A 71,701-nucleotide genomic window follows, 5' to 3' on the forward strand; every position below is an offset into this window, starting at 1 on the left:
GTGCACTGTACAGCTTGTGAGTCTGTGACTAGATTAGACCCATTCATGATCATCTTAATATCCAAATGCTGCCAATTGCTTTGTATACTTATGTGTATGATAAGTAGCTGGATCTTGGCTTTTAACTTCCCATCTGTCCCTCTCAGGTGTGCTGAGCGTGACTGTGACCTGATCACCATCTTCCCACTGTCGATAATAGACGTCAGCCAGGACCACAGCACCATCACAAAGATGCTCAACGAGGAGAAAGGTACTGTTTTATTACCCGGAGGCTGCCGATCTGCAAAATCCTACTTCGTTAAATAACTGGAGAAGTTAAAACCCTGACTCCTTTCTCACTCTTGCACAGCCATGAAGGGATTCTTGTGATTTTATTTACATCTTTGCAGTTGAATTTTGAAAAACATGCTTTTTTGATTTATTATCAAAAGTGAAATGTTGTTAGCTTAGAATAGGAATAGAATCGGGAAAGAAGCTAATCTGGCAATTCACCAATAATCCTGCTTTGTAAAGTAGGGCTGTGCCAAATAATCAATATTTACATATATATCAATCCTTTTTAAAAGCAACAAAATATATAAAATAATATACTAAAGGGTTGCAGCAGCTTCCTGGCCTGTGCTAGATGGAGCCAGTCCTTCTTACACAACACGTGTTTAAGTCTTTTCACACCAGAAGTGAAGTGAGTGAATGTGTGAAATGTTGTGGATTTTAGCAGCACCTTCGTCTTTAAAAGCAGATCTCAGTCTGTGTTTTGGCTCTACAGTTAAAGACTGGAGTAACCAGACGCCCTTTTTGTTGTTTTCAGGGCCAAATTCTGCGTCTTAGTTCAGTAACAATGACACATTGAACACAAATGACTGTAATCGTCTGTGTACGAGCTGAGGTTTAAGGCACTTTTTTATTGTTATAGTGAATTTGAATTTGAACTGACATACACTTTATTTTCATGATCACAGTGTCTGAGAGTTATGCACTGAAATCTTCAATAAATTGGATCATCACAGTAGTTTGGCAGCTCTGTTACCAATGTAATGTGATGTGCCTACGTGTTATTAGATTAAGCAAAGCAAATTATTATGAGGGAAATGTGAACATATGCCTGCAAGTGTATCCATGTCAGACGTTATCATCAACTACCCTAAAATCCATTTTGGGCTTCCTCATATCATAAAGAATGAGGCCATGGTACCCACAGCAGTCTTTTCCAAGGGTGCAAAGGTCAGGCTTGAAAGCTCTCATTGGAGGAACACAAAACTAGAACGATGAAAGAAAGGCGACGTGGAGAAGTTGCAGATTGATGGTCTCCAGTAGGCAGACAGAGGAGAGGAATCGTGTCCTGGGGGAGAAAGAGACAAATGTTCAAAGAGTTGTTTGTTGCACTGATTGAATGGATTTTTGAGTCGACTGAACTTTTGGTGCATGAGATCTGTTTGCTTCTTCTGCCGCCTGCAAATGGTTAGTCGCTCTGAAGCCTCTTTCGTATGTGTATTGATTCAAATTATGTGCAAACACAAGGATATGCATGCACGCTGGCAAACGCAGACACATACAGATATACGCAGCAGCTCCTCTGCCTGAATCTGACATGTGTTTTTATTAAAGTAAGCAGCTGCTCGATACTGCTAAAGAGTAATGGGGATTGACTCTGGCATAATTATACAAACCCCTGCATGAATTTGGTCCTAATGGAAGCTGAACACTTAACCCAGACTAAATGCAGAAGGGCAGATCAATGCTGAGGGGCTTTTTTTCCCTTACTTGAGCAGCAGCCAGCTCTCGCCAAAACAGGACATTTACATATGCAATGCATCTCCTTTAAGATAATCACAGCGAGGCAGGAGCCCTGGCGCCTCGGGACCAGTCAGATGGCGATACCTTGGAGCGTTTTAGAAATAAGGATGCATGTCTGGAAAATCTCTCTTATGTGGGAAATACACTTGGTGCATATTCACAAGCCTGGAAACACAAGCTTGTGTCTGTGAGCACAGAATTCTGAAACCCCTTTGTACTGTGACCAGACAGTGTAGGTGGCTTGAGGAAAGTTTCTAATTATTGATCTAAATGATCTTCGATTAACATATTGGTCCAAATGATGCTCCACACGTACAGGTCTGCCATGGCTTGTGTGTTGATTGTGCTTTGGCTCGATGGTGCACACGGTTATTGAAATACAGTGTTGGTCTAATTGCTGCTGATCATTTCTGTACTTTCCTACTGCAGCACTGCCACTAGACGTTGAAACCATAATCTATACCTGGAGAACGCTGAATATAGAGTATCCCTGGTAAGGTGACGTGTCATTGTAGGTCAGTTTAGCTCTTTACATATTAACAATCCATTTACTAATCTAGAGATACAGCACAGACTCTTCTTCACCACGGAAGCTACAAATTTTGTGTTACAGCCAGTGACTTAAGGACACGGGAGCGGGCACACTCTGTCTCTCTTTTGTCTGGCCCATTGACATGTAAATGTCCTCCTGCTATAAGGCATCAGCAGAGAGCAGCGAGAGAAAAAAACCCACTGAATTGAAATGTCAATAGTAATTTTTGGCATGCAAGGGACTACTGAGAGTCAAGGGCTGCCTCCCAGGAGAAATGTAAAAAGGAAGAGAGTGAGGGAAGTACTGAGAATGTGGAAGGAGGATGGTGTGTGTGTGTGTGTGTGTGTGTGTGTGTGTGTGTAGGTGTGTGTGTCTGTGTGTGTGTGTGTGTGTGTGAGAGAGAGAGATGGAGAATTGGAGAAGGATAGAAGATGTAATTGAGGGGGCAGATAAAGTGGAAGACAGTGTGATGGAGGAGAAGAAGAAGGAGAAGAGGGAATAATAGTAGTCAGAAGGTGAGCTGTCAGAGGAGAAGCAGGGCAGGGACATCGAAGGGGGAGGAAGGGGTGGGAGATGGAGGAAGGACAGCCGGGCCCCGGTCCTCCTCGGGGAATCTCTCCCCATCCTCCTCCTCCTCCTCCACTGATGGACAGGCTGAAATACCACAGGAGCCACCTCCCGTAATGACTTGATGAATGAGTTTCTCCAACCAGCCCCTTCACCCCCACCCCCATACCACCATAGCACCTCCTCCCCCCTTCACACCTCGTCTTCTCTCCAGTCCCCATCGCAACATCACGCACCAGAAAAGCCCCAGTATCAGCGTTAGCATTAAAAAGCATTTGCATACAGCACAGTATGAAGCGTTGCACCTGTAATTCTGTGCAGTGATGCCTGATTTTATTTACAAAACTAGTAAGCGATGCCATGACCAAACCATTGGCCTGATATTTTATTGTTTTTGTATATATTTGATTGGATTTATCGATAACAAAAGTCACTCAAACTGTGTTTGCTTTTGTCGGATTTGATTCCTCTTGCGGTTCTGCAGCAATAACACTGTGCACTGTACAGAGCCAAGTCATTAATAGTGGATTTTCTAATCAATGGCTCTGCCTCTGTCTTGTTTGTGAAATCAATGTTAAGCACCGATGCTGGTTTTATTTTATCTGACATGTCCTCTGTGTCCCTCTGTATCCCCCACTGTGCTTTTCTCACCAAACTAACCAGAGAAAAAGTTAGATTTTTCCCTATTTCAGCTCTTCTTCTTCTTCTTCACATGCTGAAAATAAAATAAACCATCTAGAAAAAAGATGGCTCATGAAATTATTCTAGCAATACTGAAACGTAATTGACTGTGCAAAAAAAAAATTATATATATATGTATATATATATATATATATGATGGTATGTGAATAAATTTGAGACTATTTATGCCTGAGCATCACTCTCAGTGGCAGTCAGGGAGGAAACGTGAGTGAGTAACATATTTCAAAATCCGGTTGTACTTGAAGAATATTCATGCAGTTGGGAAAAATATGGCACATATGGGAAATATTGAAATATATTTCAAACAACTGTGAAATTTCGAAGAGGAGATGCTTGGCTGTTAAATCAGAGCACACACACTGTCCTGTCACCTCGGCCTCTGAATTAAGAAAAAAAAGGCGAAACAATCTGTGAATCCACAAGTCGATCACAGTGAATATTTACCTTGTGATATTTGGAACCAGGTTAACGCCATACACACACATTTATTATCAGCCCCTTCCTGAAATGTCTCAGCTGAAATAGTTATTTTAATGAGCTGAGGGGCCACTCTTTAAAATACCAGTGTAACATGGAGTAAACCTCAGCACAGAGGAGGCGCAGGACAAGAGAAGATTGTAGTTTTGATATCACATATGAACGTGATTGTGCAGACGTGCAGAATTACATGTGACTTCAGGTTATTTTTTTTGGAAAACGTACGTGATAGTGAACGTCCTCCAGAGTAAACGCTGCTCAGGAGGAATTTTTATTGCTGCCAGGTCCTGCTTGTGCTCACCGTCTCTCTTAAATCACAGAGACCAGAGAGCAGTTTTGTTTGCGTTTAAACTAAGTGATAAATGTACTCATCCTGCAAGATAGGCACGTTAGAACAAAATGGCTGGTGCTCTATGTGCCTTTCTACCAGTGCCAGCACGTGCACACACACTCAACACACACTCAACCTTGACCAGTCGCTGCTCTGGACATACATCAACAGGCCAATCTCATTATTGTGTAAGCATTAGGAAAATTAGAACTGTTACCTGGGAGAAAGAAGGGAATGGGTACATGATTATGTGCGCTGAGAGCTTTTAATTTTTCTTTCTGAGCTGATTGGACGTAAAGGAATAGAATGAACCTATTTTTCATACCTGGCAACAAGACAAAAAGAGGACAGACGGTTTGTAGATTTATTGGTAGCTGTCTAGAAATAATCATGTTTCATTCAGTGAGTCAGACAGCAGCAGGTAGCTCCCTGTGAGATGCTTCTCTGGATAGCCTGGAGCACACACACACACACACACACACACACACACACACACACACGCACGCACGCACGCACGCACGCACGCACACACACACACACACACACACACACACACACACACACACACGACCTGTGGGGTTAGCAGTGTAATCCCAAGGGCCGCACCCTGACGGAGGGCAGAGTAATCTCCAGGACAGGCTACGTTAGGACAGACAATACACACATTAGAGCAGAGTGGACAGAGTCTGTGCAGAGCAGCTGGTGCCCGGGCAGCATGGGAAAAGACTGGAGATGAGTTTGAGACGGAATGAAGGGAGCAGAAAAAAAGAGCATGAGAGCAAACACTGAAGGAAAATCAAAATATGCAGGTGGGATGGAGGGAGAGCTTCACCAAGAGGGAATTACAGAAATAGATATGAATGAAGCGGTGAGGCTGAGAGGGAAGGTAAAGAAAAGGAGTGTGTGTGAGGCAGAGTGAGAAGGGCTGTGTGAGTGTACGCATGGCGTTATCTCCCGGTAAAGCAGATGTGCTTTATCTGCCAGGAAACAGGAGGGTGCGTCTACAAAAGCCTCTTTTCACAGGTGAAGCCCCGGTCTTTACTTACAAGACTCTTACTGCCAGTTTGGCCTTTTTGAGATTGAACCTGAAACGGTGATTCCATGCACACACACATATACAGGTCAGCTGTAAGCGATGCCAGTGAAAGCAAGACTCCTTCTCCTGACACACTTCATGTCCTCTCTGGCTATTTTTGCACACCGTCCCTCCAGGCCGTTGCCGTCCATGGCCGAAAGCAGAGAGATGCTCTCAGTGATGCAAGACTTGAAATCTTTCATTTTAAAGGGGGTCAAACGGCTTCTCTGGCTATTGATTGGCTTGTCCTCCTCTATTACTCCTGTGTTATGTATTGCCCCCTTTATCAGAGCTGCGACAGCCACAAACACATTAAACCTGAGCAGCTTCGATCCGCCATAAAGTGCCACAGCACGCTGGCTGGTGTGCCGCTCCGGGTGGAGATGATTCACTGATCAAGGACACGGCTGCGACGCGCTCGCTGCTCTCTTTTCGGGAGTTACGACCCAAAGTCACAGAGTCGTGGCCAGACTGAAAAAATGTAGAGCCCCCCTGACTCCTCGCCGCCTCACCTCATCACACAAGGTCACATACTTGTCTTCTCAAGAAAAACTGCCTGCATATGTGAAAGACAATCTAGGACTGGGTACTGGGTGAGGCAGATACCTGCTATCAAAGTAACACACAGCTTTACTCGTCCGTCCGTCCGTCCGTCCATCTATCTATCTATCTATCTATCTATCTGTCTATCTGTCTATCTGTCTATCTGTCTATCTATCTATCTATCTATCTATCTATCTATCTATCTATCTATCTATCTATCTATCTATCTATCTATCTATCTATCTAATCAGCATGTTATGTTCCTTTCTGGCTTTGTTAATGAACAGTAGTGAGCAGTGGTGCCGATATGTCTTGGGGGTGCAGCATGTCTGTCTGCAGCTCATCCACAGAGACAGTCTGCAGTGTACGACTCAAAACTGCAAGCAAAGAGAAAATGCACCAGAAAAACCTTTAAGCATGAAACAGTGTAGGAATTAAAGTTATGTCTATATGTGTGAACAGATGAGTTTGGGTCAGTGTCTATATAAAGTCACTAAATTCTGTTTTATTTTCATTAGGATGTGTCCCAGTGTTTAGTACTGTATCTGAAACATGGTCCAAGTGAACATGATGAAGCAACTTATTTTTAGCTGTCTTGCCAGTAAAGGGTGAGATTCTCATTAATAGCTTTGTGTCAGTATAGCAGGGGCATAAACATAGAATAAATTAACTGTTTTTAAAATCTTCCACTGTGCTTCATTGTCTCATTGGTACACTGCTCAGTTTTTCATTATGTGTGGAAAGTGCATGTTATAAAAGTAAATATAGTGACGTAAGTAAACACTTTTATTTCCATATAAAGGCTCCACCATTTACTGAACCTGGTGGGTTTGATAATTAACACGTTTTATTAGTTCTACTCTCGCAAACACATTTACTGTTTCCGTTGTAACTGACAGAAGAACGAGTAATGGTCTTAATCACAAAAAATATGTGTTTATCTATATTATAATAAGATTTAGGTTCAAATTAAAAGTGTTGGCCTGGTTTTTATAACGTTACCAAAACAGAGCTTCCATATTTGTGTAAATGGTTTTATACTTGTATAAACTATTACACTACTTGTCTATTCACCCATTCATACACCAGTCTGTGGACCAGGGAAGCCAAGGTTCAAACCCCCAACCCTCGGGTTCATGGTCGACCTGCTCTACCTCCTGAGCCACAGCCGCCCCAGGTGTAGGTGAGGTAATCCCACAAACAAAAAAATATCAACTTAACTTCTGTGAATGAACCGGTTTTGATGTGAGAGATCGAAATAATCCACAGATCTGCATTGGTGCGCTGCTTTTGTGGCTCTGAGCAGATGGCCGTCGTGACAGAGTTCACACGAGCAACTTGACAGTCTTCCAGTGAAGACAGTTGCCAACTCTTCAGTCAGATCCTTCAGCCGAAAACTCCTTTATCTCACAGAAGGCATTTAAAACCCTCGAGTTAAGCTCCGTACTCAGAGAGTCAGCTGTGCTGCAGATAATTTACATATCCACAAAGAGGTGTTTTTATTAAAGCAGTCGTGCCGGTGAGCCAGCAATATCACAACAATTTCATGTGTTGAAGTGGTTTGGAAAAAGGTTAACCCTGAAGTTCAGCTCTGGCTGCTTCATGTGCTAATGCAAATCATTTCTACGCTGAGTGAGTTCATGTCCTCCAGGCTTTATATGAGCTGTTTATCAACACGTACATGTGACAGTTATCAGACTTTTGCAAAAGGTGACATTTACTTTCACATAAGGTCTGACCCTGACACGTATCAGTCACCCATGGTTGTTGTGTCCAGTAGATACTTTAAGTGCTGTATCGTTGTCTGATTTCATTTTTATGCAACTTTTACTCAGCCTGCAATATCTGACCTGCATTTCCCAGAATGCCTTTCTAAAACTATTTTATAACCTACAGAACTCATATATACAATACTGTAGTATTACACTGTGGAACAGAAGTTGCGTATTTATTTGCAATAGAGCCGTTGTTTGGTGCTAGCCTCTAAGTCACCACTGACATATCCAAATTTTTTTCAGTGATTAAAATAGGGGCGGCACGGTGTTGAAGTGGTTAGCACTGTTGCCTCACATCAAGAAGGTTCCTGGTTTGAAACCCATCAGGGGCCTTTCTGTGTGGAGTCTGCATGTTCCCCCTGTGCTTGTGTGGGTTTTCTCCAGGTACTCTGGTTTCCTCCCACAGTCCAAAAACATGTATGTCAGGTTGATTGGTGACTCTAAATTGCCCATAGGAGTGAGTGTGAGTGTGTGAGGTTGTTTGTCTCTATGTGGCCCTGTGATGGACTGGGGACCTGTCCAGGGTGGACCCCTGCCTTTCACCCAGAGAGAGAGCTGGGATAGGCTCCAGCAGGTCCCTGGGACCCTGGTTAGGACTAAAGGGGTACAAGTGATGGATGGATGATTAAAATAGTTTTTGTCCCACTGTTTTTTAAAATGGAAATACAAATAGTTAAATATCTTGCTATACTGATCTACACATTAGAAGTAGTTTTTAAGTCCACATATCAACATTTAATTCAACAAACCTTATTTAAAAATATGAAAAGTATAAAGGTAATTGTTTGTCATTGCTGCTAGCACAGTTGAAGTTAGCAGGTTGTATATGACACGTCCTACTGATCGGTGAGGGAAAAACGAACCAGCATTATTTCCCTCCCAGTAAGAAATCTGCCAACGTCTACAAAATACATGTGGAAGGAAGTGAAAGGGCAATTCAGTCCATTTTAAAGCTAACCTCACTGGTTCTGCACGAATGGTTTAAGGTGTTTCTACTGGATATTCCTGAGATATTGTTATTGTTAAAAACAATGAGTTGTCACTGGAATCCACAGTAACTGCTGTGAATCCAAGCTGACTGCAGCTGCTGCCGTCTGCAAAGGAAGACAAATATTTCAGGGCTGCTTTTCAAATGATTTGACTTACTTCCATATTGTTTGGCATCTCTCATAGCATCTGCTGCAAGCCAGCCCTCTCTGTGACGCAAACTGGACTGACACATTTAAATGATAAAATCATTGATATGCATTATATTTGTTCAAATTCAACAAAAATCCCAAAAACCTTAATTAGTGCTGCACAATTAACATTAATCACAGATGGAGAGCATGTAGGAAAAGCTACAATAGTTGTTTTACAACTATACTAGATCCCAAGCATAATCGTGTTTGTAACTAATTGTAGTTTCTAATAGTAAAAAATATAAATTAAAGGTATTTTTTTCCATAGTGCTGCATGTGCCAGTAGAGCCTGCAGGTGAAAGCAGAAAACCATGAAGACAAAGTTCAAGCTGAGAGATCAATAATTCTGCAAACTGGACTACACTCCCACCACAGCTCCAGCCTTCACTGACACCAGTCCAGTGTCTGACAGTGTCCCAGTCTGACAGTGTTTACTGTCCAGTCGACACAGGGCCCGTTACATAATACATGACCACCGGCGACAGCGGGCCGAGCTCTGCTGAATCAGCGGTAGGAAAACGCTGCTGCTGCTGCTCTGAGCAAACGAGGGCCCATAGCGCAGAGGACAGGCAGCCTGTAATGTCCCGACTGCTGAGAAGAGCACTTGATCACCCAAGTAACCTTTTGCATGAGTGCACTCAATCTGCCACTCACCAGAGAGCCACTGCAGACATGGGGCAGACAGGGGGCATTAGGTGGGATTATCGCCCTCCGCTGCCCTTTGTTGTTTTGATGTCACTCTCTCGCCAAATCAGCCTCCCTCCCTCCTCCCTTAACTCCTCACTCTTCAGCTCTGGCACAATTACTGAGAAGCCATGCTCTGGCAAGCTGAAACCAGAAAAACCTCCCCTCAGCAGGCCACTCTTCACAGCTACACTCTCACACAAATCAAACCCACATGCACAAAGACACACAATGTACGAAATCATGAGGGTGCTTTCAATTTTTAACGAAGGACGAGATGAGATGAATCCAGGTTAAAGCGATTATTGTCCGTTGATTTCCCTTATTAAATTGAAAACGTAATCACAGAGGTGTGATGTTCATAAAAAGGTGCAAAGAAAATCTGTTGAAAGATATTCTGGAGCTTAAAGAGCACAGACCTAAACCACTGCCAACCAAATCCAATTTTACACACAAACGACTAACAGCGGACACCCTGTCAGTATTTGCAAACAAGCAGTGTTAGTATCATAATCCTGTCAGATATCACAGGTCCACGATCAGATAAACTGGACAATAATCCTGCCAAATTTTAGATTATCCTGCTGCTAGAGAGACAAACTAAATAGGTTCAAACATACATGGTTACTATAGTGTCCAGCGTAATGTAGTGAAGGAGGACATGAGGATAGTTGGTGTGGGTGAGGAGGATACAGAGGATAGGGTTGAATGGAGGCAGATGATTGGCTGTGGTGACCCCTGAAGGGGGAAGGGCTAACACTCACACTGACATTCCCACCTATGGGTCATTTAGAGTCAGCAATTAGCCTGACCCCAACCTGCATGTCTTTGGACTGTGGGAGGAAACTGGAGTACCTGGAGAAAACCCACGGAGACATGGGTGGGACATGCAGACTCTGAACAGAAAGGCCCTGGGGTCCAGTGAGACTCAAACCTTTCTACACCATTGACATTGAACTGCTGAGCTGCAGAAGATAAATTGAAAACTTTTATTTCCTTGTGTATTTTATTGATAAAGATCGTACATATACTCAACATTGCTGATGAACCTTGTGGTGAGATTGTTGGGATAAAGATCAGGTCAAGAGTGAACTTTGAACCTCAGAATACTGTCACACTTCACCTTTTTTTGTTTTTACACTATTTATTTACACTATAAGTGTGTTCTACATATGTTTTACTTTAGCTGTAATGTGTAACGTTGCTAACAGCCAATTTAAACGGATTAGATCATGTGCTTTTCTTTTGGTTAATGGACCATATTAACCTCTGCACATGGACCAGTACGTGTTTGTTGGTTCTTGACGTGTCCCATCTGAATGTGGTTATAGTGTAATGTTGGAAAAGCAGAGCTCTTGTGTAGCCTGAACTCTGATCGCCACAATTTTAATTAATTAATTCCTTCATTTATCAGCACTAGTCGTGTTAATCTTCCCTTACTGTCTCTTAAACAGGCGTGTCGGGGGGAAACACAACACTACTTTGGTTGCTTTTTCACCACAAGAGCTAGACTCAATACAGTTATGCTGTATTAGTGTGATTATGTGAGTAGGGAGCACTGTTTGATGTCAATAATGGTTATAAATGCTGTACTTCATAGGAAATATGTCAAATATTTAGTGCATGTGTTTGACTGGATATTTGGGACAATTAAAAGGGTTTTACTCCACTACATTTATTTTATAACTTTGGTTATTAGTTACTTTTTGGAATCAGATATATAAAACAAAATTCAACCATAATCATCATCTCTAATCATAAAATTTTATTGATCCTCAGTATATAATTCACAGGTTACCCAGCAGTATGTACAGTACTTCAAATTATCAGCATTAGTTAACATTAGCTCCACCTTTACCATCTGCAGCATTAAACTGATGATCAATAAATATGATCACATTTTAAATGCAGACTTGTAACAGAGTATTGTTATTACACTGTGGTATTCATACTTGTACTTAGGTGGAATCTGTAAAATGTTAAAGGTTTAGCGACATCTAGTGGTGAGATTGGAGAATTAAACATTCTGAGCAGCCCTCACATCCCACCCCTCTCGTATTCATATGGTGGCCTTGTTTTGACTTAAGAAAACAGACAAAAAAATAGACAAAAGAGAAGCAAACTCAACAGCTTCACAAATTAGATAACACCAGCGCATTATTACAAAACGATAACACTAAGTTTGGTAAACAGCAGTTATCAGCGATGGAAAGTTAAAATAAATAATCACCAGCTTGTGTTACATATACATATGCAAGAGAGGCCACAGTGACCATCACCTTTAAAAAAAAAAACAAAAAAAAAACACCATTTCCTGTCTAGAGTCAGAGTTTGGTTTGTCCATTCTGGGCTACTGTAGAAACATGGCGGCACAACATGGCTGCCTCTGTGAAAGGAGACCCGCTCCCTGTGTAGATTAAAAGGCTCATTCTAAAATTTGGGAAATTCTATAGTTGATATTTTCCAGTGATTAAACACTAATGACAACATATTTATGGTTTTAATTTTATTTATAAAATCTATTTCTGCTAACAGACCAGTCTAAATATTACACATTTCACTTTTGAGTAAAAGATCCCAGTACTTCCCCCACTGCTCTTGTACTGCAAAGTAGTCCAGGTCTGAAAGGATCCACCCCCAGTGCTGTTCCTTTCTCTAATTAGTTGAGAAACATGAAAAGCAGAAGATCATTATTGCTGCTGGAGCCTGCGTTCTCCTTTGCTGACTAGATCGAGAAAAAGAAGATGAAACACAACATGAACAGCTTGCACCCACAGACTGTATTCTCTAAACTGACTGTACATAATATAGACAGTGTGTTTATACTATATTAATAATAAGTCAATATTTTTATGTTTAGGTTCTCAAGAGCATGAAAGTTACTGGTTGAATATGGACAGTGACAGTGCAGCTCTGCATGTGCCATTTATCCTCTGAGCAGGTCCTCATGGTGGAGCCGAGGTCAGATTGGGCCTATTTGGCGGCTTCTTGACATACTCCTGGCTTTTTTTTTTTTTTTTTTGGAAGTTTTGAATTATTGCTTGGATCCAAGTTCCCTGATTACATAATCAAACTTAATAATGGGAGTCTTTCAGTCTAATCAATGCCAGTTTGTCATTAGATGTTAATAGGGGTAACACTGTGCTGGTTAATGTGATGCTGAGAAACATCCACCTCCCATGCAAATTGAAGTACATTCTATTTTGGTGGAGCAGGGTTTTGAAAATGTTCATTGTCTTTTACCATCTTACAGTCTCATAATAGCCAGTTCACATTGAGACACGTCCTCCTTTGTTATATGAAGCAGCCGGCAGAGTCCAGCAGCCACAACAGAGCTGCATCGTTCAGTCCCACCGGCCACCACACACTTTATTACCATAATTAACTTCCATCAGCTGGGGTCTTCTCACTTTCATATCTGCAAGTATCTCAGGAGAGTCTGAGCAAAGCTCAACGTGAACATGGCCGGTTGTTCAGCATATTACTGACTAATTCATTCTCATTATGGTAGAACAGAGGGTGTGTGTGCTTCAGGATACGTTCTTATGTAATGATGACTCTTCCTGAAAAACTGCAAAGGGGAGAAACAACATTGAAGGTGGTGTTTGAAAAGCTGCACTAATCAATATTTTGTATTAATGATGAATCACATCCTCGTGTGTAATGTGGAAAGTGTTGCTCATTGGGAATTACCACCGGCTGTGCAGTTTTCCTCAGCTGAGAGGAGAGTGAATGTTGTTTACATTGATTAGGTGGACACAAACATCATTTCTCTGTGTGTCTGTGCTGAATTCTGACACTGGAAACACAATAAAAAGAAATCTTAAAGACTCGGGATTGTACTTACTGCCCCAGCAGTGGTAACAAAATCAATAATTGCAGCTTTAAGATAGCTGCAGAAACTGTGTGTCAGCTTGAAATACCAAAGATTATTTTTTACTCTTTGCTCAAATATATCGTCTCCAAAAATGTTAACTTTGCTCTAAACCTAATGACAATGATTTGCTCATCAATGTTCTGACAGGGTTTCAGAAGCCAAACATGTTCAGTCTGCTTAAAACCCCAAATTGTTGTTATGAGGTATCAGCATTAATAAATTCCACAGAGGCTTTAATGGGAGCAAAGTCCAGTCATACAGGCCACCTTTGCTGCTCAATCAGCTTTAAAACACACATCCTCTAAATGTTTTCACTGGACGGCCCTGCTTCCTCCGCTCTGAACTCAGTGTCACCTTGTTGAAAAATAGGAACGCATATCAAAAGGTAAAGGTTTTATAGGATATGTGCTGATGACAATGTATACACTCCCCATTTTCTTTTCATACAAAAACTATAATTCCTTTTCATTTCGCTGCTACACTCACGTCTCACGCAGACAATAGTAATCCTGACCTTTAGCCCTCTTCACTGTTATGACTTCCTCCTGACAGCTCAATTACGTCTGCTTGGTGTTTGGCTTACACATATATAGAAACGCATATGACACTGAAATCTCAGAGCTGCATGCATTTCATGTGTTTTAGATGAGAATTTCATATAAATGTACTTTTTTAGCTTTAAATACTCAGAAATAATAAAAACAGTCATATTTTAATAATGGCAGTGCCAGGAAATGTTTTGTTTGTACAATTGTAAATATCCTGTTTATCCCCATAAATGTACAACATACACGCACACACACACTCAATTAAAATGAACACCTGTAAGATAATATATTCATTCATTCATTCAATTATTGAACTGACTGTGTGATTAAAATTTAAGTATCTCCATCAAGTTTAACAAAACTTTATAAAGTCAAAAAATCAAAACAACAAAATAGAATAATTATAAACTAATCAATTACAGAACAGTCACTATGTTGAAAAGACAAACATCTGATTGCAAAAAACTAAAGTCAAAGTAGTCGAGCTGTCAAAACTTTAGCCGGTCTGATTTTACAAGGAAAACTTACAGGGGTCTGCGTCCTACCTTTTGTATTTTATAATATTTTTAATAGCATTAGATGTGTGTTTAACCATGTTCTATTCATGGTGTGTTTTCATAGGAGCCTCCACTTTTCAGTGCTCCTAAATAAATTTTTACTTGCTAACAAATACATTAATAAACACTGATTAAAACATTACCATAGTGTGTTATTCACATTTATATGTTTATCGCTTATGAATTCTAAACACAGAGAATTAAAGTCATTTTATAGTTTTTTTTCCCTCCAAATATTTTATTTTAATTAATGTAAACGTTAAAGCAGAGCGTTTGCCCCCACATGAATTATGACAAACAAGGCAAGTTAATTAATGAATATGTTCATTTGTATATTTAGCTCCCTATTGAACTAGCATTAATTTGACCTGTCTGATCATATCTAAACGTTTGTATACTACCCTGCCAAAGTGTGTTCTTGAATCATGTGTCCTACAGGCTGACTGTTTATATGATTCTGCTTCACTTTAGAATGACCATATCTTTGAAAACAGATATAAGTAGATTTGGTGTTCACTGTAACAGTACATTTATTACATTTATTCTAAGCATGCCTGAACATATTATTAATTTTCTACACACCAGAATGTATAAATAAATACATTTTTCATGGTGGTGCCTGAGACAGTCCATAAAATCCTGTATATTAACAAAACAATAGACCTGCAGTCCAGCAGGCACAGGGCCCTCTAGGTATGAGTTGGAGAGTGGTGCCATCTACTGCTCCTCTCCTGAAAATGCAAAGACTAAAGGAGGCTGAAGTTTTTTTGTGTATTTTTGTGCCACATCAGTGATTCAACCTGATCTCATAATGCATAGGCCTCCCTTAAGGCAGGTCCTTAAGGCAGGTTGTTGTTTTCTACTGAGAACACCCTACATTATGTACAGAGAAGAGCCTGATGTTCTATGGTGCTCCATTTGACAGCTGCTTCTTTTCCAATGACCATGTTCGGTGTTATGGAAGTTGTCTGGACTCTGTTCAGTTTACAACTGACAAATCAATGTGCAATTTCAACATGCAATTTGAAAATGCATTTTGCAATTCAACGTGGCAATGCAATACACAATTCACTTTGATTTACTTTGGTTAAAATTTCAAATACAAACTAAATCAGTTGCATGTCATATAGTCACGGGATTTTCATCTCTTTATTCAATGTGCAATTCATTTTACAATTGGCAATGCAATACACAATTGATTTTGAATAATATTCTTTACCATTTTCAAATGAAAGCAGACTTTCATGCAGGACTTCCATACAGTGTCGGGCTGATATAATTTAATTGATAATTTTTAATTAGAGATGTATTGGATAACTACACATTTTCTGAATCTGACTTCCACTATGAAATATTTTTTTATCTGTAACTTTACGACTCTTATTTTGGAAACGCCCATAGCGGAAGTCCAGCGGCAGGAACTTTCACCTTCGCTCCTGCACAACAACATGGACTGGACTGAGGGCAGTGATGTGAGTCTGCAAATGCTCCTTAGCGGCTCTGGTTCCTCTTTTGTTGGACTAGTGTTTTATCGGACGAGGAGCCGAGTCATGGTCTTTGTCCCGACACTGTCATTTGAGCGGGTTGTTGGCGTTTTGTAGCTAGCGGGCTGGCTAATCTTAGCTCGATGCTAAGTCGCTAGCTAGTCGTGAGGCGGAATAACTGGTCCCGGTTCCTTCGCTTCGTGTAAACCCACGTAGGTCCAGGTCAGGGTCGGTGTCTTCAGGCGACACGAGCTGTTTGGACCCTGCCCCGCCTGGTTACGTTTCTCAGTCAGGTCACAGTTTTTCAAGTCTTGTCTTTAAAGGCTCATAATTTACCCATGAAACGGTTTTTCTTGCTGTGGTTGTGGTTTCTGCGATGGGGGGTCACAGACCATCGTCCTGTTCCTGTTCAGAAATGTTTCTGAGGCTAATCTAAAACTCCAGGGCATGTTTTTGCAAAGTTATGCAGCTTGCAGGGAAACGGTGAAGCAGCCAACATTTACACTGGAGCTAGACAACATGTGTCTTTCTGTCTGGATCCATTATCTGATAGATGCTTTTTAATATTAACCTACAGAAACTATCAACTATTATCAATACTAATGACAATATGTGCCTTATAGTCGGACACATTAATAATCAATTGTTGGATAATCGTTAATTTATGAAATGCAGCAGTCCTTTAGCTTGTTTACTGCAAAACTTCAGTTAGAAATGAAACAGCACAAAATAATGACTTTAATTCAGTGATTAGCCAGAGCAGACCACTTTATATGAAACATGCCAAACGATACTTCGACCACTTTGGACCACATCTGTGTCTTTGTCTCTTTGTTCTGCAGGACCACAACTGTCACCACGGACACGCGGGTCATTCCCACAGTCACGGGCCGAGGGCGGCTGCGTTTGGCAGGATGGCGCATCCTTTCATGCCTCCTTTCCATGGACAGTTTGACAAAAGTGCAGACCAGACGATGGAACTGACTCAGCAGCCAAAGAAACGCTCCCACATGGATGACAGCAGCAGCTGGGACATAGTGAAGGCAACGCAGTAAGTGGCAGAGCAGTAAATTAGTTAACCTCCTCATGTCATGTCATGTCATGTAGTTATCAAACGTGTCTTTAGGTAAATTGCTGTCATCAAAAGTTTTGAAACGGAGCCAACAACCACTGGTGAGAGTTTAGTGTGTGTGTGTGTTATTTTTTTATTTTAATTCTTGGTCAAACAAACTGTTTTTGTGATGTTTCATAGATAAAACAATCAGTTAATAAAGAAATTTAATACTGAAAATACAGAAAAGGCTTTGTTTTAAATATCTGAGTATATCACTGCATATTGTGCAACATGCAAGTGTTATAAATCTGCTGTGCCGCACACATTTCCTCTCTTTCTAGGGCTGCATGTGCTCATGTCAAACCTTTTTCCGATTATGTTTTTTGAGATAAAACAGTTTATTTGCAGGAATCATGCAAATATTTTATTTTGATATTACTTAAATATTGGGTCAATATATTTGCACAGGACTTGCACAAAAAACCTAAAACAATGCATAAACTTTTATTAATTACCAGTCAAAGGGTGATGGTTAACATTTTTATACAGTTTAGAAAGAAAACCAACAGTACAAAAAAGTGCTTTAATTGAATCAGAATCAGGTTTATTAGTGGAGACAAAGAATTTGACTGACACAGCAGCTCTCAATGTGCTTCACAGTCAAAAGAAAACAGAGGAGAATAAAACAGGCTATAATATAAATATATTGAGATTCAGACACGGAAGTAGAAGCAGGTAACTGAAATACTGGCTGCTTTAGTGGCAGTAGAACAAAAGTCACTCTTCCTGTGAGACGGGGCAAAGAAGAAAAGACTCTGCCACTCCTGTCAGCCACTGTAGAGGAAACCATGTTTACACATGCTGAAACTATGATGAAATAAACCTGCTTTCTCACTTTAACACACACGTGACAGTTTGCTTTTTGTCACATCGATTTGGTTTGATGTTTGTCTTCTTAGCAGTTTTTAGCACTGTACAACCCGAACAGTTGCTGTTGTAGTTATTTATTATAGTCCCTTACAAGAGCAGGAGAACACAATGTGCTTTACACAAATAATCAAAGGCATCAAAACAGGCACTTCAGATATAGCTGTATAAATACAATACATTTAAAACATACTAAAGATGAACAAAGCATGAAAATCCTGACCAGAAGAGATGAGATTACCACAAAGCTGAAGTGGCTCTATAATGTCGGCAGGGGCCTGACCATGCAAGGCTCAAAATAATGATGAGAATTTTCAAATGGCTTCTGAATTGGATGGAAAGACGGTGTAACATGAGATCTTTTGGAAGGTTTTGTTGGGAGCTTGGCTGCAGCATTGTGAACCACCCATAAACAATCCAGGGAGGTCTGGCTAAGGCAGGTGAAAGTTATTATTGGTGTGTTTATGGTGTTTTAATCTGTGTGATCCTCTCAGGTTCGGTATCCTTGAGCGCTGTAAAGAGCTGGTGGAGGCGGGATACGACGTCAGGCAGCCGGACAAAGAGAACGTCACTCTGCTCCACTGGGCAGCCATCAACAACCGCTCAGAGCTCATCCAGTAAGACCTTCAGACATCATTTCTGCCATTTATGGGAACATGTAAATGCTCCACTGCAGGTTACCCACAATATTTCTCCAGACACAGAGGCTGTCTGATTTGTGAGGTATCCATGTGCCAACCAGTGTGTCAGAAATTTGGCCATTTTCTCTTTGGAGGAAGGAATCCTTGGTGGTTCTACACGTCTTTACACTCCCACTACCTGGATTGGTTTAAAAGACCTTTATAAGGTCTCAGTAACTACTAGCAAGTTCCTAACTAGTGAGTGACTGATTTGGTTGCATCCAAATTGTCTTAGCTACTGAACACCTTAGTGATATGTAAATGAGTTGTTTAGAAACACCTATAGCAGTGTCCTGGGGAGGCCATGTAAACAGGAAGTCAATGTACCACCACATTTCCACTTCAGAGGCTCAGCAAATATGCTGTTATTATATGTCGGCACTTATTTATTTCACTGTTAGTCATGAAGTGTATGAGTGTGAAATGTCAGATTATATTTAGCTTCAGGTTTAGGGTTGTGAATTTTTGTGAAATATAATTGAAATCATTATTAAACAGTATTGTGGGTCAACATTATCTTTGTTGGCTGATTGCATTTGCTACTGATGTTTACACATGGAAGTTACCTGGTGTTTGGTGATAATATCTAAGGCAACTGAATTGAATTACAACAATCTCCAACACAAAGCACAGTGGACAGAATAAGTTTAAACCTTTTCTTCATTGCTGTTTTCTGGCAGGTATTTTATTTCTAAAGGGGCAATAGTTGACCAGCTTGGTGGGGACCTGAACTCTACTCCTCTTCACTGGGCCATAAGGTGACTGTATGAGCATGAGGGCTTTGACAGCATGGGTTGGGTGTTTTCAGGTTTTTGTTAATTCAAATGTGAATTTCATATTTTATTTAATGTGGGAGCAACTGCTTACAAATCCTTCATCAAAGAAACAAAACACTTTATTTTCAAAAGATTTAAATTGCACAATTATCTTAAATACTGAGGTATTTTGTTATTGATATATAAATATTAATCCATTTTTTTTTTTTTTTTTAATTGATTGACTGATTGATTTATTTTATCCTTCCACAGGCAGGGCCACCTCCAAATGGTGATCCAGCTGATGAGATACGGAGCAGATCCCACTATTGCTGACGGAGAAGGTTACCGTGCTCTGCACCTCTCCATCCTCTTCCAGCATATGGCCATAGCAGCTTATCTGATGGCTAAAGGACAGGTCAGTCCCTCAAGACTCTTAATGCACATTTGTTTTTCTGTGCCTTGATTTTCCTGGCTGGTTGTCTTTATTTGCCTATTGGCTTTCAGGAAGTGGATGGGCCTGACTGTAATGGACAGACACCATTAATGTTAGCAGCTCAGAAGATCATTGGGTAAACACCTTACTCAGAGAAACACTCCAATGTCTACTGGTTTTCTTAATGTGTAAATACTACACACATTTACATTATTAAATCTTATATATATAATATTGACACTAGGAATGGAGATGATGATTGATGATGACTCTGAAATTCACATCGTCTTGATGTTAGTATGTAGCATCTAAAAGATCCTGTTCTTCTGTCCTAGGCCTGAACCCACTAACTTCTTAATCAAGAATAATGCATCTGTGAGTGCTGTGGACAAGGTGAACAGGAACACGCCGCTGCACTGCGCCGTGCTGGCAGGAAACGTAGACGCTGCTCACATCCTCCTGGAGGCTGGGGCCAGTGTTGATGCTGAAAACATCAATGTGAGCTTCACTGAAGTGCTATAATGTGCACGTACAGTCTGAAACTGAACTCTCCCAGTGCTGAGTGACCAAAGATAATCTAGACCCTGAGCGAGCTGTGGAAAAAAATAGATGTCACTGGACTTATGTGAACTCTAGGACCATCTATCATCCATTTTTCTTACAGGATTCTCAGTTTGCTATGATACTGTTATGTGAAATGACTGCAATCATCATTTCAAAAGTGTTTCTTTTACTTTCATGTTTGAGTGATGCATGTGCAGAGTTTCACACTGGAAGGTTTTTTTTTTTTTTTTTCCAATGTATCTGCCGAAGTTTCTATAAAGACCATATGACAAAGCATCCAGCAGCGGGAACAGTGTCTTTAAAAGAAGCACATTTCTAAACACTTATTTTATATTTTTAATCAGCTAATTGATTAATAGCGTTTAACGTGTTTGTTTTTTTATGCTGCTTCGTCAGGGTCACACCCCCATCGATTTGGCCCACCAGGTGCACAGCCCGCTGCTCATCCACATGCTCAACCATGTCAAACAGGAGAGGATTCGCTCCAACTCGCGCTGTCTGCGTCTCATCAACAGATACAGGGTATGCCAAAACTAAAGAGCACACACACATGCATCTCCACTGTCAGATTCAAACTCCTGCTCTACAGTGACCTCTTGCTCTAACGTTGTTCTGTTTGCATTTTCCCAGGTCATTCTGCAGTTTTTCCTCTGCACTTTCATGTTTGGAAGTGTCGGTCTGATAGTTGACATGAACACAGAGTCCTGGTTGCTCAAAGGGATCCTGCTGGCCTGTATGATGGGTGTGGTCAACCTGGCCTCAAGGTGAGGATTTAGACTGTAAATAAACAACATACATTTGCACTGACAACCATGAACTCGTCTACAAAACCAGTCGCTTGTCATTTAAATAAGACATTTTTAAACAGGAATTGCCCAAGTCCAGCCTTTCAGTCTCTCTTACCAGCTACAACTCTGATGGCTTCAGTCTTCTGGATGCTTGTCACCTGGTGCCTGTGGTTCCTGCCAGATATCCTTTCTTCAAAAACAAAACAAAAACACTATTAACACTAAACTATTTGTGTCATTCCCTGAAAATCAGTGATTTTTCAACCTACAGGGGAAGTTTCTCTTGTCTCCAGGGGACTGGACACACAGACGTTTATAAGAGCTAAGGTGGATTTAAATAGCAAGTTAAACATGTAACACGTCAGTCCATTACACTCAGGCTGAAAGACAAATATATAACTCCATATTCATAGCAGGCCAAGACAATAACACAGTTGCAGACAGGTCACGTTTTAAGTACATGTTTTTATTCAGTATCTATTTGACTAGTTTATTATTTTATGATTTTGCCTCATTTTAATTGAAAAAGAAAGTTTATGCCCCAACATTTGGGATTTGGTTCAGAGGTATTCTGGGAAAAGTCTTTAATATATTGAAGCCATACGCCCAGACGAGGCCTGTGAATGTAAAACTGGTTCATAATCTTATGAGGTTATTTTCATTGTAAACTGAGTAAGAGACAGTAGCAAACATGTGGCAGCTACTGGATTTAAGCCTGTGAGGTGACGTCTGTGATATTAAGAGCTACTGATCAGATGAGTTTACTTCAGTTTGATGCTTAATCACTTTGATCAAGCTGGTGGTGAAAGAGTTTCTTAACCGTGAACCCCACATGGACATAGCGCCACTGTTCAGGTTCTGTTCATTCTGAATGCCACTGCTTTGCTCTATTACTACTTTCGCACCTGCGCGACTGACCCAGGCTTCATCAAGGCAACTGAAGAGGAGAAGAAAAAGGTGGGAGAAGTTAGAAACCGAATAATTGCATCTTACGTGTAACTGCTTTAGGCACAGGTGAGCTAAGGTTTTGTTTTTGTGCTGTCAGAATGTGTTGATGTTGGCTGAAGCTGGCTGCCTGGACCCCAGAATATTGTGCACTTCCTGCATGGTGAGGAAACCTTCCATTTGTACAGCACTGTGCTATAAACACAAGCTCTGACTGCATCGCTGGTTTGCATTGCTTTGTTCGCAGATCAAGAAGCCAATGAGAACAAACCACTGCTTCTCCTGTGATGCCTGTGTGGCCAAACAGGACCATCACTCTGTCTGGACCAACGGCTGCATCGGTACGACAGATTGTAGCTAGGAACAAGAAAGTACAAGGACTTTGCAAACTTTTGTTCTAGTTCCAGCACATTCTTGACCCAAGAATGAACATTCCTCAATCTGTGTCATTTTAATATTTCATCTGCATCAAAAATCATTAAGTTCTCCAGAGGAAAAAAAAGCAAAATGTTCATTTAATCCTTAAACCGGATTTAATCAAAAACTCTTTGACGCGTTGTAATTAAAGTTATCAATGGAAATGAGCACAATGCAAATGTAACAAAGCTAAATATGAAAACTTGTGTGTTTACATTTGCAATAGTGGATTAACAGACTTCTATAAGTCAGTAACAGCTGCTGACCTATTAATGTTAAGGTAGCATTTGTAACAGCATCATTTTTTGAGTGAGTTGAAGAAAAACTGTGTGTGATGTCTTCCAGGTGCAAGGAACCATCACTACTTCGTCCTGTTTCTGCTGTCCCTCGTGCTGATGGGGGCCTGGATGTTCTACGGTTGTCTCATGTGTGAGTAAACCAACACACAGTATAGTCACAGTAGCATCTCAAGCTAAAATGCTATTATTTATTAACTGGGGACTTTTTGACGACAGTTCTTTTTACTTAATTCATTTAAAATTGTGTGTAACTGTGATGTTGAGTTGTTGATTTGGTGGTTGTAATAAAATGCTATACTGACCTCGTTGTCGTTTTATATCCAGCAGGGCCAAACGGTGGCTCTCTGTTAAAACGACATGGTCACATGAAGTTTTAGAGTTTTTATTTTTTTATTTTGAAATCTACACTGTATGTTCTTTCAGACTGTTCAGCTCACTGTGTGCTGCATTATGAGAAGCAGGGCCTGTGGGGGATGCTCTCTGCCCTGGTCAGCTGCTCTCCCTGGGTGCTCTGCATTTTCCTGCTGGCCTTCTACCACACCTGCTGGTCCGGCCTGACCCTGCTGCTGCAGCTCTACCAGGTGACTGGCTGCCTGGAGTGTGTTAACAAGCGTTTCTATGAATAGTGTTGTTGCTGCCTCTAAAACTGACGCCGTCTCTCTAATTATTATGTTTCCTCTGTAATGAATATAATACAGTCAGCTTCTATATAAGTGTAACTAGAAAATGCTCATAAGCAATTTGGAGTTGCAGGTCAGTGCTTTGCATGGTAGGTCCATTGAAATCTGGGTGTGTGTAGATATGAGGCAAACTCTAAATTGGTTTGTCCATTAAGATTGAAAAACACTATTTATGATTTAAAATCAGAATTAAATCTAAAATTGGTGATAAAGTATTTTCACAAATGTGCCACTTCTTGTCTTGAACTTCCCCTCGAGGATCAATTAAGTTTATCTCATCACTTTGAAGAGTTTGGGCAGAATAGAAACTTTGAAGGATCTTAGTGTTGACACTTTGAGCCTGGTTTCAAGTTAAACTGTTGTCAGATCAACAAGAGCAGCTGACTGAAGCTGGGTCATGACATTTAAGGGTGACGTCCATACATTAATTCATTTTCTAACACAAATGACTTTTCTTTGACATATAAAATAAGTCATCTAGGTTTCTCTGTGCCCGTGTTTCATGAGCAGACTGTTTTCTCTTCCTTTGTGCCGGAGCAGATTGCCTTCCTGGGTTTGACCACAGCAGAGCGAACCAACCTGACTCTCCACCAGAGGAGACTCCGACAATCTGTCTCTCTCAGACAAAATCCATACAAGTGAGCTGGTGCTGTTCTTGTTTACCGCATTACTTTGGGATATCTGTAATATCTTAATCCTTTTTATGTGGTCAGTGCCATCAAAACTGTGACTTGTATACAAGCCTACAAAATATTTCCCATAAAGCTGCTGTTTGTCAGCACATCTCTGGCTGCAGCAAATTAAATAAGAGAAACATGAGCTGCCTCTCACACATTGGAAAGTTCATCTTACATTTGGCTAAAAGATGCGGGCTTGTTAGGAACGTACTGTATTTACTATACTGACTGTATTGCATTTATTCAGACCCTTGCTGACTTTGTGTATTGGCACAAAATCTGGTTTGTTCTTGGTTTTCTTTCTCCTGGGCCCATAACTGTGGTTGTGAATTAGATTATTTACACAGCGATTTGAAAACATAGCAATCCCCAGCTAACAAAGCCATCAGTATCCATGTGGTCATTGGTCAGCCCACTGCGTCTCAGCTTCCTGTCATGAATAACCTCTAACCGTCTCCCTGCAGTCTGGGCGTGGTGCGGAACCTGGTGTCCTTCTTCCAGCTGCGTTGTTGTGGCCTCTTTAAACCGGCCGTCATCGACTGGACGCAGCAGCTCCCACCGGGTCGCGACCAGCACGTGTTCGCACAGACGGACATGGTGTGATCTCCGAACAACCCCACCCTCAGGGTCAAGGGTCAGACTTTCACAGTGGTTCTGGACCAAAAGCACAGATTCTATTTATTTAATTTTTTTATGTGATGGCTCCTTTTGAAGAGAGACTCAGATACTAGAAATTGGGAAAACAAAGCAACATGTAGATACGGTTGGATTCGGTTGCTCTTTGTACAGACTGCTGCTGCCTTATACTTGACCAATATAAGTGAAATGAAAATGAGGTAAATGTTTTAAGTTGACTTAACTTTTAAAGGCCTAAATTGTAATTGAAGTTTTCAGCTGTTTCTATGAACACATCAAGCCTATTTTTATCTGTCCTGGGGGAAAAAGGATCTTTGTATTTGTAAACAGCTTTATGACTTTTGTAAGAGTTGCATGCGTTTAGTAATGAATGACCACTGTATTACTTCAATAAAGCAATGTTGTGCCTGCCTTTTCACCTGGCTGTCTACAGACTCATGGGCTTCTGAAGACTTTTACCACGGCAGAGACGTTTTCAGTGTTTGCAGCAGGTGCACCAGCTACAATAACCACATGATGCTACTCAAAATTATTTTCATAGTTATACACTCAAGTCATATTGATTTGAATGTACGTTGTTAATCTGAAGTTTGCACTAAGCAATAACTGACTGCATGTAAAGGACCATTCACAGTGACAAAAGGAATGAACTTGCCCTTTTCAGGTCATGTTTTATGTTTGGGCTCACATTGAATCTGAATTGAAGACACACAGACATGAGCTGAAGAATGATGACGAACCTTGAACCCACCAGAGAAAATACACTAAGACTAAAAAAATAGGCCAACTTCTTTGCAGCCTCCTGTTCTGATCTGTCCTCTAACATCTGCTGTTTTTCAGAGACTATGAACCATTCAAGCCCCGAGAAATGGGTAAAGACCCGATCAAGGTAGTTACTGCATCTCTAATCACTTATACACACACACACACACACACATGCATGTTTTGAGTTTGGAGGTTTTATTCTCTGATGTTCCAAAAAGAAACAACCTGCTGACATTCACCTAAAGACTGAACAGTGTACGGCCCATCATCACTGGTATGAAATAACATTGTTTATTTTCTTAGCACCAATTAGAAGATCTTCCCATATTTTTCACTGCTTTTATGATATTTATCTCTGGTTTCAGACCATGTTTAAAATGTTCACTCACTGCTATAATACACAAAGACCTTCAGTGTGTTCTTCTTGCCTTCATTTGATCAGGAAGCATTTTTGTTTACCGTCACTAAAATCAAATGTCTTAATGCATCACTACGTTTTGTTTATCTTGGGATTTTCAGTGAAGCAGTTTATGTCTTTGAGTATTTTATATGTGATTCTGCATATACATCAGTATAGCAATGTCACCACATTGATGTGTCTAATTTGTGATTTCAGCTTTGCCTTGAAGTCTTACTGAAAACTGTAGGGAAGTAGAGCGATGTTGAAAATGTAATCATCTGAATTTGTTAGTATCCTCAATAAGCAACGAACATGCAAGCTGCACCAAACCACCCGTCACTAAACTTAATTTGGATGTGTGTGGGAAGAAGGTTTCGTTATCGATCAGTTCTGCCCTTGATGCTTGTGACAAACAAACCGAACCAGACGTTCACCCAGTGAAACGCTGCTGCTCCTGTATCTGCTTTTCACCACAGAGGATCACGATTGACTTGTCAGCAGCAGAAACAATCCATCCAGGTTAAAAAGGTAACACATCAAACCCATGTCAATATTTAGCTGTAAATGTAGATTTTGCAGATGCATATATAAATGCTTTAGGTCGACCAGCACTGGAGAAACAAGCTTTAGGCCTCTGAGATCCTCAACAACATCACCAATCAGGCTTTGGCACCAGCCCACTGGATCCCTGGAGTGGACTAAAGAGGATGGATGGATGAATAACTTGGTGTTTGGTTATTTACTGCTGAGAAGGTGCATCAGATTGCACTATATGTAAAGAAAGAAAGAGGCTCAGGGATAAAATGTTCCATCATAGTTTTCTTTTCTTTTCGCTCCTCTGTTCCAGGCCTGTGAGCAGACGAGCACAAAGCTGAGCAGAGAGGTACGTACTTACAAAGTGCTCTTTATACAACACATCCATCATTTGTCATTACATGTGTTTTTCTGCCAGCACCATCGTCTGCTTCTTCATGTGTAGGGACAGTTGTGACCTCCTCCGGGGGCAAAGGGCGTTTATTTGAGCAGTTCAGTCATAAGTGGGTTTTAAACTGGTTTTTAAAAGATATAAATACATTACAACACAAGAGTGAAACAAAAGCAGCAGTTTGAGTTTCTGCCTGTTGATTTTTCTGCAGAAGGATTCTCTGTCTGAGGAGCAGCACCGGCTGACCAAAGCCCTCAGAGCCCTTCTTTCCCATCATGCATTGCTCGTTTGCCCGTCCAGCCTGCAGCCTGACAAGATGGCAGCCTGTTGTGTGTGAGTTTGTCAGTTTTTCAAAGTTTGTTATTGTGTAATGGGCCAGAAAACCTCGGGAGGGCGCTGTTTAGTCTGACTGAGATGAAGTGGAGGAGGAGGTGTGAGGTGCTGGAGAACTCTGATGGGAACATTTATAATCAGAGTGAGGAGCAAATGAGCAGTAAAAGAAAATCGGTTCTCCTGGAATTTGGACAGAAACCTTTTCAGAAAGAAAGAAGTTTGTTTCAGGCAGTGACGTATCACACTCTGGGTCCCTTCTTTGTGGTTCATGACTCTACATAAAACCATTATATGGAGACAATGAGACCAGGTGAAAGATTATTATTATTATTATTTCCAGTTTTTCCTTTTTCCTGTGATAAAAACAAATAAAAAAGCTTCTTCAAATGTGCAAAATTCTTTTCAGAGCACAGTTTAACTATTAAAGATTCAGTCTTTGTTTTGTTGTTAAGAGTTCAGTCCCAGTTAAGTTAAGCCAATTTTGCTTTGTATCAGACAGTTTAACAATGGATCAGGCGTGAAGTCCTCACTTTGTAACGCCAATGTAATTTTGCAGCAGGAGAGCAGTGACAGACTCATAGGGGCCAGACCACGTCCATACAGTAACAGTTAGTGTAACTAGGGAGGCTGGGACTGTGGACTTAGACCTGTGCTGCCTGACACCTGCTCTGAAATACAAACACATTATTTTTCTGACTTTTCCTAAAAAGAGAGAGAGAGAGAGAGAGAGATCAGGAGTCTGTGGTAAAGTTATCTTTACCATAACTTGAATTAAAGGTAGGATTTGTTAACCTGAGGGTAACATAAGTGTGTTTTATTGATCCTGCAGCAGATTAGAAGTAGCTTTAGTTTAAGGCTGAACATCGTCTTATCTGACGGGGTGAGAACAGCGGCGTTTTAAACGATTCATCCATTAGCAGAATAGTTGATGATGTGATATGACGATGGATGGTTGGACTCATATTTGCCAGTTGACGTTAAGGCAGTCTCTGTGATACAACTGCAGGTTTTCATGGGTAAAAGCCTAAATCTTGTGATGAACAGAGTCCTGCTGTGAAACCACCTTCACCCAGTGAATGATTGTCTCCTATAATTTTACAGTGCGAGATAACGGCTCTAATTTTTTCACTCTGCATGGCTGCTCACGTTGAATTGTTTGGTAATCACTTGTGGTTTTGATTATTCTAATTAAACACAGCACAGAATTATTTATGAATGCAAATAAGATTCTATTAATAATTAACTTTAACAAGATAAGCCACTGTTCATTTTCTCACAGCTGGAGGTAACGGGGGGGGATGAATTCATCAACTTATGCGGAGGGTGGGCAATGCATTTTGTAGTTGTAATCATCAAAACTAATTAGTAACAAACAAAAGACTGATCTAGAATCAGTGAGTCCTGCATGTGAGATACAAAAGATAAAGTAAAATGAAAGAACTGCACCTCAGGCTTTATTTAAATCTTCTGTTTCTTATTTTATTCCTAAAAAAAATTATATCATTTTTCATAAACAAATTCCAGTCATGACACATTTTAAACTATCAAAATGCTTTTTCTTCTCGGATTCACAATTAACCTCTAGGAAAAATGCAAAGTAGTTAACAGCCAAACTCTAAAGCATCATCACACACATCTCACAGTGTGAAAGCCAAGCAGGGTAATGCCTCTTAAAACCAGTTCACTGTCGCTCCTCCAACATGGCAGCGTTCCCCAGTCCGAATCCTTTCGGCCCAAAGTTTTTGGCATAGCAGACTGAAGGGAAAATGAGAAAACATTGCTGAGTTAAGGCTAAACTGAACTTTCTGATTGGATTAAATCTGACCTCTGTAGACTGTGTGTTTTAGTGCATCATGACAATCACTGCAGCTCTGCAACTGTGCGCGTGCGTGTGCGTGTGTGTGTGTGTGTGTGTGTACCTTTGCAGTACAGTTCTCCATCCTTGTCGGTCACTGTGGTCGACTCCAGGCTTTTACCACACAGGGCACAGCGGAAACAGGTTTTATGCCAGGGCTACACACACACACACACACACACACACACACACACTGAGTTATTATCGATAATAATAAAAAGCTAAGATATCTATTATTTAAAGGAAGCAGTCTGACAGACAAATCATATTCATCGACACTGATAAGTCTTTTAAAGAAAAGATCCTGAGAAGATGAATCTTCAGATGAATCAGTCACGTAGAGCAAATATTTCAATGTGCAGGATTAAAAAGTACAATAAACGAACTTACACTTACAACAGCCAGAGACAAACCCTAAACTAAAACCATTCTCCTCCAGGAGGTTTGTTCATACCTTTCCTGCTCCCATCACCTTCTCTGCTGCGTAGACGGCTTTGGAGCAGCGAGGGCAGCGGTCTGAGCCGCCGAACTTCTGGGAGCATTTGTTTGGGTTGGGGTTTGTTGAGGGAGGTCTTGGTTTAGAACTAGAAAAACCAACCCTGTTAGTAACACATTCTCTATCTTTTCCATTTTTAATGTGAACAGTAACAACATTTTTCACATTCTAAAGAGCTTTTCCTCAAAGTGTGGTCACGTTGGAGAAATGTGACATTAATCAACTGAAGTCTGATAATTAAGGGCCACGTTTACCCCAAACTACCAAAAGATGAAGGAGACAAGCTCCAGAAGCTCAAAACCTCTACCCAAAAAGAAAAAGTGGTTCAGTACCACTGGTTTTAAGTCAGAACATCTTAAGATCTGCAGTTCTGGTAAAAGGACCCTGATGAAAGCCCAGTTTCAGCATAACTGTGTCACATACTCGTGATGCTGCTGGTCCACGTTCTTCCCAGGAGGATCAGAGCTCAGAGCTCCAGCTCCTTGTCCGTATCCGTAGCCTTTTGGCCCGTATTTCTTGCCATAGCAGGACTTGCAGTAAATCTCCGATTCATGTGCCGCAACCGTGGTGCTGTCCAGCCCTTTCCTGCAGCTCACTGTGCAGAAAACACACACAAATAACACACACCTGAACCTTCATTCTGTGGTTATTGGGCTGGGAGAAATTATTTGCTCTGACTCTGGAGTGTCATTGTGGAGATATGGAGGTTAAATAAAGCTCCCACCTAGCTAGTTTTATCAGTCAACAGGGACATCACACATAGTCCGATGTCTCATGTTTCTATTTGTAGAGCAAGAAGAGAGTGTCAGGTGAATGTTGGAGAAAAGATGAACACTTTGCAGATGGATGAGCTTATCGCACAGGCCTTTTAGATCTCCCAGTGGAACAATCCAGCAATTACACAGACTGATGTCCGGCCAGCTGGAGAGTGTTTGTGCCGACACCACAGCACTAAACCTGTTAGTATATGAGCCGTCCAGCCTCTTGGTTCTCATGTAGCTCTGTGTCCCCGGATTAGATCTGGTTATGGCCCAGAAACCTTCACAGCCAGACCACGAATGAAATTCAAGTCAGGACATCCAGCCACACAGAGCAGAGGAAGCTGAACTCTGCCGAGAGTGGCCATTTAACCACTGCGACATACATTTTAAAGAAAAAGGAGAAGAAAAGTAACAAAGAAGAAAAGATAAGGAGGCGACAACAACAGGCAGAATAAACAAAGGAAGAAAAATGAAAGGAGAATAAGGATGAATAATAAAATTGCACTGCCAAGACGACAAGATGATGCTCCAGTGCTGCTGTGTGACTCGCTCTCATATAGACAGCACCCAAAGGTGTCAGCAAGGCAGCTGATAAGCTCTACATGTTAATAAGAAACACAGGGAGAGACAGAACCAACGCTGGAGTGTTAAATGGCTCTCTAACACAGAGCTGTGTGAGTCGGCCCAGTAGGACTAAGACAGAACCAGTCCACTCACTGCAGATGAAACAGGTCTTATGGAAACTCCTGCCGTTACACTGAATCTCCTCCGCATGGTACACCGTCTTCTCACAGGCGGCACACTTGGCACCTCCTCCCCAGTTTGGCATCTTAATGAAACAGAAAACAGTATAGACACTATCTGCACTTTACTGATTATGATTCATAGGAAGAAATACATTTCCCATGGTGCAGTGTTACCATCATCAGGTTACTGAGATATTCAATTTGCAACAATCAAAACAATTTTAACAGGAGTGTTTGACATTTTAGCTTTAAATTGGAGTATCAGAGGAATAAATTAATAAACTAATCCATTAATCCTTCAGCTCTACTCTGACGACATATCTATGGGAATACTGCAGGAACAGATCCTTAAACAGTCAGGTTCTTTCATTTTCAGACTCCAATTTAAGGTCGGTCTAGTTAATGCTGACATCTGTTAGGACGTTACAAACAGCTTTATGGGACTCTCAAATTAAAGGGCCCATAAATAAATGATTCCTAAACCTGCCTGTACAAAGGTTTTATATTTTTTTTAATGAAATCTGATAGTTAAAGCCCTGGATCTACCCTGTGAAACATGTTCTTAAATAGCATTGTTCCCTTTCCTTTTAATATTTGGCTCTAATATCCCACAGATACCAGCCTGACTAACGGCCCGATGAGCCGAGACGTAGCAGCGGCGCCCTGCCTGGCCTTCTGTGTGACATTCCAGCTTTAACTCCTATCAGAGGCTGCCCATCAGCCCAAAAACAGCTGGTATGTGATATTCCTGGAATAGATGCTGTGCTGAGACCTCAGGCAGACAAAAGCCAAGCAGGCTCCTCATAAACTCTCCTCTGAATAGTTTAATTTACATGGAACTTAGTCCTGATATTTATGTTCCCATCTTAAAGACAAAACTATGAAAAGTAAATTCCACCTATAATAGCTACTGTAAGGAAATACCATAATCCTAAAGAAATCACATTCCCCCTGTGTTGTCATGTACAGACTGGAAGCTTTAGAACAGAGGAAACTAGTCCTTACCTTAAATCCAAGGCTGTGTTCTGGTCCTAAGGTGGCGTCGAACGCTCCCGGGTGGCTTAAATACTGTCCAGCTCGCCATCACCGCCGTCCTGCAGTGACGCCCTTCTGAAACTATCTGCCAAAAATAACTGGTGACACAGCGGAGCCCTCCGACCCTTCATCACAGACTGAAAAAGGCCTGAACATCAGCCAGTCAAACATTTGCTCTGTGTTGGCAAACATTGGAAAAGCCTGACTGGCAGCTGCATGAAGGGAAGCACTGACATGATCTGTAGTAGGATTAGTTACTTACTTATGGGAACTGCAGGGACATAGATGACAACTGCACTTCTGAATGTGAACACATGGCTGGTCCACACCAGTGACCCCGTGATTCCCAATCCACACCAGAAAACAAAACTTAATTTAAAGGTTTGACCTGAGAGTGGCCATTTTATTATTTTAATAAAACAGTTTATCTGTTTGTTACCCTTTTAGGTTTAAGCCCTGTTTAAATTTATCCAGTGAGAAAATCTGCCTCTACCCCCCCAGCTCTGATTTGTTCAGTGATTAAAATAGAACTAAATCAAATAGAAATTCAGTCTGATTATGAGGCTAGAAAAAAAACAAACTACCTCTTAATTGTAACTGAGTGAAGATACGAGAACTTTCTGACAGGGATCTCCCATCTCTAATCAAACTCAAGGCATTAATGTTCAAGGTAACATGAAGTCTAATCACTTATTGAGTCAGGAAAATGATGTGCTGAAAATATTTCTAAAAATGTTTATAAAATTTTAAAAAATCCAAAAAGGTATTTATCAAAATCAAAAATACCGTAGTAAATGTAATAGTGAGCTACAAAATATAAATATTGGGTAAATGACGCACATATGCCAATAAAATGTCAATATACCTGCAGCTTTTAGATGGAAACTGTATGTAAATTCGTTAATAGTCACAATCCAGTCAGCTAATAAAGTGACCTATACAAATGCAGTTTTAACTGCTGTATGTGATTGATAGTCAGGTTAAGTAATTAAAAAATGCTACATGCTGCAGTTCTTCGTTTTTCTATTATTGTACATTGCTTGTGAAGCAAAACAAGAAAACTGAACCTATAAACTTGAGTGTGAGAACATCTGATGGGACTTTTTAAACAATTTTCAGAGAAACGTATAAATGATCAGTAGGTAATTAAAATAAACTTTGTTAGTTTGAATAGAATCCATTTAGTGCCAGTGGAGAGATGTCCCTGTAGGGCAAAAGAGAAAGTCCAAAATAATGTTCTTAGAAAAAACATAAACATTTATTCAGCATTTTTCACTTAGGACAACAGAATCAATGGTAATTTCTTTATAAATTAAACTGATCAAAATGTCAGATTACTCTTAACATGTATCACAAATATTCACATTTTCTCCACAATGTTTTTTTTAAAAGGATTAACAGGTCACATGTACATTTGTGCAAAAGTTACCTCATTAGGTTTTTTCTTAGAGACAAAAGGATCGACCAGTGTTTCTGATCAAAAACATCCATCTGACTTGGCCATATTGTTCTTTATAGCACGCGTAACTTTTACTACTCTTGGCAATTTGAGAGAAATAAAAGGTTAACAGAAATATATAAAAAAGGAAAAAGGATAACACGAGGAATTAATAATCTACCATTAAGGTATAAAAATTGAATCCTGGGAAAACAGTTTCTACCAGCATCACAATAGTGTTCAGGTTTGAAATCTTATCTAATGTGTCCACTGGGCCACGGCTGCAGCCTGCATGGCTGCTATTTTTAGAGCTGGCTGTGATAAGAATGAGGACAGTGAAATGTTCAGTGGTGATGAATATTGTAAAATGGAAAAGGAAACAAAACATCCACCCACACATTAATACAGTACAGACATAATGTACAGATGTCAGGGTTTCCCTTAGGAGTCCTCTGTGGTGACGTCCAGTTTTCTCTGAGGGATGTAAACAGGTTTGGTGGTCGGGTGTCCACCGGTGGTCACCACAGCAGCCAGAGGCTGGATGGAGACGGGTGTATTGAAGAAGCTGTGCTGGGAGAGCCCAGTCCCTTTCGGGGTGGCCATCAGAGGCTGGACAATAGAGAAAGCTCAGTGAGTCAGGCTGCTGGCAGTTATTAGGCATAAACTAAAAATAATTACCTTAAATTCTTCAAGGATAAATTAAAGAAATAAAAAGTAAAATCAACTTGTCTTTCTAGAATTTACATAGATCTGTCCCAAACGAGCTGACACCGAGGTCTGATGGTTCTCTATGGGAAAACATCTGCAGGACTAGATTTTCAGTGGTTGTGATTGGTGGGTGAATGGGAAGGGCTATAATGGCCAGTAGGTGAAATGCAAAGTGCATTTATTGATTATTGATTAATGTCTTAGGCCATTTATCAGAGCACAGGAGGCTGAGCTTTTAGTCCCTACTACCGTCACTATTACTACTCACTACTCACCATTAAGTGATATTAGTCGAGTACTGTTCTCAGACCTGACAAAACTCCACCAGAGCCACAGACGACCTTCTACCACTGATTTCGCAGGTTGACTACAATTTTCTATGACTAGTAACAGTAGGTAACATAATGTCCAACTCAATTTGAAAAGTTATTGTCTTAATAAAAGACTTTATTTTTTACCTGTTGTAGATTGATCAGGGTCAGTGGTTGTGCAGAGAGAGACTGCTGGACAGGTACAGGAGACACTGTTTTTAGGAAAACCACGCCTTTCTGCTGCAGAGACAGAGAGCTCGACAGCGGGCTACGCAGGGCGTCAGCGTGCTCTGGAGTCTGGGGGGCAGCAAAGGTATTTCCTGGGCTGGGGTTTGAGATCAGACCAAGGTTCTGCAGGGTGAAGTTGAGAATGGCAGGACTGGGGCTGTGGAGGTGGTGAGCCTGCTGAGTGGCAGTGGGTCTGTGGAGACGAAGACCGGTGGGTGTAATCTCCTGGGTGAGGGCCGGTCTGGAGCCTGTTGATGAAAATTTTAAACGCTCCACTCACTTCTCTTGATGTAGTTATTCATGTGCACAGGCCCTTACTGTTAACCTGCAGTGTTTAGAAAATTAATTTTCTGCTATTAATTAAGTCATTTACTAATCTGAAGACAAACATCTTCTGGTTCAGTGTTATATTTACTTTATTATGAATTTGGGTACCGGACCATTGCTCATACAAATTAATTTTAAAAAGTGATAGAAAACAAACAGTTGCTAATCTAATTTTTTTCTCTCTCAGCTTTTCCCGATTAGTGCGAGCCACAGCGGATCAAATTGATCTGCATGATTTGTTTGGCACAATTCTGAACTCCAGATGCAACCCAGTCCTGTGGGGTGCTCTCCTGGAGTACCCTGAAGAGAACCCACACAAGCACAAGGAGAACATGCAAACGCCCCTGCCGGGTTTTGAACCAGGAACCTTCCTGCAGTGAGGCAGCAGTGCTAACCACCAACGCATCGTACCGCCCAGTTCCTAAAGTATAACAGTAAAATTTTCCACAATTGTTTGAGAAAAAGACAAAAATCCAGGTAGACCCTCAAACCTAGAACCAACACCTCACTGGCAGTTAATGACGTATTTACCTGAAGTTGGTGTTTGGTAGATGCTGCAAGTAGGAGTTGAGGCCTTGTTGCTGTCTCCTCCTGAACCCTGAGTTTCCCTGTAGCTGGCGAGGGACTGCTGGGAGATAGGGATCAGGTATCCGGCTGGTACTAAAGTCTGGACGTGCAGAGAAACAAATGTCACACATATTGTTCAGTAAATAAAGGTCTGAACAGTTTTTTGTATTAAGCCTTGTAACCAACATCGTTGTGCGTTTACCTCAGTGTGGAGTGGACCAGGCACGAGGTGTACAGCTCTGAGTGGCGTCAATCCTGCCTCGCCGTCAGAGTTCACCGTCTTGTCTTCTCTGTCTAGGAAGGTCTCCAAGCTCTGCTCTAGTGTCTGATTGGCTACAGCAGCACCAGGGGTGTTGACAAACTCTGGGTCCAGGTGAAGAGCGCGAGGCGAGGGCCGGCTGGAAAGCTGATTGCTAAGACGAGGTTTCAGACGGGCCTGCAGGATCTCGCACAGTTTTGGAGATGAGTCCTGCAGAAGGTCAACAGAAATCATTGAAAACAACATGAACTTTGACGTTTTTGTTACAGAGAAATGTGCACAGGAAAAAAAAGACACTGAACAGCAATCACATCAATCTGGTATTTGGTTTCTAATTCTTTTTTCTTTTTACCTTCAGGTTGGGGTCGCTCCTTTTGGCTTTGGAGGGGCTACTGTCTGAGGCTGAATCAGAACGCAGCCGTTTGGATGCCAGGGGGCTAACCTCTGATGGCCTGGAGACCTGCTGGCTCTTAGCTGTGGGCTGCCCTGTCGGACTCTGCCCAGTCTTATCCTCAAACGTCATAGACCGCACGGCGAGGCTGGTTGGCTGCGGCCTGGCGAGAGGGTTCGGCCTGAGGGAAGAAGCGGGCAGATACACAGTGTAGGACCCGCTGCCCTGCTGCTGAGGTAACAGGACAGGGATCAGGGGAGAACACTGTGCAGGGACGTAAGCGACGGAGCTTGTGGGCTTGGATGCCAGTGGGGTCAGGTGGACAGTAGTGTTGACTCCAGGCTCCTGGGTTGGAGTTAGCAACAGTGCCTGAGGTGGTTTCATTGAACTAGAGGAGACTGGCTGTAACCTCACAGCAGCTGCATCTGCCTCAGCGGCAGCAGGCTTCGGATCTTCAACTCCAGACCTGGAACATAAGTGATTTAACACGTGAGCTACAACCTTAGCAAAACTAAGGCAGAGTGCTAGCCCTGTAGTTAGGTTCTGTTTTTCCTAATCAAAGTAAATTATCCATGGCTGTTGGTCTTTATCAGCTGTCTTATTACAAAAACCTCAAGGTGTAAAACTAACAGGCTTGACAGCAAATTCATTATTGGAGAATGGATAGTGTGGGTGGCAAGTAATCCTGCATCCTCCGTACTGTGCAAGTCATGCTGGTCCTGGACGTCTCATGTACAGTATCACAGTATCACAGTCACTGTGTGTTGCACATATTCTGATGAGACTTAGGATTGTTAATGTTAACAGGGTGTCAGCAGTGTGGATCCACACCCTTCGCTTTAATACGTACAGTTTATTTATACAGAGCTCTGTTCTCTCGATTAGATGATGAACAATAAAATCATTCACTTATTTATTCATTTTAATAGTGATACCTCCTCAACAAAGCTGGGCAGTGTCAGATTCTTTCAGATTTTAAACTTTTATGTGTCACTAAGTCATTTCACATAGTTCAGTAGTTGGTAATATAATACATATATACCATATATACACCATGATCTTCAGGTGGGTTTGCATCAGACCTGTTCCTATCACCTTCACTGGTCAGACAAATGCACCGGATTTCATTTGATTCAACCCCCAACACTTTAGACCGATTAACACGTTTAACTGGAAGTGAACTTACACTGACTCCTGGTCAAGTTCAATTTTACAAATAGCAGCAAGTTGAGCCATTTTGTTTGGAAAGTCTGTGCCTGATGAATCATCTGCAGACAAAAGAAAAGAGGGTTAGATATAAATGTTTTAACAGCATTCACAATCACACAGTGCAATGACAGCTTTGTGTGGAATAACACTTCCTACACTCACTCAGGGCACTTTTGACAGGACTGCTGGGTGCAGAGTTGACCTTGCGTCGGTCGTCCTGAATGCTCTTTGCCAGCTTTATGAGGGAGGGGTGCCTGGTGAAACTGCGTTTAGCCTCAGGTGATGAAAAAAGGTTTTTGGCACAGTTGTCTACAGATGCACGAGACTCCAGTACACTTTTCGTCTTAGATGGGCATCCAGATGGACAGCTGTCCAAGTCTGAAGACAGAGTTTAATGTTTAGTCTGTGGGTTCATTTTACACACGATCAGCAGTATTAAAAGAAACTAAAAGTTCTGAAAGTCAGCATATACAATAGTTTCTAACTAAGACAAGACCATGTTATAAATTTGATGCAAACTGTCGACTGTCATAAAAACAATAACTGAATGCTTGTACCATTAACTTGTGGAAAATCTTCAGGCCCAACCCATTCAAAAGCTGGTTTCCTGCCCCTCTCTTCTGTCACGTGCACTTTCTCGATGAGCTTCAGGCTCCGTAGCACGTTAGCTATATCATAGAGCCGCCGCACTTTAGCTGAAAATACACGAGGAAACAACAAGATCATCTACTGCCAACAAAAAGACACAGAACATAATCCACAGTAATAGCGTTTAATATTTCTATCCACTGCCATCAGTGTAGCTTTTTCATTTCCATTGCTTTAACAGATATAAATAAACATGTATGTGTCATATTATGCAAGTAATATATGTATATTTGATAGACTTTTAAAAAGATTTAAAGGTTCAATGTGTAATATTCAAAACAAGAACTGCTAGAGCACTGCATCTTCTGCGTCACTATTTACGCCAGCAGACGACAAAACATGAGATATTTGGAACGTTTACATTAGACAGTTTCCCACTCACTCACTGCACCATTTGACTTCTATGTAATACTGAAAATATCATGTATCTGACAGGCTCTGTACTCACTCTTGAACTTGTTCTTGTCTTGATCTGCACCCTGGTCTTCTCCAATTAGGATCTTGGCGGCCACGTCCAGACTGACTACACGAGGATTAGACACCAGAAAGAGCATGACGAACTTCTGGCTCATCACCCGTAGAGATTTGTCCTTCCGACTATTGACAGAAGCTAAACAGGAAATAGAAAGTCTGTCACTTCAGGGCAGTTTTGCAATTAAATAATATTTAATAAAACAAGCAGACAGGCCAAATTGGATCAGTTCTTCGACGCTTTTCATCTTTATTGCAGGTGAAAAGTCATTCTTCACTACAATCAACCAATCTGGATGATGCAATAGATAAAATCAGAAGTCCCACTTTCTGATTGCTATGACTAGTTAAAGGAAATGGGTCTTAAATGTTACTCCTCTAGCTTTTCACCTGCTTTGAACTCTACTCCTGGAAGTTCGACAAAGAAGAGCTCTTTCTGTCCCCGCTCCCCGTTATCCAGGTCCACCACCTCCTCATTCTCCTTCTCCTCTTCGTCAAAGTCGAACTCCTTGTCCAGGAGCCGCTGCCGGATGTGCTGCATCTGCTGATCGTATCGGTGGTCTTTGCCCACCTTCTTCAAAATGGCCAGAGTCTGAGCAAGCTTGGTCTGGCCATGCCACGTGTAGCGGTTTTTTGCGGATCGGCTCACCATGTGCAGGCTCTCGAGCACATTCATGATGTCGTATATACGTCGTCGCTCCACATCTGTGCAGATGAAAGAGAGACACACAGTAAATTTGCCACCATTTTTCATACATTTGTGTTTCAGGACACAGCAGCCATCAGAATTAAAATAAAACATATAGTATCATCAAATATCCTGAAGGTCTGTGGTATTTTTTCCCTTCCTACTCTGAGATTGGTGAACCCCAGTATCATGACATCATCGAATGATAAACACTATATGATCTATATATATATAATTGCTTTTAGTTAAAGGAGACCTACTGAGCTCAGTGGCCACATCATCCAGGCAGATGTCGTTCTTGAGAGCAGGGTCTGGATAATCAGGATAGCGGGCGAGGAACTTGTGACAGAGCAGACCCAGGCTCTTCTCTTTTCTGCTCACCATTTTCTCTGACTCTTCTCCATTTTCAGTATCCTACAGGAAGATAACAGAAAATAACCGACAGAAAATGTTTTATTTGGACAGTTTGACTTATGTGTTAATCTTGTGTTACTGGATTTTTTTTTTTTTTATATATACCTGTGTAGATTCAAGACCTTCTTGCTCGTCATTGTCCATACACAGCTCCTTTTCCCGGTTCCTGATGTCAGGACTAGCTGCACTGATGAGCATTTTAAGGTTAGAGGTTGGTGTCCAGGGATCAACCGAACTCACTTCCCTTCCTTTTTTAGGAGTAGTAAGGGGACCCATGACTAGCTGCTTTTCCACTGACACTGTGCACGAGCCTGTAGAACTCTTTGGGGTATTTGCTGGAACCTGGGGTGCTACAAACCCATCATCCTAGTCAGCCAAAATGAGAAAACAAAAGGTACATGCATGAGTAGGACACAGATGAGATTGTCTGTTTTCAGATTCATCATTATTCCCTGGTGCCCCAAGTTAACATATTCAAATAGCTTTGCTCAACAGTCACAAACCACCAAATTTAGAGTTTAATATCTATTAAAAACTATTAAAGCAGAAAAAGATTTGAGAAATTGATACCTGTGATATTCTGGGAATGTTAAATGACATACAATCACTAGCTAATTAAAATTTTGGCCTTTAATGTCAGTTTGGCAGTCAACTAATCGACTGATCAACTTTCAGTTCTAGAGGAATGGTATATTTCTGGGTGCCTGAGAAATAAGGACACAGCGATGTAAGTCATAAGGGAGGCCAACAACCAAATTTGCTCTAGGAGCCCTAGGAGGGTTAATACGGCCATAAATTAGTTAAAACAACAACAACAAAAACTTTTCAGACTTTTAATATTTCTTATCTCTAACAAGCTTTACACATTTTTTATACATTGATCTGGTTTGTCTGATTTAATGTATCACCATTAATTAAAACCCAGGGTTTGACGTTAAATACCGCTGAACGTTATTTTTTTAGAAATAATTTATTAGCTAACGTTAATTTAAGTAGAATATTTTCATTGAGACCGTCTTACCGCGTTTTGAGCGCAAAATTTTGGTTGTGTAGCAGCATTTCACCCCAGCTGGACAGCGGAGTTATTCCGATGTTGACTCTGAGCTCTCCCCGATTGTAAAATTGATCAGAAATCACTTTAAATTGATCAAAACACCGGATGATATTGGCGGTAACTGACGTGCGTTCCACCGAATCCTCGGGCCCAACGGGCGCAGCGGTACCGCCCTTTCTGTGGGAACCAGCCAATGGGAGCGCGTCTCGCGGCAGCGTAGCGGAAGTAAAGGTTGTCCCGCGCAGGTAAACTGTTTTTGAAATCCTTGGCGCGGAACGTGCGGACGGTAACAGCGGCGGCTTGCTTTAAACTTTAACCCACCTGTGTCTGTCTGAATCCTCTCTACGAGGAGAAATCTTCACTCGTGAGGTGACTGGTTTCAAAAGTACAAGCCTTTACCTCAGAGTTAACGTTTGCAGCAAAGCAGCCAGACACGAGCGCCCGCCGTCTGATAAGATTTGTGGACCCAGTAAGTATTAAAACCCAGTAACGTCAACACCAGGCACGTTTTTATATCAGTGGCTTTGCTTTTAAAGGCTCGGACATTAACTCATGTTAACTTACATGCCCATTAACTCGATTAGTGCACAAGGAAACACACAGAGTTAACGTTAGTTAAACAAAACACTGAACCGCTTCTTCCTTTAACTCGATACAACTCAGATATGTGTGTGGACTTACCCAAATCTGCGAAAGGCGACTTGGTCAGAGGACACGTCTTAGGTTTTATCCACGTTAACGTCACTGTGTTGTGGATTTCGACATCCAAACGTCTGCGTTAAGCTCCAGTGGTCAAAAATGTGTGTTTCAACACGAGAGTTTCCACGTACAAAGCAGCGGCAGTAACAGAATCCCACAGGAAAACAGTAGCTACAAAAAATATACGAGGCTTTTTGGTTTTGTCCCTATTAGTAACTAGTATCCTCCGTCTTGGTCAACTTTAATTTACAGTGGTGAAAAAAAAGTTTGCCCAGTTGTGAGTAACCAGCAGCATTTGGCCCGCCCCGTCTGAGCATGCGCGGTCACAGCAGCCCCGGGGGCAGAGGCGGGCTCAGCCCGGGCTGCTGACAAGATGGCGGACTGTGACTTTGGCTGGAAGTTCTCAACTTTCTCCAGAAGTAGGGTCACGGTTTGGATTAATGTTAGCCCAGACCCCCTAATTCTAGCCCTAATCCTATTCACAACAGTAACTCAAACCACTTCAGCCAATATCGTCAACTTCCTGTCGAGGTTGACAGTTCACCATCTTGTCTGCAGACAGGTTCTCCTCAGACCCCTCATTCACAGCTGGCCACATCTGTTTTCAAACAGGAGTCAGGTGCCCATGTGGACATTTAAGAAATAATTTCTTGGTGTGGTAGTTTTTGTAAATGGATTTTATTACTTTACCCTTTGTCATTATTTACCCTACTTTATTTTGACAGTACGTTAGGCAGGGATGTTTTAATGTCCAGTATGAAGAGTAGGATTTATCACAAAATAAAAATCCCTTTCAGTGTATATATTTACCACTACCCTCTAAAAATACTATTGCAAGTACTGTATTAAAATGTTACCTAATTAAATGTTTGTACGTCTAATCAGAAAACCATCAACACCAAAAGTTCACAGTGCAGAAATAGTATCCCATTATTACTTGAATTTCCCTTCAATATTAATAATCTATGTCTGTGTCTGTCATGTCTCATGTGTGAGCAGCATTTCACTGTAGCTTGCTGCAATAGTGCCCATTTTATCAAATGATAAACACCATATGATCCATATATATTATTATAACTATTATATCGTTATAATTATATATATCTCTATATAATTGCTTTTAGTTAAAGGAGACCTACTGAGCTCAGTGGCCACATCATCCAGGCAGATCTTTAGAGCAGGGTCTGGATAATCAGGATAGCGGACGAGGAACTTGTGACAGAGCAGACCCAGGCTCTTCTCTTTTCTGCTCACCATTTTCTCTGACTCTTCTCCATTTTCAGTATCCTACAGGAAGATAACATGCACTGAATGTTTTATTTGGACAGTTTGGCTTATTAGAATGTTAGCTACCTGTTTTGTCATGTTACCCTCCAGATTGTTTTTTGAGTAATTTATTTATTGTTTGGTGTGTAATTATTCTGAAAATAAGATGTGTCTCTATGATTGTCCAAACCCAAAGTAATTACCACACAAAATTATTAAAAGTGGCAAATCTTATATTTGAGAATTTTGAACCATAATATGTTTTGATAAAAGAAGATATTTACTAATTTGTAAATTTACTAAAAGAGCTGCCAGTTAATGTTTTGTCCACTTACTAACTTTTCAGCTTATCCTATATATACTATTTGTAACAAAGCTTCATGTTTTATAAGCACTTAATAAATTTCTATGCAAAAGTAATGAAGGATTAACCAAGTACCTTAATTTTGTTCTTAAAATGTTCATTGGCATATATAAATATTTCACATATCCCAACTCTCTGTGACGTCTGATTTATCACTTTATTTTCCAGTGTTGCTGTTTCAATCTGGTAAAACTCTTCTGATTTCTCACATAGTCAGACATGAACTAGTTTTGACAGATCATTAGTCAGCAGAGGCCTTTTTATCTCAGGGGGCTCTAAGAGGTTAAGTCATTGTCTCCTGGAAGACATTCATAATTGTTCCCATTAAAACTGCCACAAATTATTGTGAAACCTGGAGTTAGAAGTTCACTTCCTGGCTCCATTTTCATATTGGCTGAGCAGTCGTGTTATGTGCATGTGAATGTTGGATGGATTGTCAGTTTTAGAAAGTTACAGAAATAGTTGGACACAGACTGCCACCCCATCACCTCACCAACACTGGACCAGTCCGACCACCCGAAAAACACTTCAGCTGAAGTATAAAAGCCACCTCAACCCCTACTTTCCACCGTTTCCTGCCTTTGTCTAATATTCCCTTTGGGTATTCTCCAAAACCTGATTGGCACAGTGCTGGTCTCCACTCTGTTCCAGTTTGGCACATGAAAAAGGGCCCATGTTGCTTATGACTAGTTAAATGAAACTGCTATGTGCATCAAATAAACACAATGTCACATGTACCAACAACACTGTGAACAATAACAGTCCCTGCTATGACTGTAACAATTAAAGACTTGAAAAGACTGAAGTTTTCACAACTTGCTGTGTTTTGAGTTCAGCTGATAGAGATGTACTGTTTAGTCCCTCTGCAGCTGCTCTTGCTGCTACATGACAAGCGGCTCACTACCTCTGCCAAATGTAGGTCCAGACAACAGCATATTACACATCGCAGCTTCAGATAGTGTGAAATATGCACCACATGAATACAGTTAAGAACCTAAAACTATAGGTTTTGACACATAATGTAGGATCCCACTTAGTTGATATTGTGTTTTAGTAAAATTAATGCAACATTATCATTACTATTTAAGTTATTATTAGCTGTTTTATATTATACATATTTATTTAAGCCTTCTAGGAGAGTTTTAAAATAGTTATCCCCATATGGAAACAGTTTCACATGTGAAATTTGGGACTGTGTTTACTTTTTTAAATCAAATTAGCCTTCCAGACCTTATGGGTTTTTCTGTGCTCACGTATCACTTACAAAAAGACAGCATAAAACACATCTTGTCATTTCAGCTGCAGTGCAAGATGTCCTTGGAAACAAATAACTGGCTCAGCTGTGAATTCTTCTTCTTCTCCTCCTTTGGGCTGCTCCCTTCAGGGGTCGCCACAGCCAATCATCAGCCTCCATTTAACCCTATCCTCTGTATCCTCCTCACCCACACCAACTATCCTCATGTCCTCCTTCACTACATCCAAGAACCTCCTCTTTGGTCTTCCTCTAGGCCTCCTTCCTGGCAGCTCTAACCTCAGCATCCTTTTACCAATGTATTCACTGTCCCTCCTCTGAACATGTCCAAACCATCTCAACCTGGCTTCCCTGGCTTTTTCTCCAAAACATCTAACATGAGCTGTCCCTCTGATGTCCTCATTCCTGATCCTATCCATCCTCGTCACTCCCAGAGAGAACCTCAACATCTTCAGCTCTGCTACCTCCAGCTCTGCCTCCTGTCTTTGTCTCAGTGCCACTGTCTCTAAACCAGACAACATTGCTGGTCTCACCACTGTCTTGTCCACCTTTCCTGGCTCAGCTGTGAAGTTTGCATTAAATTTACATGCACAGATACACAATATAACCAGACTACAGCATAATGACAAACATAGTACAATTGCTTGATTGCAGTTTTTGCTTGTTTTCCAATAATCTCAGTGTTGGATTATTTGTTTTTTGAAGTCACTTCTGCATGATGGCATATCTGCTTACAAGTACCATGTTAGCAGCAGGGATGGAGGGTGTTGATCAGGGCTACCAAACTGGGGTCTATTGCTCCAGGTTCCCTAAATGTCCTTGGTTAACTATATGGCAGTGGTTTCAGTTATGCAAATTTAGTTGGGAAATGACACGACCAAAGAGCGATGTCAAACAGCTAATGCAGGTCCTGTCAAAATCTAGTTGGGGCCAGGGCCAGGTAGTTTGTTATTCCTGAATATGAGTAGGCCTACTGGTGAGTTTCAAGGTTTCTAGGCAAATAATGTAGTTGCCATGTTCAGAAGGTCTTTTGTGTTAGTGGTGACAGTGGTAAGTGTGTGTTTCCAACTTGAATAGGGAGCTAATTTCAATTACTTCATTCTGGGTAGCCTGTTATCAAATAGTTGTAGCAGTTCAAAAGTAAAGTATCCATCTCTGACTTGTAGTTGAATAAAATTAATAACAGTAAATGACAACATTCAATAAGAGGTGTTTTAAATCTGTAGTAAATGTACAAAATATAACTGCATTGGCTCTTCATCTTATCGCTGACATGTCTCTGTTATCACCACTAGGTGGCGATAAAGCTCTCCTCACCAGGAGTCGCCATGGAAACCGACAGGCGCCTTCAAGGATGCTGGGAAACAGCGAAGCTTGAAACCATCAGTGACGTAATGTTACGGATGTGAGGGAGAGAGAGCGAGTGTGACCCTGATGCTGACTTCAAATGCAGCTGGTAAATTACAGCACTCAATCCTCCTACAGCAACTCATAGGGTTTGATTTAAAAGAGGCCCACTCTGTGTGCATGCCAGAAAAAGAGCCAGTGGGCAGGTAACGACCATATCTGCCAAGGTGTAGTCTTTGCTATCTTATTTTGCTAATGATTTTTAATTTCTGATTTTAATTTTGCCATTGTGTTTTTTTTTCTATCATAACATAACAACAGTAACACTAATACAGGTAGAGTGTTTAGCAAAATTAAAAAGCACTAAACGAGGAACAAAAAAAGGTTTGTTTAAAAAAAATTAAAAAAAAAAAAAGAAAAGTGGCTACACGCGCACACCTTTTCCGGCAGCGCGTGAATGCAGCAGCTGGCTGCTCCGCTCGCAGCCGGAGGAACGGACAGCGGAACGCACGAGGCAGGGATCCTCTCCACCGGGACGAGACGGAGAAGTGCGGGGTGAGCATCGTTTCTTACCACAGACATTGTTTACGAATGTTCCGTAGTTTATTTATTGTTGTTTAATTGAGGCGACCACGACCAGTTCCCAGAAAGCTCAGAACACAATCCAGTCCGTCAGGCAGCCTCAGAGCTCTCAGTGCCTCTCCTGCAGGGATGCTGCAGCAGCTCAAACCTTAGGCAAGCAGTTTGTTCCAGATTTGAACCCTCCAGTTAAGGTTTGTGTCTTGTCAAACGTAGACTAGACAGTCGTGTTTACTGCAAGAGCTGCATGGCATGATAACAAGTTTGTGACCAAAGGAAAAAAAAAAAAAAAAAAGTTAGAAATATGTTTTAAGATGCGTTATTTCAGGTGTGACAAGCCCACACCTGCAGCAATTAGCTTCAGGTTTGTTAAACCAGCGTTTTCCAAGATGCCATGGACATAAATGGTAGCTCACAGCATCTATAGGACAGTGTAGGTCTGCGTGATATTCTCATTGTCACCAAATCCTGTGACAAGATAATAGACAAGAATCAACACAAAGCCTGTTACTGTAACTTGCAGGAACAAATAGGCTTTAGGCTGAAGGCCACAGACGGGCTGGGGAACTCAAATTATTGGGAGGTGGACTAATACGTTAACAATGTTGGACCTTTTATTAGGTTTTTTTTTTTTTTCACAACAAAATGTTGAATCCACAAACCTAATCTTCATTCTGCATGTTCACACGGGTGACACATTAAAGGAAAAACCAACTTAAAGTGTGTTGGGCCGGCACACGCCATCAGAACAGCTCCAGTGTGTTTTTTTTAGTCTCTGGACTCCACCGGAGGGATGAACACCGTTCTTCCAAAAGATATTTTCCAATTTGGTGTTTTGACGATGGAGGTGGAGAGTGCTGTCTAACACATTGGTCCCAAACCTTCCATAGGTGTTCAACTGGGCGGAGCTCTGTTGACTGTGAAGGTCGACTCATTTGATTTATATCATATCTCATCCATTCAGTCAACCCTGGGGACGTTTTACCTCCTAGAGCAGACCGTCCTATCAGGTCAAAATGTTTTATCACGGGATAAAGCGGATCACTCAGAACAACTTTGCATTGATTTGCAGTGACTCTTCCCTCTAAGGGGAGAGTTGGACCTAAACCAATAGCCACCAGATCCCCTCTCCGCAGGGGTCAGGAGTTCCAGTTTTTCTGTAGGTTGTCTGTATTGATACGCGTCTCAAGCTCTTTCTGACACCTCAGCCGTTGCTTTAAGACTTCAGTTTAACTTCAATGCACCTCTGCTTTCTTTCTCCACACAAGCACTTGTTCACTGGATACCACACTTGACCTTTGAACTGTGAGTGACACCAGCTTTTACACATCTGATTTTGCTGGACGTTGTTTTGATTGGTGCTCTCTGGGAAAATAAATTTCACCAATTTTGCTGCATAGAAATTAAAATCTGCTCACATTTTTTTTTTTTTCAGTGGGAGACAGATTGAGTCTCAGGCAGTAGACAACATTATGACATTCTCCTTTAAGATCAAATTCCCATGGCAGCTGTGAGACTTCTAGGGGAATCAACTGTCCCGGTTGTCTCTGGTTCCGGTTTTCTGCCCTGATGATCACGTCAGGCCAGCCCCTTGGGACCAGGAACTGCAACGAGAAAGCATCACGAAACGATATGACTGAGACACAGCGCGTGGCTGAGGTCGGATCCCTCCACAGATTGGGTGCAATCTTTTTCATGAAGCAAAGTTGATGGACACACAGATTTTCCTGTTTTTGGATATATGCACCACGACTGGGAACCAAGTGGGAAGGGGACTGAAATACTTTGAGCAGGTATTTCCCTTAATTCCCGAAAAGGCTTGCCGGGGCTGGATTTTTAGCTGTGGGAGATCCTGAGTGTTCACTCACTTATGGGAAGATGGAGTCAGGAGCAGAGGCTAGTCCACACCAGCACCAGAGGAGGAAACCTGTGCTGCACGGATTGGAGGACCAGAAAAGGGTGAGTTAATGACTGTTTCTCTTTATCCTCAACAGTTACCTGTGTTTGAGATTGTGCATCTAGATAGTTGTTAAGAAAGGATCCAAAAACACTACGTCTAAATGCAAAAACAAAAAGACTTTCCGTGGAGGCGCTTGAAAAATTAATGCTGCCTTTTGCATTGTAACCTCAAGTGTAAAGGAAACATAATGAGATTAATTCAAAGCCGAAGAGTCGGTGAAAGCATTAGGGGTCTGTGAAGTCTTATTTGATGCTTTGTGGTTGTGTAGAATTACTTCAGCAGCCTGCTCTAAGATAGATGGAGTACTTGATACCGCAACTCATTTCTCCTGTTTCAGCTTTGCTCTGCATTTTCCACCCACATGATGTTGATGTGGTGCTGTTGTTCTATGCAAAACCCGTAGCTCTTTCTCCTGATTTTCATAGTTTGGCTTTAGATCAAGGGTGACATGGCCTTCTGTATGTTTAAAAAAAATAATAATTCAGTGTATGAACCCTTTTAACGTTGTGTCAGAAACAGAAACACTGATGTAAGAAACACTGGCTTCTTTACTTACTGTAGTTCTGGATGAGCTGATATTTGGGCGATGCATGATTTTCAACAAACCGTGACAATGTGCAGTTGTGGTCGACTGGGCACCAGACGACAACCCCGTGCGGGCTAAATTAATGTTTGTGTTGATTCAGAAGACATTAGTCTTCATTTTAGTGTGGCGACAGACTGACTTTCTCCTGCATCAGTGCACTCAACCGACTGACTTGCAGCTTTTATCAGTTTACAGTGTGTTTACAACTAAGGCAACAAAACAGGAGGGATCCACAAATCTTGTAGGTGATTGACTTCATCTAGATTTCCAACATGTGGGGTCCAGCACTGGGAGCAGCTGAAGACTGGGCAGCTGTTGATACTTACAAGGTCACACATTGAATGTTCTAGTTTGGTCATGGTCAGGTCTGGTTCTGGTCCATATGGTGTGGATATTGCTTTTACTTTTCTCCCTCTGCTAAAGTTGTGCCAAGGATGAGATTTTACAAGATTTATTTATTGTTTTTCTCTTTTTTTTCAGTCCTGTCTAATCTCCCAACTGTAAATTATTGATTTGATCAGGTGTGTTAAATTAGTCCCTTGAGAGATTATGCAGAACATGAATATTTACTGAAACAAACAGAGTCCCAGCTGCTGTTTTCCAAGTTTTTCAGACTGCGGATCCACCCTGCGGATGATACGTGGCACACTGATCAACACGAGGACTTTAGCATCTCTCTGTAGCATTTTGATTCAGCATGAAGCTCGATATATTATATAATTATAATAATTATAATATAATATCACATCTAAACTGTTATCGCTTCTACTGTAACCATCCAGTCATGATGTGAGCTTTAAAGAAATAAGCAGCTGCACAGCTGAATTTCATAGTAAACCTCAGTGGCAGTGCAAACGTGGCAGCATCATCAGTCGGAGACCAGACGAGGCCAGACGCTTGGCGCTCTCCTGGGATCAGAGGTGGTGTTCGACTGAGCCAATACTCACCTTCTCCCTTAATGGACATGGGTCGACTTAAATAAATTGAAAGCACTGATGTAGGAACGTGGACACATTGTTGGAGAATTACCTCAGGGTTCCATGCAGGAAGATTCATTGTCCCCAGACAATTATGGTACCTAGCCTGTGTGAGTTCACAGTCCTATATGTGATATTCACCCCAGTAGGAGGTAATTGGATTTTGTTCTCTTTGTAGATTTACTCTCTCACATGTCCCCTGCTCTATATATTAATGTTCACTGAGTAGAAATCATGGACGTACACAGAGAGAGCACAGAGGCTTAGAGAAGGACCCGGGATGTGGTGTATTGTGGGTGAATGCAGTCTTGGTGTTTGACAGCGGAGAATGGGCAGACTTTACAGTCATCAGAAACCTGCATGTTTCTAGTCAGTTGGTATTCATTGAAGATGGAGTAGATGAGATTAGATCTTTAGTGTTCTGAATTGTCCATCTACACACAGGTGAGGATTAACTGTCCCTGTCTGTGTCGATCCAATACTGTCTGCAGCACTGGAGCACTATTGTCAAGTAAAAAGCTTTTTATCATATTTTTTGTGATTATATTTGATTTTGTTTTTGAACTTGTTTTGTTCAGTGTGTCTCCTTTGTATACGCAGGTGTAAAATGATGTTGAAAGAACTTAAATGCTTGTGAACTCCAGGTGTAGAGAGACGTGCTTCATTTATTGGAGTGCAATTGAAGGAAAGGAGCTGTGAGCCGGTATTTGATTAGTAATGTCTGAAGAGACGCTGGGTGCCGTACAGATTTACAGCTCTAGTGCTGCACACAGGGCAAAAGTGTAGACTGTGTTGACAGTAACTCTAAATTAGTTACGTTTTAGAGCTATGCCCACACGTCTGTGGAAAAAATCAGTGCTTACATTGTCTTTGTTATCCACAGTCAAGGACAACATATTGAAAAACTGTGTGTTTTTTAAGTTGGACAGCAGAAATCAGCCCTTTGGCCCCACTGGCATCTGGTAGAGATGATGGCGGGCATGCAGAAGGTGACATTCTGGGCTTTCTCTAATGGAATCTATTATTGATTCAGCTCAATGAGGATGAAAGGGAATTTGACACTAATTGCTCAATCAGAGCCAGTGGATATTATGTATTTATTTTCACTAGTCATCTCCGACTGCTCATTAAGAGGTGCTTGATACGGTTGGGTGGGGTTCTGTAGGATAATGAGGTATTTACAGTGGATGTGCGTACAGCTAACTGCTCTGCTGCAGTCGTTCTCTAGCCTCATAATTAGCCAACAGACCCAGCTGAGTGGGGAAACCCAGCACAGCTTTGTGTATTTCCTTCACACGATGGGCTTAATGCTGAACCTCAGGATACTGGTCGTAGTTATCAGGAGAGACCTGGTTACTGAGGTTGAACCTTGGCCATGGCTTTAGTGACTTCCAGTGTTTCAACAGTGCTAACTTGCACATCAGCAACATCCCCGTCTGTCCATTCGTCTGTCTCAAAGTGGCAGCCCAGTCACCGTTTCCCTAGCTACTTCATCAAGCTTCCTTAAGATCCAGGAGGATCCTGTGCTGTTATCAGGCCAGACTAGATATGTAATCCCTCTGGCATATTGTGGGACTGCCCTGATGCTGAACTACCCTTAACTGGTTTCCAGTTTCTGAAATAGGCCTAAGGTGTTTATGTGTTGATTAAAAAATAAAAGTATAAAATTATTGTGCACAGCTACAGAAAAATAACTCGTCTTAGTGATTTGTCTACAGTGTTTCTTCCAACAGTGGACATTTAGCCAGGCATATGGGCAAGGTCATTATGGCCTTAACCTCCCTGAGCTGCCACCCTGTTCATTAGCATCGCAACATCTGTGCTAACCACCACTCAGATTTCTGCAGTCAGTGTCCTCTTACATTCTTAAACAAGCGTCTGTGTGCTGTCTGTGCAGTTGCAATGATTATTTGTTTCTGCCGCCTGAGCAGATTTGAATTCTGACTCCAGGTTGAGGCATCTATTAGAGCTGGTGGTCCCTGCCTCGAATCATCTTTCCACCGTTACGCTGGCCTGGTGCCTAGATATGGAGAGTGACTAGAGCAGTGACAATCTGTGATTGACCGGGTTTGATTGATGGTGTGTGCCAGCCGCCCTGCACCGCTGGTATCTGAAACTAATTGAATGTAATATCAGAGAGATAGGACAGTGTTAAGAAAAATGAGCAGGCCTGTGAGATTATTAGGAACCTATTGTAGACATTATCCCTCTGTAGCAGCTGCTGTTTTCCTGACTGGCACCCTCAGATAAGTGACTACTTTGGTGATATATACTGTAGTGGCTAACTTTTATTTAGCTCATGTACTCTTTAGCAGAAGCAGGCATAAAATATTTCCTTTTCAACATCTTCAGTCAACCAATAAACAGTCATCATCGGGAGCAGGCTCTGGTACTTTGTGATAGTAAAAATGTTAATGTCAAGAATGCTGTCTCTCCAGTAGAGATGAGGGCTCTTTTAAGCACCAGCTTAGCTTTTCTTGCAAACCAGGCAGCTGCAAAGGAGAGACGGGGGATTTATTTTGGTGAAGGACTGTGTTTGTCCAGTCATGCAGCACTGACGAGCGATGGGGCTCAGGGGTTTGGACTGGGGAAAGGGAGGGGGGGTCAGAGAGTGGAGGTCGGAGGACCAGGCATGGAGCTCTGAAACTGGGGGTGGGGGAGATGCTGCGCTCAGGATGCTGGTTGGCCCTCAAGAGCCATCTGGCTGTCACCCTCTCCCTGAACCCTGAGGGAGGGTGAAGGACAGGTGGCAGGAGCTGGTGGGATGAACCGGACTTTGGCTATGGGACAGCACGTTTTGCTGCTAACCACTCACATGCCAATCTCCGGCTCAGTCTCGTGTCCGGAAGGACATATTTGATTATGTAGTAGGAAACGTTTGGTCTTTGATCAATTTGTATTCTTGGTTTGTCTTTAACTTCTTGGTTTGACGTTAGTTTTGCTGTGAGCCTCTATTCTGTCTGTGCACCTGTTCGAACACTTGACAGAGGTTATGGACATCATTTTGAGTTTTTATGCTTTATTGCAAACACGTAAATCTGAATTTCGATCGGAGATATTCTGTATATGTTCATGCACTAGAATTTTAGTAATATGTTTGACACCTCAACTCAACATGGCTGGAGAAATGGTGCTGTCAGGAACGAACTCAGCAGGGTGGGTGATGGTCCGGCTGTTCTGACTCGCACAAAATTGTAATCCCTGTCTGGGGGTCAGTGGGTAGAATCTGGTTCAGTCTGGTTCAGAGGAGGTGCTCTACAGATGAACAGGTGCTTCAGATCGCTCCTGTGGCGTTGGGATTTCCTCTGAGCTGTGGTGATAGTGTCCATATACAAGTGCATATAAAGACTTTTAGTCATTTCAGCAGCAGACTCAAATTTGGGAAGAGTCTTTTTAAATTAAAGACTTTTTTTGGTCTTGTTTCATGAATAATAAGGTTATAATTAAATCTGAGAAACACTGTTTGTCATATCTGGGAAAAGCTTATTTTGAAGCCGTCTGCCCCAACAAAAACACGTGCTGGTACCACTTTTCACTATTTAATTATTTTTCCTCTAGCTAAGAATATTTATTTTGATGGGTTCTTGCCAGTGGACATTTTTCATACTTTTTTTTCTCAAGCTCATATAAAATCCATGTGCAGCACCGGTTCTGATAGCTTCAGGCTGGTTGTATTTTTACTGCATGTGATCGGAATAGATAGAATTAAGAAAGTCAGATTTTATATTAAAAACAGCACAGGACTTCTTTTTGGCATTTGTTGCTGCTCGGTTGGGAACATGTGGAACGTCACACCACTGGATCAGCACTAGTTTAATCCAAGTCCGCTTTGCCTTTATTCTTATCGTGTGTGCGTGTGTGCGTGTGCGCGTGTGCGTGTGTGTGTGTGTGTGTGTGTGTGTGTGTGTGTGTGTGTGTGTACATGCCAGGAATTTTCCAATTGATAAGGTGGTATGAGTGCTAAAAAGGTGCTATTTACATCTGAGTATGGAGCTGGAGATTCTTCACTCTTGCACACACACTTCACACCCTCTTAACCTCGGCACTACCTGCATCATTGAGCCAATAATGTAAATATGCCATGTGTCTCTGCAGAGAAAGGACAGTGGAGGAGTGGGAAGGTGTGTACGTGTGTCATTCAGTGAAATATTGCTGGACACTGTTTACCTGCAGGGCTATGAGAAACACAGTTAGTACTGTGACCACGATCAATGGTGCAGACGTAACAAGGAGCCTTTTTTTGCCCAAATGCTGTTTTTCCAGAATAAAACATATATTTCTTTTTGCATTTTAATTCAAAATTTATGTCCATTTTGTAACATGTGGCATCACAGGTTCATAAAAGACCAAGCCAAAAGCCAAAACCCAGACAGTTTCACAGCTTTACACGTAACCGTATGTACTTACATGTGTTAATTGGGCAAGTCTGGATCCAAGCCCATCCATTGTGTCTTATGTGGCATGTGGTGCCTATAAGACATCATTGGTAAGATGTATTTATATATATATATATATATATATGTTTGCAGTCCTATGATGGGGTCAGACCGTGATGCTTGTTTTGTCTTATATATAATAAATAATCCTGTTTTACTCATTGAATAGATTCTCCACAAGTGTCTGTGTGTAATCCACTGACGTGATGAATCAGACAATGATTTCCTGTCTCCAGTACCTTCCACCAGTCTGTCTCCACCTTCCCAGACCCTGCGTGTTAATGTCCTCTGTACTCAGCAACGTAGACATGCTGGTGTCCAATCTGAAGAATAAATAACATCTACACGAAGCAGAGGTGGGAAGTAGCTAATTATGACTGTGTGTTTCTGTACTCAAAGAACACTGCCTCATGCTTGGGAAATGTTTTGATCTGTTTTAAAGATAGTTTTATTAATCGTGTATCTTGTTGGTTCATAAACAGCGAATGCGTGCTGTTGTGATATAGCTAATTTGAGATAATCGTGTCTTTTAGAGAGCTTTATAACTGGAGATATTTTTAGCTTCTTCCAGTATGTAAAAGAGCTGATGTTGTCTTCCTAAGAAAATGCTTGGAAAACACCTAAAATGACCAAGAGAGTGAAGCGGAGTTGTCCTGTTAGTGCATAGATTATTGATAGTCGTATCACAGTGTGGGACTAGATATATTCAATATCCGGACTTTCCGATCCTGGGGGACTGTGTTGGCTCCCCCCAAACAGCTGCTGGATGCTGCCTCAGCATTATTTTGGAGGGTGGTGCTGCAGACATGGACCTCTGCAGTAATTGAGCCATTAAAGTCCCAGGGGAGCAGTAAGCTCGGCGTTAGAACAGATGTTTTTCATGTGACTGTCTATAGAAAAGACAAAATCAATGTAAATAAATGGCAGCTGGGTTGACAGACAAGTCAGGGTTTCAGTTTTTACCCCTGAAAATTCATGTTGTCAAATATTCATGGACTAATGTGTGTTTAAATCTACAAACACTCAGATGGGTTTGCAGTGCCACACACTGAACTTGCCCTTTTAATGTCTTTTGAAAAATAATGTGCTGCAGGTGAGTTTTTTAAAGCTTGGTAAAGGCTGTTTGTCAATGAAGCCCCATGCTGCTACTAAGGTTTGTGCAAAACCGCCTACAAAAACAGCTGGATCTTTGAAAATGCAGTAGCAGCCTATGTGTCAAGTATATAAACTTCATTTACTAAACACCTTCGCTTGCATTTGTATATAAATAGAAAAAATAATTACGTTGATTTCTAGATAGTGCCGGTTTAGAAAATACCAGTTAGTTGACAAGATAAACCCAAAAGGATTGACAGCTTGAGACAAGGATCCTTTGTCTCTCCAGACAAAACTTTACTACATAATCTAGAAAACTCTCAGTGAAATTGTGGCTTGTGTTGATTATTGATTATTAGTCAAAAGGTTTTAAGGGGAACCAAGGACCGTCAGACCAGGACACAAGGGAAACCTAGGTTTTCAGGAGTCAGCCTGTGTTTAATAATATATCTGTGCACACCAGAGCATGTGAGAGAATAGTGAAGGAAAAATGCAACACACACACACACACACACACACACCCTCACACACACCTCACCAGAGTCACCACAGGGCTGTATCTCCGTTACCTAAATCCAGGCCACCTACCTTCCTTCCCTCCTCTTCCATAACAACCCCCATTCTAGTATCAGTTACACACTTAATCAATACAGGCTCTCTGCTGTTATTGATCCATGTATGGTGTATACACAGCTGCTGAGCCCAGACTGTGGCCTCCTGCCTGGAATCAAGGACCCAGAAAAGGACACTTGATCACCCACACCTGGTTCCCCTCAGCCATCTCCAAGATGTGCCTACCAAAAGGAGATCAAGGGAAAATATGGACATCAAAGACAATTAATCAGTGTTTCTTCAGAAACGTATTTTCTGTTTTTCCTCAGGTGAGAACAGTCCAGTCAAAGCTGGACGGCAGCAAACTAAAAATATCAAGAATACCTTACAATACATGTCTCTGCAAAGAAAGCTCTTGTTTCCTTTCTAAATATTATCACAAGCAATTCAAAGAAAGGAGTCCAAAATGCACTGGTTTTGATTAGGAAGTATTGTTCTTCCATTAAGCTTTGCTGCAGACGTTATTAATCATTTAATAATTCTTCATTAGAGACAGAACGCATCATTACTTCATCTGACATCAATGGATTTGTGCTTATCCGGTCTTAGCCAGTTAGTCAAGCGTCCTGTTGTGAGTTAAACTTGACTTATTGTCCTGTGAAGACACACACAAACACCTTTGTCAGCGTGCTCATAAAAACAGTCCAAACACACTACCACGTTGCAGCATGTTGGGCAGCCATGCTCATCAAACAACCTTTTTGCAGTGTGGTGTGAACTGCTCTGTTGATTCATGCATGTTGTTTTTCATGCTGCAAAGCCACTTAAGCAGTGTCTACGTAAACATACGGTTAGAAAATGGAGCAAAGTGAAGTTTTCTGGTGAGACTTGATCTAAAGAAAAGATTCTGGGGGTTTGGTTGCTTCTCACTCTGTGTTTGAAGTTTGCCTGAAGGCTCCTGTTTAGCTTGGTGCTTGGAGCCTGGAGATCTGGAGGCAGCTTGTGCACGTAATGACAGCAGACCATGACTGCATCCTGGGAATTCAATTACCTTTAATTTCACCTTCGCCACTGTCGGAGCCAATCAGAATAATCAAATAAGATCAGATATGATGTGTTTGCCTCTGATTGATTCATGGCTGCCTTGGCATATTTAAGTTGTAATAACCGGCAAGAACCATAAGTTCTCAGTATTTCAGATGTGGTGTTGACATGATGTGTTACTGTAGGACCCTATTGCTTTTTGACAGATCAGAAATGACACTGGGCTTAGTGAAACTGATTAGGTCTAGTAGGGGTCTTAGTGGGGATTAGCGTTGCTTCGTTCCCGTCTTAAAGATTGGGTTCAAGGTGTTGCAGGGAAGAGATATGTCACTGACTCCTACCCATGCAGTGTAACCCCACAGACTGGAGTCCAATCCCCAGATCAGCACTTTGCTTCTCTGTTCTTCTGCTTTGGGTTCTCTTGTAAATGAATAATGAGGAAACAGAATAGGTTTGAGGGCAATTGCCTTAGAATAAGGATTATTCACACTGAAAGGCAACCACAGACCAGGACAGCAAACTGGCCAGATGAGTAAGTATGAAAGAAACAAGAACCCACTGAACAAATGGCAGGTTCTTTTCAAAATGATGCGGACAGAGGTACTTGTTATGGACTTAAATGAGTTTAGTAGTCACACTGGCAAAGTAAAACTGCACTGCAGTCAGATATGCGCAAGGGCACACACCAGTACATTTTCCTATGAAATGTATAATTACCTCCCAAACACCGAGAACCTTTTGTGGTAACTGTCCAGAGGTGTCACATCCTGCTTTGCAGTATTAAAAACAGTGTTTTGGTGTCTCATAAGCCTTCAGACTCATTAATGCATTAGTCAAACAGCATTTACTGATTTGTGTACCACATGATCATACCAGTGGCAACCCTTAGTCTTTTTAACACAGTTCTGTAGTTTCCAAATGTGGCCTGCACTGCTGGTGCTATGTTGTTATACTATATTTGATTTTTGCAGTAGAGTCAGGTCAGGGGAACGTATTTCATCTCATATCACAATGTGTACATAGTGCCATCACTGGATTTAAGTGGCAAACAAGACTTTCTTTCCCCCTCCCCAGTACACACACATGCACACATACGTCTTTGTTGTAGTGATAATTCCATTTCGTTTTTGAAAGGCGGACGTGTTTGTGTAAGCACAACAGCAGGGGTCGCCCAACCTGGGCCTCAAGGACATCCCAGTAATGTAATCTTAGCTGTTAATAGGACTCTGAGCGAGCCTAAGAGTGGGAAAGCATTGTAACCTGATAGTCACCACCTCTACACACCACAGGGCTTGTGTACACACACATCTTTCCCCGTATCTGTTGTTTTGTTGCTTTGCAGAACCGTCCTGTGAACATCCTTACTGTCATTAGGAAACACTTTAGCGAAGCTAAATGCTTTAAGCCTTTAACCTTTCAGTTTGATTTGACTTTCAGAGGTTTCAGGAGTGCGTGCGTATGTTCATCTAAACGGTGATCACAGGCAGTAGGGATCAATAAAGAGTGGATAAGGGCTCTAATCAATACCCATCAGAGTTCCGCTGATCAAATATTTATCCGGGAAGATAGAGGAGAATAGACTCCTTGTCTGTCTGCCTTTCTGTCTGCTGGTAAGTTTCTTTTGCAGGTTTATTAAGTGTTAACCTCAGGGCCCTTAGTGCCTGTTGACACAGAGACGCTGAAAAGTGTTTGGAACTTGAAGGCTGTGACTTGAAGTGTTGAGGTGGAGCAGGAAGCTGATGATGAAAGTTGAAAACGGTTCATTTTCGAGCCAAGTCAAATCAGCTGCGGTGACTGACGAGTGACGAGAGTTGCCAAAAAAAAAAAAAAGTAAGACAATTTTCAGCTGCTGGAGAGACTTGGATTAATCAGACAGTGGCATGGATACTGAAAAAAGATTGTTAGAGTTTTTCAAATGTAATTTCTGAGGCTGTGATGATAAGAAACGTTTCTCTTCAGTTTCTTCTCTTGTGTTTGGTGAGCACAGAAATCTCCAACAGATGGGCCAATAAAACCAAAACTATCTGCATAATTACATACACTGCATTAGGCATAATTGAGGAAAATGTTTTATTTGTAATTTGTACCTACAGAGCACTAATGTGACAAAACCAAATAGCATTGGATAAAATAGTTTTGTCCACTGACTTGCGATATATCATCACATTTAAAAAATACAGCACATTACAGGGAAACTTTCTGTTGTTGTTTAAAATGTCATCATTTATTTATAGTCCCTTCCCTTAACTATGATGACGCTCTAAAAGAAACACTTGGATTTGGGTGGACACACCGTCAAATATTGATCTGAAGATGTCTTTATATTCAGTTTAATTAATTAGCATTAACCATTAGCATTAACTGTAAAGCTTCACCACCATCTACTGTGTTGTTGTTTGAGCCGGGGACAAACACATTATCAGCTCCTCCTCAAACAAACCCATCCAAAACATGATAATGGCATGTAAAAACATGTTAAATTATTGGCTGATGGGAGACTTGTCTTCCCATCTCACTTGTCTGTCTCACTGGGGGGGAAAGGGATTATTCACAATCTGAGAATGGGAATGTTGGAATAGGTGATAACGGGAGGGGGCTCTGTTATCCTGGCCGCATTAATGGTGTGTGTTTATCTGTGTTGTTTTTTTTTTGCCCACTCTTCCACCGTATCCAGCAGGTTTAATGCTGTTTGAGTTGTCAGGTTCAGGGGGGTTAATTCACTGCTTGTGTTTTGTCTCCCATTGAGCTTCTCCTTCCAGCTGTTTCCAGCTATTGGCAGGCAGCTCTTAACGCTCTTACATCAGCCCTCCCTGGCTCGCCGAACTGTGGAGCTGGCAAAAGCGAATGGCGAGGGGAGGAGGTGCTGCAGGAGAGCAGGAGGTGGTGCCGGTCGGCTGAAACAGCGAGAAAGTGAGGGTTTTCACTAAGAAGACCCCCTGTGGCTGCAGTGATAACAAAATGATAGCGTTTGACTGCGAGGCACAGGAGCCGGGTACCTTGATGCAGTGTGGAGCAGGAGATAAGACCTACACACACGAATATGCACACTCTGACACATAAAAGAGGCATGTTTAGAGATGTGCATGTAATTGAAGTCCTCGAGTGGTGTGACAGCAGCAGTGCAGAACGTACAGACTTGGATCGTGTTCAAAAGCGGCTGGTGATTTTGTGAATCTCTGCAAGGAAAAAAAACTTTGTTAGAAATGTTGGTGTTAATTTGGCCTGTAATTGACGTTGTAAATCTAAAATATTAATACATCCTAGCCTTGCAATCCAGTATCACTTGGGCTCTGCATATACTGTCAGTGTTGGTTTTGTTCTAAAGGGAACCTGTCACGGCGTGCGGGTGGTGTGGTGAGAAGGAGGAGAGGTGAGGACCCAGGTGCAGGACAACAAAAGGTTTTATTTCCAGGGGTTCAGGCAGGAAACACAAATCTCCGCTGTTCGGCGGGCAGGCAGGCAAAAACGACAGGAGCGCCACTCGGCGTAAACGGCATCACACAACGGGCTAACATGAACACACGCTAAACACAACTAATGATCCGGAGAAGAACAAAGGAAACCAGAGAACTTAAATACTGAACACAAGACACAGGTGAAAGCAATCTACAACTGATGAACAAACTATGAACATAAAGCTGCCAGAGACCAAAACAGGGGAAACAGGAAGGCCTCACAAAATAAGAGTCCTCTGGCAGGAAGTCCCCAGAGGGACTCATGACAGAACCATTTAAACTAAATCATAGATCATGAGAACCAGCTGTGTTAATCTGAGTGTTGCTGTGATCTTTAACAGTAGCTTTGTCTCTGCATTGTAGCGATGATTCCTGTTTCGGGTCTCACACGTCGCCTCTCTCTCTGGCTCTGGTGACCCCCCATACCTGTGCTTTTCTCTGTCATTCTCCTTGTCTCAGTGGTTCTAACTGCAGAGCTTTGAATCCTGCTGGTAACTCCAGTAAAATCCCCCCATCTGTCTGTTTTCTTCTCTCTCTGTCTGCTGATTATAGTGAGATTCCGTAGTAGTCCATGATGCTGGCTTGTTTCTTGTTGTTTGTCGGGCTGGGGTCAAAAGTTTAAAAAAACTGCTCTTTAAGCTCTATCAAGCTTACAAAGCCAAGCCATGCATCTACTTTATCCTTTAAAATTAGAAACTGTGCTGTCATTGAAACTTTTTATTCATTTCCAGTATGTTTCAAGCACCATGATATTGTTTTATGGTATTGCATCTTTCTCTCTGTGGGTGTTTTTGTCATTACAGCCTGAAAAACTTCTAGCTCTAGCTGTGAAAATACAGATGTTTATTTCTACATTTATTTCCCACGCAGCATGTGTGACGTGTTCAATCACAATAGGAAAATATATTTGTTTCCCTCAGTTATATACAGGATGAATCTTTCCAAGATTTGTGGACGACCCGCTGAGTTTCTGCCCGTTTGGAGCGCTTTGTCAAGGTGGGTTTGGGCTTTACAGCATCTGCCAAAAGAAGACTTTGCCTGCGATGCAAATGAGCCTGTTTGAATAACTTAATTTGGGCTACAGTAAGCACTTTTGACTAAAGTTTAATGTGCATTTGGAAGCCAAGCCTGCAGGCATCTGAGTTTCACTTGTTTTGTAGTGATGTTGTATTCACAGGAGAGGACACGAGGATGATGTGCTCCCTGTTTGCACGGCACATGTGGGAATATTTGTTTACATATATTTGTGTCTGTGTGTATGAACGGGTGGTGTGACAGAGAAGGAAAATCCAATTTATCACAACATGCTCTGGATCCTTCCAGGGGTCAGCCCGCTGCCCAGGTCTTCTCTAATGAAGAACACAGCTGAGCCAATCACCGTTGACCTCCAGTGAGGTGGCTCCAACTGCAGCCAATCACATGCATGAGGTTCAGTGGAGCGACAGGCAGAATTGATGAGAGGAGTAAGTCTTAGTGAAGGATCACCGTAAGCTGTCTGAGATAACACTAATGCCAGAGCTGGAGAAACACTAAGGTCCATGGAAATGCAATAAAGCCTGAACCATATCTCACTGTTGGGTAATTGGTGATAACGGTCCTATATTGGAGTATGGAAAATAGTCCATTGAAATGCAGTGTGAAATGCAGAGCCTGTTGAGCTATACATGTGGAGCGATGTGTGAACATAAGCAGTCTGCAATATTACCTTTTCACTATTCACTATTCTCCAACAGGACAAAGAGTGTGAGCTGAGACGATTTGTTGAGTCGTGGCTGTGGAGGTGTACTGTGGGGCTTCTGCTGCTACCGTGAGCAGAATACAGATCACGGGTTGACTGTTTTTCAAAACTGTTGAACTGAGATGGTTAAAAAAGTAGAGTGGAAACAGTTTGCAAGCACTTATCTGAAAGCATTTTGAGGAAATAGGTCTTCTGCTAGTTTTGATAGGTTGTGGTGTTTTGTAGTTGTGTGTTATGTCTTTGTTTTCTCTTATACGAGTAAACAGTAAAAAAAAAAAAGATGTACGTTTTCCACCTATAGCAAAGTGAAGTCAGTTATTTGACATGTCCAAAGTAAAAGTCCTCTCACTTGTCCTCACCCACAGTGTCCATCACTTCATCTTGCTTTTTTAATGCATCAGACCTCATCAGGTCCTGAGGTTTCTGTGTTGAGGAATAATGAGGATCTTTTTAGCCTGATGAGGAATCGCTCCCAGTTTTAGTGTTTTTAAGAGATGCATGATTATGGTTTATGGATACCTGTTTGTAGTCCACACTTGTGATGTGGAGATTTATAGATAAAGTTGACTTGAAACACCCTAAAAATCCAAATGAATTATTGGTCCGAAGAACATGAGCTTTGACATCTGTTAGCCAGGACTTGAAAATGACTTTATGCTCGGAAAGCAGAGCGTAACCAAATGAAGATAAATCCACCTTCCTTAAATTATCCAGGCCAGACTTGTTTTACCACCTTCACATTGAACTTTCTCAGGTTGGCTCTGACTCGACTGATCACTGTTGGTCTGTGGGCCTTGACCAACAATTATTGGACCGTTACGTCTCTTATCTTATCAACCTGCCAGGATGTTGCTCGTCTCTCTATAAAATTGTCGGTGACTGGAAATAACTTCTCAAGACTTAGGTGTGTTGATCTGTACTGAAAGTGTGTCAGAAACTTGGCCTCATTTTACCAGGGCTTTCTTGATGCAGTGTTTACTGGCATTACAAATGAGATCTGGAAGAGTAGTCTCTCTGGTCCATTTGTTTTATTTTTGCTAGTGCTGGTTTTATGCTCTGTAATAATTCAGTTTAAATGAACGAGTCGCTCGCTTCACTTGCTACAGTCAATCTGAACTAATTTTCAGGTATTTTACTTGAAATGATCTTCGTCTTAAAGAATAAACATTAAAATTCCTTCGTGTTGGAGTTTTGCTGTTGGCGTGCATGAGATAAGGGTTGTCAAACAACCAAATGGGCCTGTCCCTGTGCCGTTACATTAACAGTCTTTAACTGGGTCAGTGTTGCAACGTTTGTGCGAGATACCTGGAGAGAAAAACGGCCATTGAACGAGAATGATATTGACTGGAGTCCAGATGTGCTGTCGCCTACTGGTGATGTATGAGGTGAGGAGAAGTGTTCATCAGTGAGCCGGAAGATTGCTTCTCCATCCTGAGACATCCCTCTCTCTCTCTCTCTCTCTCTCTCTCTCTCTCTCTCTCTCTCTCTCTCTCTCTCTCTCTCTCTCTCTCTCTCTCTCTCTCTCTCTCTCTCTCTCTCTCTCTCTCTCTCTCTCTCTCTCTCTCTCTCTCTCTCTGCTTCTGTCACCTCCCCAAGTGAGGATCCATCACACTCTCTGCACCTCCACTTCCTCTACACATTACACCGGCTCTTCATTTCACTTATGCTTTCCTGGATGTGTATTGCTCCCTGCATAACCATGACTTCCCATATCAGGAAATATGTTCCCAGCTTGAGCCACATATTGAAGTCTGCCAGATGATTCTGTGCATTGTGTCACCAGACTGATCCGATCAGAGCATGGGTTTCCAATGGGTGGAAATTCAGTAAATTCAGTTTTAAAATGTTGATTTACATATATTTTCTCTTATCTATAGCATGATTTTCTTCTGAGTCAAGTCTCTTGGGAGAAGTTATACATTTTGAATTTAGTAGTGGGATGTGCATGCAGGAGCTAGAAAGTTCATTGATGAATAATGGTCAAGTGTGTTTTTAGGAAAATCTTTAATGGACTTAAAAGCTCTTTGATTTGTATTTACTTCATGCAGCACACAGTCCTCCAGCGAGACTGACGTGCACCGGGATGTGGTCAGAGCATTCACACTCCGTACACAGATGAGCACTTATTTTGAAAGTTAATCACATCAGCATTTCTGTGGTTTGGTCCCCTGAGGGTACAGGTCAGCAGACTCTTTAGTCCTCAGCACATAATCCTAAAATGATTTTTAAAGAACCACTCAAACCACAGTTTTAACGACATATCTTCTTTTAGCTTTTAGATCATGACATGCCTGTAGTGAGCACCATTCAACTTGTCACTAATCGGGGGAATCGTTGCTTTTGGGGCAGCTTTGCTCGCTACAAATCCAACACCCGATGATGCAATTGCAAGTCAGGCAGTAGCAAGAAAACCTCATTTCAATTCAAAGACCTTGAATCTTCCTCCGTCAGAAAACACCGTGTGAATTTGAAGTCAGCAAAGTTAAAATTGAAAACCGGAAAAGCTGGAGACAAAATCATTATTTGTGGAAAAGCCTTTTCAGCACACAGAATGATCACATATACCTCTGCATTCATCTTATTTCTGTCTGCACTGAAATCAGCAATAAATGCATTAGTGCTATTTCTGTTGGCAGCCACACATGGCCAAGCCATAACGTAACCACCGCTGTGTTTGAAGAATGAGCTGCTACGCTTTGTGTCATCATAAACTGTTTTTATATATATATATATCTGCACACTTTCCTCTTTTTATCAATTTGATAGACATTGATTTTTGTTCCAGAGCTCTGCTGGTTTCTGTATTTCCCCACATTGAAATGAAATGCATACGTCTACATCCTAGAAGGCATTCTGTGCCGCTAAAAAGGGTGTTTTCTTCACCATGCAAATTATTTTCCAGTCATCCGCAAAACTCAAACCCTACTCAGCTCAAACCTGAGACTCAGCACCTTAGTGTTGTGTCCGGTATTCTAAATTAAAAGTGTTGAAGATAGGTCCTGAGTACCAATAAATGTGTACACAGCCAAATACTTATAGACTGAGCAGGGTTTAAAACTGCCAAAATGATCCTTGATCCTCTTTCTGTTTATGTAATATAATGTAATTATAAAAGAAGCTTTAATAGACATTAGTACAGGCATTCATATGTTACAAGTTGCACTTTTCTTTTTTTCCAACCCCTCTGGCTTGTAGTGCGATTTACATATCAAAGCGACTTATATGTGTATATTTACAGTAATTTTGTTGGGTAGTCACTGGCGTTGGATGGCACACTTGACTCAATTGAAGAGGATATTATACCACCACAAAAGTAAAAGTATTTACGTTGACACGCCATGTTGCTTTGGAATCAAGTTATCAAGGAAAAGCCCATGATCGTTAAGGAAGACAAAACTACATACCAACACAAAACTCTCATTTGTGTTTCTGGGTGTCAGTCCAAGAGACCAAAATATACATAAGACACATACTGTAGGTATAATGCTTACACTGGATACAGTAATAAGGCATTAGATCAGGATGGAGGTGTCCACTCCAAAGCAGCTGATTTAATCTCTTTATGAAGAAAGAGCTAATCTGTGACACCATCTGGAATAAAAACCATAGCCATAACCAAATCCACAATTCTCTTTGTAGCGATTTGTCTCATGCTGACCATTTTAAACTTCCCTATTTGAATAATAATGAGCATTTTGCTATTCCATATATCCACCACAGTCACCTCCAGGACCTCTCCAAACATAAAAGAATAAATGAATATGTAAATAAGTGGAGGTGAGTCAGGGAAGGAAGAGGTATGAATAGTGAATGATCCATATTCATTTACGCTTCCCTGCACCTTAACTTATTTACTCAGCTCAGGGCTGACTTATGAAACCTTAGAAATCATATACAAACATATGCCGTATAGGTGTTCTTTGCAGAACGTTCAATATCCCTGTAAGCACAGGTCCAGCTAATATTACGTCCTAGGTACGATTTACTGAGATTACTCCAGTTTGTGGCAGTAATCCTCACAAAATACAGGCGTGATATATAATCACTGCACAAATACTACATCATGCAGTGAGAAAACCTAATATGTGACACATAGGCACAGTTGTATTCGATTTGCCAAATCACCTCTTCAGTTTGTAGTCACTGCATCACCCTCATAGCTTGTTGAACACTTGAGTAAACCATTAAAACCACTAAGGTGTTGAACACCTAAAGGAACTGGTTCTTTATCCTGAATGGGTTTTCCTTGTTTTCCTTGTTTCTTTTATAGATTTAGGTTATTTGGTCATAGTTGAAAAGGTTTTAATAAGCCGAGCATCAGTGTGTCCTATTAACTGAACATGAGAGACGCCTTCCTTTGTGGCAGCGTGAGTTTGGGTTATTCATGTTTTTTCTTTAACCTCTCCTCCATCCTTGAGATCCATCTTCTCTTTGATTTTACCCTTTCAATCTTGTTTTCTGACAGAAGGACCCTGAACATATGAAATCTATAATGAATCAGCTTTTATCCTGAATTTTTATCCCTGTTCCAGCCGCCTAAGAAGTTTAAGGTAAGAACAGGTGGTCCTCATATTGTCTCAACATTTTATTCATGCTTTATGCAAATGGCTGCCCTTCAGCATTTGCACCCAGTTCAAATGAACAATGCTAGGCACTAGTTCACAGGGAATAATAGTAGCTAGTGCAAGGAGAGAAAATGTGAAGAGGAAGAAATGATAAAGAGATATAGGTTTCCATTAATGCTCCTGTGCAGCATATGTTTTTCTACTTCCCCCATAAAGGATTGGTTTTCTTCCATCGTAGTGAATGAATTAGTTTAACAGCAGGAGATCTTAAAAATATTTATTAATGGGATAGATAAGGCTGGCCCAAGGAACACTAGCTGAAGTTTAGTGGTTATCAGGAAGTGGGATTTCCACTGTTTCGTAATATTAAAAGAATCATAATGAAAAATAGCAGAGGAAAAAAAAAAAGTGTTTGAATTCTTAAAGGAAGTTTTATGGCCAAGGAATCAGTTTCAGAGACAGTTGAACAATAATACGGCAACAAACATCGATACTCTGAGGTGTTTTTGTTGTTGCTTCATTGTTCTCTCACATTTTTTCTCTTCTCATAATTTTTTCTGTCCCACTGTGCACAGGCAGATGTGTTACAGTGGGACACTGACTGTGCTGCCTTCTGGTAACTGGGAGCTAGGGTGGGTGTGTGTGTGTGTGTGATGTAAAGAAGTAACATCTAACAGTGGCTGTTATTAAGGTACATCTTGCAACTGACTAAGTGTGTGTGTTTTTGATGTGACTAGTAGTCTCCTCTTTCCTGTTCTCTACCTTTTCTGTTTGCACTAAACCAGTTATAGAGTGAATAAATGCTAATGATCAGAAACACTCTTTGGTGTGTGTGTGTGTGCGTGCGTGTGTGCGTGTGCGTGTGTGTGTGCGCTGCAGTGCCTAGAGACATGGCAGATTTTTGGCTGCTGATCGAGCAGCACATCCCTCTCCAGTGTTTTCATTTCTTTCTCCTTGTTTATTTATGTGTTCTGCATGAGTGGATGTCGCCACCAATTCAAAGCTCAGTGTCTGACTTTGATTACATTTCCCAGACATTAACTGTTGATGGGTACTTATGTGTGTACACTCGATGGTCTGTATACATTTATAAATCTTCCTTAGCTCTCAGGGTCACTGCTGTTTTCATCTCCTTAATAGATCACAGCCACGGTACTGACGTCTTTCGGGAAAAACAGCATTAAAATCTACAACACTGTTCTGATGTTTACAGAATAAGTGAAGTACAAGAAACTTTCCTGTTGAGGTGCTTTATATACGTCTAACCAGGAGGACACCCTAGGGCGAACCTAGAGGGCTCATCTGGTTAGGGAACAGCCCTGGAAGAGCTTCAGGATGTTAAAGCTACTTTGCTTTTTCCTGCTGCCGCTAAAAAGCTACACCTGGATAAGTGTCAGAAAATGGATACCGTGTTTTCTGGACTATGTGTTGCACTTTATTTACTCCTCTGGCTTATCCTGTGACTTATACAGCGAAGCCACTTATATGTGTTTTTCCTGTTCAACGAGGCTGTTTTTGCTAAAAGTGACTTATAGCCCAGATAATATGATACTTGGATGGACCTTAAATCATCTGGGTCATTGGTGTGGTCAGTTGTGGTTTGTAACTGAGCAGGATGGTGTTTGTGTGTGGCTCATGTGCTGTTATGTGTGTGTGTGTGTGTGTGTATGGGATATTTATATCTATATATGTGGATTTTTCTTGCTCATCCCAGCCCATCCATCATCCCACTACTGTCTTCCCTGTGGGAAACACCTCTGTCTTGCCTTCTTCTTGTCTTCTTCTTCTGCCGTCTTCCCCTTCTCTTTCTTTTTTTCTAATTTGTCTTCTTATGTCTTGTGCTTCTGTCTTTTCTGTTTGCCAGGGGCCATTCAGGATTCTGAATGAGTTTCACTCTCCCATTGATTTTCCTGTAAGCCCCTTGCTGTGAGTGAGACTCTCCACACTCCAGGGCCCTCGCCCTTCTGTGCTGATTTACTCACACTGTAACAGTGATTTTGAAGCCTGCCCACTCCCCACCTCTGTTTACACACACACACACACACACACACACACACACACACACTCGGACACACCTGTGTCTTGGTTGTTTTGGCTCATGTCACAGGCTCTTCGTGGCGTGCTGGCAGGAGAGGAGCTGGACACCTGGCTGAGATATTAACATCATTACGAAGAAGCCATGCTCTGACTGATATTTCACAGGATTAGGTTTATTCCCTTAGGTGTTTTCACACATACAGCTACAAATAGGAAGAGAGACAGCAGGATATCTGTGAGTTTAAACAGGAATTTGCGATGTGGAGACAGTCGTAGAAGTGTGATAATGTAAATTTGTAACATATGTTTTTTGTGTGTGTGTGTGTGTGTATGTGTGTTGGTCATCTGGTCTTGTTTAAGTCTCTGAAAAGTAGTAACCTCTGTCTTGCAGAGCTAATTATTCACTTATTGGAACACCACAGACAAACTGGTGCTGAATACAGGATGTAAATAAGCTCTTTGGGAATAAAGCTACAGATTGAGAGGCAATCAGGAGACAGCCTGCCTCCTTGTATCTGTATGTCTAAACCACTCTAACTGGTTTACCCCGGGCACTGAATCTGTCCTTAACTCCACTTCACGTGTGTCACGTTAACACACACTGTTGTCACTTAGGTCGCTCACTCTGCAAAGTCTGTGCATGTCAGACAAAGTAGTTTTCAGGAAACGTTTTGCTGTTGACAACTGATCCCGTTTCTGCTTTCTCCTTCTCTGGTGTGTTTGCCTTTGCACTGGCGTTTTGTTTGTGTGTGCCATTGTTTTAGTTCTGAGAGGAGTCCTTCAGACGTCTCAGCAGTCTCTGACAAGATGAGGGATAATTTAGACTGCATGTTCTGGGTAAGCATGGGTCATTGATGGTTGCAGATGGTCACCTCCATGTACCTCGTCCTGCTGGTTGGTTGAGGCTGAAGGTGCATTGAGGTGACAAAATGGAGCAGCTGGATGAAAGACTTGGTCTTCCTCACAAGTTTCCATTCTCTGACTTCTTCTATGTTTTCTGTACTTTGTTGCTTGAGCTCTTCAACATTAACATTTGCAATAGTATAAATTAAAACCGCTAATGCAGCCATATCCCAATGATAGTCCTATACTCAGTGATGCAGAAATGCTTTGTTCTGAGTTAGAAAATACACCAGATAGAAAATGAAACGCTCACACTCCTGAACACACAATGGAATCACTGCGTAAACCCTAGACACATATTTCCCTCTGCTATCTCGCTTCTCTTCCTCTCCTCTCCTTTTTTCTTGTCTTTCCTTCCCCCTGGGTAATCCCAAAGACCCAGACACAACTTCTGCAGGATATCACTCCCCCCTCCATATTGCCACCTCACTCATTCTCTGGAGAGCAGAGAATATTCAAGGGCGATGACGCTGACGGCAGATTTATATGCTGATAGAACTGGAAAATGACTACAAGGAATCAATACCCACAAGTATATAGGACATGAACAGCATTGATCGTTGAGTTTTTAAATTATATTTAATTTTTATCTTCTCTTACCCTTTTCCATTGTTTTGATGCTCTGTGAATGGCACCGCAGGTTTCCATTGCTAATGAAGGATTACAGGAGAATCAGACAGTTTCTGAGGAAGTTACGGTGTCTGCATTTATCACAGGACGATCAGTTACGGTTTCCCTTTTTTCAAAATATCAATTTCATGTTTGTAAGTATTGTCTTTTTGCTGCAACATGCTCCATAATGTAAATTTGAACAATCTATGTATTTTATGTATAAAATGACATGAAAACATCCTTTTCATAACTTTCCCTCCTTTTTTCCTGAAACTAGACCTGAACCAAAGGCTCTAGATACTAGAGGACAGTGTATGTGCTGTTTTCAAGGCTGATACAAATGTGATTAAAACACAATAATTCAGTTCCTGTTACTGTCATTAGGATTAGATGACCCTGACGTCGTGTTTTGACTTGACAAAATAAATCAAAATAAATCTCATAATAATACTTTTATTTATTTAAAATGGAATCTTGTTTTTGTTTTTTAAGCCTTATGGAGTCCTCAGTAGGAAGCAGACTGTTTACCCCTGCAGAGAAGCCTTCTGAGAAGGAAAAAGGTTCACAAAACAGGAAAGAGACTTTTTAGGCCAATTAAACACTCAGACATACAGAAAAGTCACAGATGCCTTGAGTGAAGAAGTTCTAGTTTGATAAAGAACATCTATAATTCATTCATCTTGGTCAAGTTAGGAAAGAAAATATGTGTAGAATAGACGAAAGAGGCAATATTTACAAAGGTTTTCCAGTTTCTCTTCTTCTTCATTTCTCTGGTCTCTGCTGCTCCAGGCCTCGGTCAGGTCTTCTCCCTGTGCTGCTGTACTCACCAGCTGGAAGTTGAGTTTTGTTGTGTTAGAAACCTGCTGTTTAACACACACTCCTCCACATCTTAGGCTGGTGTATACACTCCAAATGTCAGACTGATGTACATGTCTTTGCGTGCTCAGGTAATGAGGCGAGTTAGGGAAAGTCTAATCGATATTCTCTGCACAGGCTGCTGGTAGAGACGGCTTCAGTCAGAGACCAAGGGAATTATTCATTTCACACTCGTTTCTGTCTCTCGACTTATCGTTCTCTCTGTGACTGTTCATTAAAATGTTTGTGTGTTTATTTAAAAGGCTGTGTGTGATGGCAGAAACTTATTTTATCTAATGACCACAGTGAAAATAACTGTGTGCTCGGGGGAGTTCCTCTGCTTCCAAACAAATAGCAAATATTTA

General features: G+C 41.4%; 3 protein-coding genes and 1 long non-coding RNA gene across 4 annotated transcripts; 2 read left to right on the top strand and 2 right to left on the bottom strand.

The window, feature by feature from the left end:
• The first annotated feature begins 16,049 nt into the window (after positions 1–16,049).
• On the top strand, positions 16,050–25,403 carry zdhhc13 (zDHHC palmitoyltransferase 13). Its single transcript, XM_026320538.1, has 17 exons — positions 16,050–16,115; positions 16,970–17,178; positions 18,603–18,725; positions 19,469–19,546; positions 19,817–19,961; positions 20,051–20,115; positions 20,315–20,477; positions 20,940–21,065; positions 21,174–21,307; positions 21,412–21,512; positions 22,164–22,288; positions 22,377–22,439; positions 22,524–22,617; positions 23,039–23,122; positions 23,416–23,573; positions 24,213–24,310; positions 24,814–25,403. Exons 1-17 carry the CDS (start codon positions 16,092–16,094, stop codon positions 24,950–24,952), a joined length of 1,929 nt encoding a protein of 642 aa, XP_026176323.1. The 5' UTR covers positions 16,050–16,091; the 3' UTR covers positions 24,953–25,403.
• Positions 25,404–26,569: 1,166 nt separating this feature from the next.
• On the top strand, positions 26,570–32,425 carry LOC113137779 (uncharacterized). The gene is made up of 5 exons (XR_003296407.1): positions 26,570–26,678; positions 26,998–27,033; positions 27,287–27,408; positions 31,881–32,001; positions 32,303–32,425. It is a non-coding gene; the product is annotated as an uncharacterized LOC113137779 (long non-coding RNA).
• Positions 28,846–32,399, bottom strand: csrp3 (cysteine and glycine-rich protein 3 (cardiac LIM protein)). Its single transcript, XM_026319598.2, has 6 exons — positions 32,272–32,399; positions 31,238–31,349; positions 30,183–30,354; positions 29,718–29,847; positions 29,328–29,421; positions 28,846–29,163 (listed from the first exon to the last, which is right to left on the bottom strand). Exons 2-6 carry the CDS (start codon positions 31,347–31,349, stop codon positions 29,090–29,092), a joined length of 582 nt encoding a protein of 193 aa, XP_026175383.1. The 5' UTR covers positions 32,272–32,399; the 3' UTR covers positions 28,846–29,089.
• Positions 32,426–33,755: 1,330 nt separating the features above from the next.
• Positions 33,756–42,008, bottom strand: e2f8 (E2F transcription factor 8). Its single transcript, XM_026320447.2, has 13 exons — positions 41,696–42,008; positions 40,066–40,326; positions 39,807–39,960; positions 39,249–39,563; positions 38,836–38,997; positions 38,297–38,434; positions 37,902–38,117; positions 37,717–37,798; positions 36,492–36,996; positions 36,083–36,349; positions 35,845–35,980; positions 34,906–35,234; positions 33,756–34,348 (listed from the first exon to the last, which is right to left on the bottom strand). The coding sequence occupies exons 2-13, from the start codon at positions 40,234–40,236 to the stop codon at positions 34,181–34,183; spliced, it is 2,643 nt and encodes an 880-aa protein (XP_026176232.1). The 5' UTR covers positions 40,237–40,326; positions 41,696–42,008; the 3' UTR covers positions 33,756–34,180.
• Positions 42,009–71,701: the final 29,693 nt, after the last annotated feature.

This window comes from Mastacembelus armatus, chromosome 3 (genome assembly GCF_900324485.2).
Source record: "Mastacembelus armatus chromosome 3, fMasArm1.2, whole genome shotgun sequence".
NCBI classification, from domain to species: domain Eukaryota; kingdom Metazoa; phylum Chordata; class Actinopteri; order Synbranchiformes; family Mastacembelidae; genus Mastacembelus; species Mastacembelus armatus.

What these genes read in the sequence shown, in the direction of transcription:
- zdhhc13 (XM_026320538.1), top strand. Translation starts at nt 16,092, where the DNA reads ATGGACTGGACTGAGGGCAGTGAT. An exon ending in ATCTGATGGCTAAAGGACAG is followed by an intron (nt 19,962 to 20,050) that starts GTCAGTCCCTCA and finishes ATTGGCTTTCAG; the next exon opens with GAAGTGGATGGGCCTGACTG. An exon ending in CTCAGACAAAATCCATACAA is followed by an intron (nt 24,311 to 24,813) that starts GTGAGCTGGTGC and finishes GTCTCCCTGCAG; the next exon opens with TCTGGGCGTGGTGCGGAACC.
- csrp3 (XM_026319598.2), bottom strand. Translation starts at nt 31,349, where the DNA reads ATGCCAAACTGGGGAGGAGGTGCCAAGTGTGCCGCCTGTGAGAAGACG. An exon ending in TAAGACCTGTTTCATCTGCA is followed by an intron (nt 30,355 to 31,237) that starts GTGAGTGGACTG and finishes TTTTCTGCACAG; the next exon opens with TGAGCTGCAGGAAAGGGCTG. An exon ending in TGGAGAACTGTACTGCAAAG is followed by an intron (nt 29,164 to 29,327) that starts GTACACACACAC and finishes TTTTCCCTTCAG; the next exon opens with TCTGCTATGCCAAAAACTTT.
- e2f8 (XM_026320447.2), bottom strand. Translation starts at nt 40,236, where the DNA reads ATGGGTCCCCTTACTACTCCTAAAAAAGGAAGGGAAGTGAGTTCGGTT. An exon ending in TGATGTGGCCACTGAGCTCA is followed by an intron (nt 39,564 to 39,806) that starts GTAGGTCTCCTT and finishes TCATCTGCACAG; the next exon opens with ATGTGGAGCGACGACGTATA. An exon ending in AGATTTTCCACAAGTTAATG is followed by an intron (nt 38,118 to 38,296) that starts GTACAAGCATTC and finishes CTCTGTCTTCAG; the next exon opens with ACTTGGACAGCTGTCCATCT.